We start from the raw sequence: 72,089 nt of genomic DNA on the forward strand, positions 1-72,089 counted from the left end.
CCCACCAAGGACAATATCTGCAAGGAGTTTGTATATTCTCCCTGTGTTAGCTTTGATTTCCTCCGGGTTCTCTGTTTTCCTTCCACACTCCAAAGTTGATAGGATATTGATAGGAGATTTAGATTATTATCACTGTCCCCATTGGGGCTCACAATGTATGTAAAGCATTGTGGAATATGATAGTGCTATATAAGCAATGTATAATAAATAATAGGGGTTGACCGGTGCCTCTACCACTTCAAATAATATCATTATGACCCCAAAACACATGCACGATGGGCAGATACTCTTATTGTCCATTGATAGAACGTAGATTTATGTATGAGCAGTATATATGGGGGAGTCTGATTTTGTTCAGCAAATTTATGAAGAAGGTTCTGGCCAGAGAGCGAGTTAGTAAAATCATTATCTCAACTGAGTTGGGAGAAGATCAGGTCCAGTGTATTCCATGTTTATGAGTTAGTTCTATGAAAGCCCACGAGAGGTTAGGGGGAACATGGCTTGCTGATGGCGGGATAGGACGCGTACTTGCAGAGCTCTTGAAAGACTCTTGGTTTCTTGTATACCCACAGTCTTTTCTTCTCTTCAACGCCTCTATGTCCATGGTTAGGAAGATAACATCCTCGACTCTTGCCCCAAGCTCGGCGACATCAGAAGCAGGTATTTCCCGCTACCTACACCATACACCAGCTACCTCAGGGTCGTGGAGATGCCGTCAAACATGATCCTGGTGCCAAACTGCATCACTGAGTCTGCATTCTCTAACTTGTGCCCTAAGCTGACTGCAGTCCTGTGACCTCATACCTTGGCAACAGGATTGGACTCCTCATCGGCGAATTCTCCTCTCCCAGCTCTCTGGAGATGAGTGGGATTGGAGAGAACATCTGTGCTTTATACCTACAAAGCAGGACCTAGAGGCCATGTTTAATGGATTAGAGGAGACTGCACTGCAGCAACTGGTTTAGGTGAGTATGATAAAGTGTTTTTTTATGTTCTACACAGCGGTCTGGGCTCTTATATACAGCATTTTAACATGCTGTATATAAGAGCCCACTGGTGGTGGCCGCAGCTTATAACGCAAAAAACTGGTGACAGGTTTCCTTTAACTTCCCAAATTGGGCCAGTAGTAAACTTCAACTTCATAGAGCCTTATAATCGCTCACGCAGCTGCTACAAGACCAAGGGCTCATCTACCGGTGTGAGTTCCCATTCCAACTACATGCAAAGCAATTTGGCTGCTCTGTGGTATTCAAGAACTTAAGGGATCTCCTGACCATTCTATCTGCCAGAATAGCTGTCACTTCATACTCGACCCACATTGATCCCATATACTGATTGGGAGACAGTACAACCCTTAAGTTGCAATGCTTATTTCACCATGATGGGCTCCTCAGAGACATGAGGTCTTCTTCAGTATGACTGATTTGTATATGTGACTGTCACTAAACTGGAAGTTTCCTATGAGTATTTGTATCAGCACATACACTGTGTGCAGAATTATTAGGCAAATGAGTATTTTGATCACATGATAATTTTTATACATGTTGTCCTACTCCAAGCTGTATAGGCTTGAGAGCCAACTACCAATTAAGTAAATCAGATGATGGGCATCTCTGTAATGAGGAGGGGTGTGGTGTAATGACATCAACACCCTATATAAGGTGTGCTTAATTATTCGGCAACTTACTTTCCTTTGACAAATTGGGTCAGAAGAGAGATTTGACAGGCTCTGAAGAGTCCAAAATTGTGAGATGTCTTGCAGAGGGATGCAGCAGTCTTGAAATTGCCAAACTTTTTAAGCGTGATCACCGAACAATCAAGCGTTTCATGGCAAATAGCCAACAGGGTCGCAAAAAGTGTGTTGGGCAAAAAGGCGCAAAAAAATTGCCTGTGAATTAAGGAAAATCAAGTGTGAACCTGACAAGATGCCATTTGCCACCAGTTTGGCCATATTTCAGAGCTGCAACGTTATTGGAGTATCAAAAAGCACAAGGTGTGCCACACTCAGGGACCTGGCCAAGGTAAGGAAGGCTGAAAAATGACCACCTTTGAACAAGAAACATAAGATAAAATGTCAAGGCTGGGCCAAGAAATATCTTAAGACTAATTTTTCAAAGGTTTTATGGACTGATGAAATTACAGTGATTCTTGTTGGGCCAGATGGATGGGCCAGAGGCTGGATCAGTAAAGGGTAGAGAGCTCCACTTCGACTCAGATGCCAGCAAGGTGGAGGTGGGTTACTGGTATGGGATGCTATCATCAAAGATGAACTCGTGGGACCTTTTCGGGTTGAGGATGGAGTGAAGCTCAACTCCCAGACCTACTGCCAGTTGCCGGAAGACAACTTCTTCAAGCAGTGGTACAGGAAGAAGTCGGTATCGATCAAGAAAAACATGATTTTTCATGCAGGACAATGCTTCATCACATGCATCCAAATACGCCACAGCAAGGCTGGCCAGTAAAGATCTAAAAGATGAAAACATAATGACATGGCCCCCTTGTTCACCTGATCTGAACCTCATAGAGAACCTGTGGTCCCTCATAGAATGTAAGATCTACAGGGAGGGAAAACAGTACAACTCTCGGAACAGTGTCTGGGAGACTGTGGTGGCTGCTGCACGCAATGTTGGTCGCAAACAGATCAAGCAACTGACAGAATCTATGGATGGTAGACTGTGGAGTGTCATCATAAAGAAAGCTGGCTATATTCGTCACTAATTTTTTTGAGTTTTGTTTTTGCACGTCAGAAATGTTTATTTTGAAATTTTGTGCAGTTATATTGGTATACCTGGTGAAAATAAACAAGTGAAATGGGAATATATTTGGTTTTTATTAAGTTGCCTAATAATTGTGCACAGTAATAGTAGGATATCTGTTTGTGCAGGTAACTAAGATAGCCAAATCTAAAAAAAAAACCACTCCAACTTCCAAAAATATTAAGCTTTGATATTTATGAGTCATTTGAGTCATTGAGAACATAGTTGTTGATCAATAATAAAAAAATCCTCTAAAATACAACTTGCCTAATAATTCTGCACACAGTGTATTTGATACTCTATTGCACCTTCTCTACCAGCGCCACTTCCTTTTCCCACTCTTCTTATATTCCCTCTCCTTTTATCTCTTTCTCCTTAATTCTCTCTCTGTTCTGCTGGGTATACTATACATATTTTGGAGATATGAGTAATATGGGTCTCTTGCGGATGCTATCTGTCATGGCTTCCTCAACCCCACTTAGCTATTGGGACATGTTATTTTGGTCTTTTGTACTTCTGCTAGAAATTAATAGTTTAGCTTGGCTAATGGAAGTTGTCCCTTCCAGTGTAATATGTCTCCCCTTGTTTGTTTTATCATGTTCGTATCCCATCTTAATATAGGTAAAATATATCTTTGTACCGTGTTAGCCAGTAGAGATAAAAAAAAGTTTGTTTAAAAGAACTGAGAGTCCTCAGTGGTTGATACCTTTTAATGGCTAACTGAAAAGATGGTAATAATAGCAAGCTTTCGAGACTACTGCCTGATGAAGAGACCTGAGTAGTCTCGAAAGCTTGCTATTATTACCATCTTTTCAGTTAGCCATTAAAAGGTATCAACCACTGAGGACTCTCAGTTCTTTTAAACAAACCTTTTTTTATCCCATCTTAGTCACCCTCCCTTCCTTCCTCTAATTGGTTATTATGTTAACATTTACATAAACAGCCCTATGAAATGGAGTCAGATATTGTATTATATACGCAAAAAAAAGTTTTAATAGCTATGCTTCAGGACACACAATTTAACTTCTTCCTATCCTGAGTCCCCCCGGGAGGGGGGGGGGCATTCCAAAAATTCTCTTACGATCCTTTGTCAGGCCACTGCCTTGTTTATCATTCACATGTGAATAAATTGATTTCCTGTTTATTTATTTTACAAAATTCATTCATATTGCAAAATTCGGTTTTGATGTTTTTTTCTCAATTTATAATAGGATTTCAATGGGTAGAGCAGGAAATTTTATTGGATAGGAAAAGGTTAAGTCCTCTTCTGTTCCTAAATGTTCAAAAAGATACTACAATCTCTGGTCCCATGCTACTAACCCAAATAATAAAATGAAGGGTGTTTCTATTGCTTTCCACAAATCCCTTCCCCTCCAGATTTTGGAGTCACGAGTTGATTTGGATGGTAGATATATGTTTATCTTAGAGTGTCTGTTGCTAACAGGAATATGGTATTTGCTAACATTTATTTTCCTAACACAGAACAAAGACTATGTGGAGTGAATGTTTTGCACCCACTAAGTTCACCAGGGATTCTTCTATAATTCTGGGTGGAGATTTCAATATACTCTTTGATCCCTCTGTCAACTCTTCAACATGTCATCTGTTTCCTTTTTGACGATCCGCAGCATTAAGAAACAACTTGTGAAGCTTCTCCTAGTGGACGTATTGCCTGTACTTCATGCAGGCCAAAAGGACATAAGCTATAACTCAGTCATTCACAACACTTACAATCATCTAGGCTATATTTATATATCCCATAATCTATTATACTCTTCACCTACTTGTTCTACCGATTCATTCCCATGGTTTGACCACACACCTGTTTTGGGGTCAACTGACATATCTACCCACACCCCCAAGAGTTTTACGAGTTAGGAGTTAATGATCATCTCCTATGAGATCACTAATCCATCAAAGAGGTTAAAGAGTCTAGAGCCACATTTGTTGAGGAGGGCCATTGTGGGAAAATGTCCAAAGAAATGATTTCTCCTTCCATAAGTCAGTTCAGATATATCATCGTGTGACACACATTTAAGATGGCCGCTATTTCCTGTTCTCCACATCCTGCCCTGGTATGTAAGGAAAGTCCAGATGTAACATGATCACCATATAAGGAAAAGACCCACTGGCCAACCTAGAGGACCACCCAACTGATGATCTCATGGACCAACTCACTGATGATCTCATGGACCAACCCAGTGACCGGTCCACAGGTCAGTCCATGGACTAACCCATTGACCAACCCACTGACCAATGGACACATCCGAGCATGCCCATTGTAGATCCAACCACACCCCTTTTCCTAGTTTATATTACTCAATGGTCTGTTGAAATAAATCTCTGTTGAAGGTGTGCTATTCTCTGATCAAGGAGAGATCCACATGTGACGTTGTCTGGTGTCAATCCTTTCGTGCATTCACTTAATCCACATCAATTAGGACAGGAGCAGGCAACTAGTGAACATTTCATAATGTTCACCCTAACACATTGGTTGCCAATCAGAAAGATGATCCCACCAGCCGTACCATTAAATGGCAAGTGTTGTATCTGCCTTGAGAGATATTTGCATAGCTCGTGGATCTAGAATTAAAATACAAAAATCCGAAGCTCTTAAGACATTGCTTGCCTTTCTTACTCCATTGGAATATACTATTAAGTTCAAATCTTCTGATATTAATAAAGCGGAGATTTCTGATGTAGTGACAAATCCTCCAAATATTAGACAGCAAATCCCTTTGTCTAGTTGACAAATTCGTAAGGGTTACTTGGTATATGGCAATAGATGTGGCAGGTGGCTTTCTCGAGCGCTCCACCCTGGGTTACTTCACATATCACAAACATTAATTCTCCTTCGAAGGGTCAGATTTACTCTCCCTCGGATATTTTGGAGGAAGTTATATCATCTTATTGTGCCCTTTATAACATTGGGAGATCCGTTTCAGGGGAAGTACATAAAATCATGATTAATTCTGGCATATTTTTATAGCTTTGCTCCTCCCTCCCTGGATGCGTATCAGTCACAGGATCTAGAAAGTCTTTGAGTTGAAGGTTTGGAGGCTGATTAAGGATTTGAAAATAGGCAATAGTCCAGATCCTGATGGCTTTTTACCTAAGTTTTTCAAGTTATTTAAGGAACATTTGGAAGTCTTTTAATTGTATTGCCCTAGGTGTGAAATTTCCCATGCAATAATTGTTAGCTCATATTACGGTTAACCCCCAGGGGGCAAGAGTATACACATTGTAATAACGTCCGACCAATTTCATTAATAAACATAGATCTTAAGATATATTCCCTCCTTTAACCGTTGAGGAATGAAAGGAGGCTCTTAAATCTTTCCAGATTAATATGGCACCAGGAACAGATGGCCTTCCAGCTGAATTATATAAAGAGTTTGGATCTGTACTGCTTCCTTATCTTTTGGAGGTTTTTCATGAGGCATTTAAGGTGGGAGCTCTACTGCTTTCCATGTGTGAAATAGTAATACCGAAGCCAGGAAAGGACCAGATGCATACAGACTCACATAGACCCATCTCATTGTTGTCAGTGGACATTAAAATCTTTGCAGAAGCAATAGCAACAAGACTTCTTAAAGTTATTACTTCATTAGTACATAGTGATCAGACAGGCTTTATGCCTACTAAATTGACTTCAATCAATTTGAGATGTTTATATTTGAATCTGCAGACGCAACAACTGAATGTGCGAGAGGGAGCGGTTATCTCGCCCAACAAGGCGAAGGCATTTGATAGTGTCAAATGGGTTTACTTATGGGCTGTAATGAGATGAATGAGCTTTGGAACAACATACATGAGTCGGATTGCTTTACTCTGACCCAAATACTAGATTTGGAGTCAATGGAATGCTGTTCAATCATTTTAAGCTTGGCAGGGATAAAAGACAGGGGTGCCTTGCTTTTGCCATAGAGCCACTAGTCATTAAACTCAAAACCAGCACAGAGATAAAAGGGTTGATCTATAAAACAGTGGAAGGGTTGCTTTATATGCAGACAATCTCTTGTTATTTCTGGGGGATATCAGTAATTCTTTATTGAATGCCATGGCGATAATTAAAGATTTTGGGGATTATTCTTGATTACAAATAAACTGGGATAAGTCTATATTGATGCCAGTGGATGAATTGTTGCAGGCGTCCATAGGAGAACAGACACCTTTTAGAGTGACTAGAGGGTTTAAAGGGAACCAACCACCAGAATTTGCACATATAAAGTAAAGACAGCGCCACAATGGCGCTAGGATTGTGAATAAAATGATGCTTTCACTTTCCAGATTGTACATTTCATTGCAATAAGACATTTTATCAAAGTTCCAGAAATTAGTGCACCAGTAATTGGTGTGTGCATCAGAGCGGGATATTGTGGGTCAGGTCTTCCTTTATTATTCCTCCCCTGTGTGGTTTCATGGCCTCTATGTAAATAGATTCCCGTTACTGCGATTATAATCATGTCTGGGGCATGCTCGGTGTACACTTGAAGTATTTAATTCATTTCAATAAAATGGCACATGCGCATACCACTATCTCCTACACCAGATGCGCGGCTACAGGCTAACTTAGCTGCAGCTGTGACATCACTAAGTTTATGTGCTGCGAAGTCAGGATGTAGCAGAGCCGGGATTATCATGGGACCTCTTGTGGATTACATCGGACCTGGGTGTTTGTGAAGTTAATAAATAGGAGAATGAGGGTGAATTTTTTTGTATTTTATTTCAAATAAAGGATTTTGATGGTGTTTGTGATTATTTCTTTTCAATTATAGGATTAGTAATGGGAGGGGACTCCTAGACCCTCTCCATTACTAATCTTGGGGTTAGTGGCAGCTGTGAGCTGTCATTAACCCATTATATTACCCCGACTGCCCTGGTGCAGTGGCAATCGGGATGAGCCAGGTAAAATGTGTTGGCCATTTCACGTCTAATGGATGTTACAATTTAGGGCAGCTTCGGGCTGCTATTTTTAGGCCAGGGGGCCCAATAACCATGTAATTTGTATCACTTCCAGTTTTAATCATCTATTGAGATAAACCCGATCTGCTTCAGAAATTGTGAGGAGTTTAACATCAATATATGTGGAAATTTGTTCTCTCGAGCAAGAAAGTCAATAGCTGTAAAGCTCTTGATAAAATTCGGAAAATACCTTTAAAATATTGTGAGATTGGTTAACTATTGCGCCCCCTTTATCTTTGATGGCTCTGATAAAGGAATTCCCTGAATAGGTTCTTGCTGATAGATGACCTGCTTTTTCCCCCTTCTACAAGAAAGCGTTGCCTGGAGAACAGGAGTTTGTTTTTTACCTTTTCTAAGATATGGGTTTTATATGAAGGAGTCGTCTGCTCCACAGGTCAGTTAGCGACATTTCCGCCAGCAACTCCCAGAATTTAATATTGGGGTCAGTTTCCAATGCTGAGCCACTCTTAAACCTGTCCCAATATGATTATATAATAGTATTGAAATCCCCCATGTAGAGGGTTAATGCACATGGTGTATTATTAAAGGGAACCTGTCACCTAGAATATGCGTTCTGAGCTATCAGCAGACGCATGTGTGCCCTAATTACAGCTCTCTACCCATCCATGTGTTATAAAATTGTATAATATGAAAGTAATAAAAAACATTTTATTACCTTCATATTACGTATGTAAATAGCACGGAATGTGGACACAGGGGCGGCGCCTTGCCCTATGGACGTCTGCATATTTCCGTGGTATCACACCCCTGTGGGCGTGATACCATGGAGCGACGTCAGAATATCCTGCGCACATTGCAGCAGGCTTTTCTTCCGGGTTCTCCTTGTCAGTTTTAAGGAGAACCCGGAAGAGAAGCCTGCTGCAATGCGCGCAGGATATTCGGACGTCGCTCCATGGTATCACGCCCACAGGGGCGTGATACCACGGAAATATGCAGACGTCCATAGGGCAAGGCGCCGCCCCTGTGTCCACATTCCCTGCTCTTTACATACGAAATATGAAGGTAATAAAATGTTTTTTTTATTACTTTCATATTATACAATTTTATAACACAGGGATAGGTAGAGAGGTGTAATTAGGGCACACATGCGTCTGCTGATAGCTCAGAACGCATATTCTAGGTGACAGGTTCCCTTTAATATATGTTGTTGTCATTTTCAGGATACTACCGTTAAAAGGGGACGGGATGTAAATCGCTATGAGTAGGCATTATTTAATGAATATCCTGCAATATACCACTACCAGTATACCCCCGACATCCACCCCAGAGGAAATCAGTTCAAATGGCACAGATTTATGGTTTAGGATGCTAATCCTCCTGGACTAACTAGAGAAGATGGCGTGGAAGCCATGGCTGATCCACGTCCAGGTTAAGCATGCTGTTTTTCCCCCTCTAAATGTGTCTCCTGCAGACAAATCACACCGGGAACCCATGTGCAGACAAATTCTATCACCGCATTGTGCTTTGAGACATTGCCCAAACTTCTGGCAGTCCAAGATAATATGTTAAGATTCCCAGCCATCATGTTATTTCCTTTACATTATAGGGTCCCTTTTTAGGACAGAGTGCCTACTTATCAACATCTGAAAAAGGAAGGAAGGGGTTAGTAAAATTATATACGAGCGTATAAATGCACGGAACAGATTTCTTCAAGCACTCGACATTTTGTGTGACCCGAGCCGTGTGTCACATCCTGGAAAATAACAAATATCAAGAGTACACAAAGAAACAGACGAAGACAAGAAAACCAACATTCAAGTCTATCCATCTAAATAATAAAGATGGAGGGAGGCACCAGTCCATCCTGCAACCATGCAGAAAAGGGAGTAGATTAATGACCCTGAAAAGAGCTTCCCGGCAAAAGTTAGCGACCTGACGATGTAGGATAAAAGGTAAAATATTCAAGTCCGCTGGGCCGTGGATCAATATCAATAAATGCCGCTGCAGAAAACAATTGGCAAATGCCAGATGTACAGGAGTAGAGTCGATGAAAAGCAACCATACTACTGAGCTCTATGGATTTGTTGCTCATTTTGCTAATTCCAGCGAAGTGCGTCCTTAGGGATTTCAAAGAAAGTAGTTACTCCCCAAGTCCGCTACTCTCAGCCTAGCTGAATAAATCATTGAGTAGAAAATTTGTAGATTACAGAGTTGGCGTTTCACATCAGTAAACTGTGCTCCGATACCTCTAAGGAAAAAATGATACCTTGTGGCTAATAAGGGAGATGTCTCCTTTGGTACAGGTAGCTCTCAGGATGCTGTCTCTATCCCTATAACAAAGCATCTTAATTAGCACAGGCCTCGGAGGCGCGCCACGTGGAAGCAGTCTAGTAGGGACCCTGTGTTGTGCCCTTTCTACTGTATAGACGGGATCCAAAGTGATTATTGAAATTTGCCTCTTTTAATGAGTTTGGCTAGGTATTAAGAAATAGCAGCATATCATCTGCATAAAGGGAAACTTTCTCAATTAGTGAACCATAATGAAAACCTTTCACTACTTGAGACAGGATCAACGTGTTTCCAAGAGCCAAATCTATTAGGGAGAGGGAATGTCGAAGAAAAGGATGAATATACCCTTTAGTTTGGATTTCTGAGTCTCCAGTACTAAAAATCAACCTCATATAAAAGTTTCCCAAAAGGGGTTAGACCCATCATACTTGTGCCCTCTTTTGAAATCTGTGTACGGACCCATCTATAATGTGAACATGTTTATTATTGTAGTATAGAGAAGTTACAGACATTATGTGCTGAAAGTGACTGAAATGAATGGCAGATCACTGAGATTGGGAGTTAGGAAGAAGAAGGAGGACATTTTGGGTATTTTTTTGGAAGGTGGGTGCGAGGGTTGTAATATTTGTCTATATAGTTATATACAGTTAGGTCCAGAAATATTTGGACAGTGACACAATTTTCGCGAGTTGGGCTCTGCATGCCACCACATTGGATTTGAAATGAAATCTCTACAACAGAATTCAAGTGCAGATTGTAACGTTTAATTTGAAGGTTTGAACAAAAATATCTGATAGCAATTGTAGGAATTGTACACATTTCTTTACAAACACTCCACATTTTAGGAGGTCAAAAGTAATTGGACAAATAAACCAAACCCAAACAAAATATTTTTATTTTCAATATTTTGTTGCGAATCCTTTGGAGGCAATCACTGCCTTAAGTCTGGAACCCATGGACATCACCAAACGCTGGGTTTCCTCCTTCTTAATGCTTTGCCAGGCCTTTACAGCTGCAGCCTTCAGGTCTTGCTTGTTTGTGGGTCTTTCCGTCTTAAGTCTGGATTTGAGCAAGTGAAATGCATGCTCAATTGGGTTAAGATCTGGTGATTGACTTGGCCATTGCAAAAGGTTCCACTTTTTTGCACTCATGAACTCCTGGATAGCTTTGGCTGTATGCTTGGGGTCATTGTCCATCTGTACTATGAAGCACCGTCCGATCAACTTTGCGGCATTTGGCTGAATCTGGGCTGAAAGTATATCCCGGTACACTTCAGAATTCATCCGGCTACTCTTGTCTGCTGTTTTGTCATCAATAAACACAAGTGACCCAGTGCCATTGAAAGCCATGCATGCCCATGCCATCACGTTGCCTCCACCATGTTTTACAGAGGATGTGGTGTGCCTTGGATCATGTGCCGTTCCCTTTCTTCTCCAAACTTTTTTCTTCCCATCATTCTGGTACAGGTTGATCTTTGTCTCATCTGTCCATAGAATACTTTTCCAGAACTGAGCTGGCTTCATGAGGTGTTTTTCAGCAAATTTAACTCTGGCCTGTCTATTTTTGGAATTGATGAATGGTTTGCATCTAGATGTGAACCCTTTGTATTTACTTTCATGGAGTCTTCTCTTTACTGTTGACTTAGAGACAGATACACCTACTTCACTGAGAGTGTTCTGGACTTCAGTTGATGTTGCGAACGGGTTCTTCTTCACCAAAGAAAGTATGCGGCGATCATCCACCACTGTTGTCATTCGTGGACGCCCAGGCCTTTTTGAGTTCCCAAGCTCACCAGTCAATTCCTTTTTTCTCAGAATGTACCCGACTGTTGATTTTGCTACTCCAAGCATGTCTGCTATCTCTCTGATGGATTTTTTCTTTTTTTTTTCAGCCTCAGGATGTTCTGCTTCACCTCAATTGAGAGTTCCTTAGACCGCATGTTGTCTGGTCACAGCAACAGCTTCCAAATGCAAAACCACACACCTGTAATCAACCCCAGACCTTTTAACTACTTCATTGATTACAGGTTAACGAGGGAGACGCCTTCAGAGTTAATTGCAGCCCTTAGAGTCCCTTGTCCAATTACTTTTGGTCCCTTGAAAAAGAGGAGGCTATGCATTACAGAGCTATGATTCCTAAACCCTTTCTCCAATTTGGATGTGAAAACTCTCATATTGCAGCTGGGAGTGTGCACTTTCAGCCCATATTATATATATAATTGTATTTCTGAACATGTTTTTGTAAACAGCTAAAATAACAAAACTTGTGTCACTGTCCAAATATTTCTGGACCTAACTGTATATGAATGTATAACAATGGGAAATATTCTCTGCACATTGTATTTTGCTTTTTGGATGAAAGATATTAGTAAGTGCATATATTTTTATTTCTAATATACCATATTTTTTGTACTATAAGGCCACGTGCACACATTGAGTGTTTGGTGACATTTTACCTCAGTATTTGTAAGGCAAAACCAGGAATGGAACAATTAGAGGAAAAGTATAATAGAAACATGGGCACCACTTCTGTAGGTTTTACCCACTGCTGAGTTTAGCTTATAAATACTGAGGTGAAAAACCTCACTAAATACTGATTATGTGCATGGGGCCTTAGACACACCTTACCATAAGACACACCCCAGGTTTAGATAGGAAAAAAAGGGAAAATAGCCCGTTATATTTCTTTTTTTGTATAATTTGTCACTAAAACATATATTTTCCCCGTTCGAGTTATTTGTGGTTGTAAATAGTGATGGGCAGACTCATAGATAACCAGGACCGGTGGGTCCCGTTAATCTGGATTTTAAAATCCAGTTCTAGGCTGAATCCCTGTCCCAATATAAGTCTATGGGGACCAGAATCCGGCGATTAAAAATGGTGATAGAAGGGATAGGGGGATGGGAGCAAGTACTTCATACTTACCGAGGCTCTGTGGTGGCTGTACACTGCACCCGCGGCCGTGCTTTAACTTCTGGGGCCGCGCATTACCTTCACTGAATTTGCACTGCTTTCCCCGCCCACCTGCGTCTGACTGGTTGCAGTCAGACGTGCCTCCACCCTGAGTGACCGCGTGTGACTCTTCCAATCACAAACCCGGTCTGCGTGTCTATCGTACGGTAAAAATAAATAAATAGAAAATTTGGCATATGGTCCCTCCATATTATGATACCCAGCACAGGTATAGCCCATGGCTACTGGCTGCAACCCCAGACATGCGCTTATCTTGGCTGTGTATCAAAATAAGAGGAACCAGCCACCCACCAACCTAAAAATAGGAGCCTGAACCCGCCCAGAATTGTCGCATCCATTAGATGCCATGATCCTAGCACTTTATCCGATTCTTCCCAATTGTCCTGGCAATCGGGGTGATAAGAGGTTAATCAAAGCTTACAGCTGCCCCAAAGTAAAAGTAAATAAGAACAAACCGAAAAAAATCCTTTATTTAAAAAAAAACAATAAAAAAAACCGCACCCTTTCACCCTTTTATTAACCCCAAAACATCACACGGCTGGGGGCTACAGCCTGTAGCTGTATGCTTTATCTGTGCTGGGTATCATAATATAGGGGAACCTTACATCAATTGTTTTATTTTATTTCTTTTTATATGACGATAGTGACCCACAGACAGTGCCTATCATTGGTTGCATTCAGATGCTGTCACACAGGCTGGGGGCATGTGTGACTGCAACCAAACCCAGATGCCAGGACTGCCAGTAGTCAGGAAAAGCAGTGCAAATGGATGGGCAATAATGAGCAGCACAAGAAGAAAGAGCCGCCGCAGGAGCAATTACAGCCACCCAGGAGCCTTGGTAAGTTGAAGTGCTTTATTTTTTTTTATATTTCCTTTTCCGCCACCCCAAATGCAAGATTCGGATCAACACCCGGCCCGCCATTCTGGTAAGTGTGAAATTGTGCGGATCAGGATTTTTACAGTCTGGGTCCGCTCACCACTAGTTGTAAACAAAATATGATTTTTCAGTAATTCATTTTTCACATTCTAGGAATTATAAAAGCTACTCCCTGTGTGGGATTTTTTATGTTTAAAAAAGTGCCAATTTTGGTTAAAACATTTCCCACATTCTAAACTTGAAAAAGGTTTCTACACTGTGTGACTTCTCTGGTGTGCAACAAGATGTGATTTACATGTAAAACATTTCCCACATTCTGAACATGAAAAAGGCTTCTCCCCTGTGTGACTTCTCTGGTGTCTTACAACATCCGATTTACATGTAAAACATTTCCCACATTCTGAACATGAAAAAGGCTTCTCCCCTGTGTGACATCTCTGGTGTCTTACAAGATTTGATTTGTGGTTGAAACATTTCTCACATTGTGAACATGAAAAAGGCTTCTCCCCTGTGTGACGTCTCTGGTGACTTACAAGATTTGATTTGTGGCTAAAACATTTCCCACATTCTGAACATGAATATGGCTTCTCTCCTGTGTGAAATCTCTGATGTATAACAAGGTGTGATTTATCTACAAAACATTTCCCACACTCTAAACATGAATATGGCTTCACCCCTGAGTGAGTTCTCTGGTGACTAACAAGAGTACATTTACAATTAAAACATTTCCCACATTCTGAACATGAATATGGCATCTCCCCTGTGTGGGTTTTCTGATGTATAGCAAGATTTGATTTGTCTACAAAACATATCCCACATTCTGAACATAAATATGGCTCCTCACCCGTGTGAGTTCTCTGGTGACTAACAAGAGTCCATTTACAATTAAAACATTTTCGACAGTCTGAACATGAATAAAGCATCTCTCCTGTGTGGGTTTTCTGATGACTAACAAGATCTGATTTCTCTATAAAACATTTCCCACATTCTAAACATGGATGTGGCTTCTTCCAGGTATGAATTTTCTCATGCCTAACAAGATTTGTTTTCTGGTTAAAATATTTCTCACTTTTGGAACAAGAAAATCTCTTTTCCTCTATGTTAATTTTTTGAAATTTAACAAAAGATGTTTCTAGGTCAAAATTATTTCCATATTCTGAATGCAAAATTGGCTTCTTTGCTTTAAGATCAGTTTGTTTTTTAATGCCTCTTTTGTGACTTTTATTTTTCTGAGTAGTCTGTAATGAGTCAGAAGAGAGAACCTGTTTCATAGGATCAAATGATTGACATTTACTGTGAAGGGATGATGGGATATTTGGAGTGATCGCATTCACTTCAATTGTATTCTGTGTGATCTCAAGGTCATCTGGTGTAAAAACTGAAGATGTAAGTTGTCCCTCTGATCTCCTGGTACAGTCATCTGCCAAGAATAAAACCAGTTAATTTTTTAATAAAATATCCCTGAAATAAATATTCTTTAGTTATGTAATAAAATGCAATTATTCACTGAGACAATGACAGTTCACAGTCTAATAGAAAACCTCATGTCATGAACCAGTAGAGCGTGAAGTGTAGCTGTGTGGAAAATGTCATTTTTTGCACTAAAATAATGCTTTAGCTGTAAAGTTTTCATGTTCAAAAGGGGCAATAAAAGAAAATGGAGCCTAAAGTGTATTACACAATTTCTCCTGAAATTGGCAACACTCTATATGTGGTGAAAAGCTGCTCTTTGAAAGGAGTGGGTCTCCCTTGAGAAAGACATGTCACCAGTCTCTTTAACCTCACTACCTTGGATCTCTAAAAAAAACCCGTCAAAATATCTCACTTACTGTTTCTTTAACTCGGGATGTGATAAAGATTTGGGATACCGTGAACAAAAACCAGACCTTGTCGTATGTACCAGGGCCCATGACACCATTATTCGACAATCCTGACTTTCCCCCAGGGATGAATGTGAACAAATTTTTAGTGCGGCCATCGACCCATGGTGTTAGACTGGGTCAAGTTGTGTCAGCTTCCCAACCCTTTCCTACCATCTCTAACTTAATAATAATAATAATAATAATAATCTTTATTTCTATAGCGCCAACATATTCCGCAGCGCTTTACAATTCAGGAGGAACATATACATATCATATACATAAACATATACAAACAAGTAACAATTATAGAGGATACAATATTTAAAAGGAAAAATGGCAACCCTGCTCGTGAGAGCTTACAATCTACAATGAGATGGGGGGAGGGGCAAGGTACAAGTGTTTATTTAAAATGACTTAAAATAACTTCCCGGACCAACCAGTACCTTGGTTTGCATACCTCCAATTACAGTCATTTGTGGCTGCCCTTCAGATGAGGGGGCTGATAAGTGCCAAATTAACCCAATTTGACTCTCTTTTGCTCCAGGACACTACTCCTAAACACACCATATCTCAGGTGTATTCAACTCTTACTCAACACCAGAATGATGATGAGCCTTGGTTTAAAAAAGAACGGGGAAGGGAACTGGGAGAGGTAATACCAAGGGATCAGTGGGAGAGAGCCTTATTTTGTGCACACAAACTCCCGATGGCGTGTAAAGCACAGGAATAGAACTATAAAATAATTACTAGATGGTACAAAAGCCCAGAAACTTTACACAAAATCTACCCTTCCATTTCGGAAGTGTGTTGGAGATGCGTTGCGGCCCCGGGCAGTATGCTACATATCTGGTGGGAGTGTCAGCCAATACAGCAATTGTGGTCCAAGATTCTGGAGGTCTATGCTCAGGTTACGGGAGTGAAGGTTCACAAAACTCCCCAGTTATGCTTGTTATCTATGATCCCAGGCTCAGTTAAGACAATTAAGCAAGGTCTTTTAAAACATTGCGTTACTGCAGCTCACGCTATTATCCCCAGAAAATGGAGATCATCTGTTGCCCCCACGCTGAAGGATTGGGTGACAGAAATGGACGCCTTGAGTAGAATGGAATGGCTCACTTCCTACAATCAATTGTACATGGATAGATATTATTTGGTTTGGCAAAGCTGGATTATGTTCCGAGATTCACCTGATCTCCAGAGGTGGATCTAGATTTACCTACCATAAAGAGGTTGGTCACCTTAGAATGGTCTAAATGACATAATACGAGGTACATAAGCTCTCCTATCCCCCCCCCCCAGCCCTCCCTTAATCTGTCATTGTTTGTCTGTATGATCCCCTGTCGTTGTCATCTTTCTCTTAGTCTCTTTTCTTTCTCTGACTTTCTTTCCATTTTTCTCTTAATCTTGTTTTCCTTTTTTTTCTCTCTATGATATGGTCTTGATGTAAGGACTCTGTTATGGGTTTATTAATATAGCATGAGGATTGTGTTTTACACGTGTTGTACTTGATGGATTATCACAGGCTCAATATCCTTTTGGGTATGATATGCAATGAGACTATTTTCAATTTTTCTTTGATACATGTGTTGATTCACATTCTGATGTAACTTGCATTTCAATTTTCAATAAAAATTTGTTTAAGAAAAAAAAAAAGCTGCTCTTTGGGCTCCTGGAAGGGCTTGGATAGGAAAGAATGCTATTTGATTGGAGTTAAAATTTAGCTGAAACAGCTTGTGAATGCCATGTTTCATTAGTAGAGTCCTTGACATGTCAAAACAGGGGGAACCCCACAAGTGACGCGATATTGGAAACTAAACCCCTCAAGGAATTTATCTAGGGGTGTGCTGAGCATTTTGAACCCATTGCTGATCTTAGAACTATTTAAAATTGGATGGGAAAACAAAATTTACATTTTTTTCCACTAAAATGCTGTTTTAACCTCAAATTTATAATTTCACAAGGGGTAATAGGAAAAAATGGACTGCATCATTTGATACACAATTTCTCCCAAATGTGATGATACCCCATTAACCATTTATGGTCAAAAACTGTTTGGGCACTCAAAAGGGTTTGGAAAGGAAAAAGCGGTATTTGATTTTTGGAATACACATTTTGTACATCATGTTGCATTTGCAGAGCCCTTTAGGTACCAAAAAAAAAAAAACAGAAATTCCCCACAAGTGACCTGATTTGAAAAAGTAAAACCCATAAGGAATTCATCTGGGGGTGTGGTGAGCATTTTTAACCCACAAACTACATCACAGAATTTTACAAGATTGGGCCGTGAAACCGAAAAACTTAGGGTTTTTCAGCTAAAATTTTACTTTAGCCTCAAAGTTTTAGCTCACACATAGGAAAATAGGAGAAAATAGATGGGACAATTTGTTCTGAAATTTTTATTAAACAGGTCAGTCAATGAATTCATCTACGGCTGCAGTGACAGATTTTGTAACATCCAGTTCGGAAAGGAAAGAGCGGTATTTGATTTTTGGAATACATATTTTGTACATCATGTTGCATTTGCGGAGCCCTTTAGGTACCAAACAAATCAGAAATTCCCCACAAGTGACCCGATTTGGAAAAGTAAAACCCATAAGGAATTCATCTGGGGGTGTGGTGAGCAATTTTAACCCACAAACTACATCACAGAATTTTACAAGATTAGGCCGTGAAACCGAAAAACTTAGGGTTTTTCAGCTAAAATTTTACTTTAGCCTCAAAGTTTTAGCTCACACATGGGAAAATAGGAGAAAATAGATGGGACAATTTGTTCTGCAATTATTACTAAACATGTCAGTCAATGAATTCATCTACAGTTGCAGTGACAGATTTTGTAACATCCACTCCAGGCATTTTTCTGGAGAATTGCAAATATGACAGTTTCATTCCCATACATTGTGCCCAGCTTGTGCTTTTGGAGACATGCACCCCATAAATTGTTAATTGGGTTTTCCCCACTACAGTAATGCCAAACATGTGACCGCTTACTGCGGTTTAGGCATTCTGGGGCTCAGAAGGAGTTGGCATTTGGATCTAGGAATGCAGATTTCATTGAATTTTTTGAGGGGATTGGGCCATGTCGCTTTTCCATAGTCTTTGTTCTACGAGTAATGAGGCAACCCCTATATTTCCAGTGACAGATGACAGACAGGACCTAAGTGAAGGCTGGTCTTGTGCTGAATATATTAGGGTTTTTATTGGTAACACTTTGGGGGTATATAATATTTGTTTGATAGTTTTCAGTGTGTTCTATGCTGTGCAGTTACGTTGGGATGCCGTGTAAATACCACAAAAATGTGACTCAGATGAAATTCCCTATGGAGCCACTCACTATAATGAGGCAGATGGAGACACTGGATTCCATTTGGCTTCTCTGCCGGTGGTATCCATCTTTTTAGGCGTTCACACTAGTGCTGTAAAAAGACACCTCAAATTGATGGGACATTGCCGGAAAAGAGGCCAGACTGAGTCTAAAGTGTCTCCATCTGCCTCATTATAGTGAGTGGTTCCATCAGAGGTTTTGTATGAATCACAGATTTTTGGGTTTACACAGAAACTCCTATTAAAATGCTCTCAGCGGAAATTACAGGAAAAAATGATCAGAGCCTTATTCCAATTTTAGGGAGGCAAAATAAACAAATAAGCAGAAGAAAGGTTTTTATTGTTACACTGTTTTACGTGCAGCATTATTCATAAAATGGCTTTATTCTTCAAGTCAGTGCAATTACAGCGATACCAGATGCATATTGTTTTATGTTTTGCTGCTATCACACACTAAAAATTGTTGGGGGTTTTTTAAATACAAAACTGTTTTTCCGTTGCCGTATTGTGAGTTACAACTTTTTACTTTTTGGCAAACAGATATGTAGAATAGCTTTTTTTGTGGGAGGAGTTGAAGATTTTGTAGCACTATTTTGGGGTTCATAAGATCTTTTAATTGCTTTTTAGTTTCAACAAAGTTTTATTGTAAATGACATGTAACAGCAACAGTTAAAACTGGAGGTTTCCATCCACTCTCTATACAGACACATCTGCTTGTTTTTCTCACTATCTGACATGAAATCAGAATAAACCTTCCCAGTTTTAGGTCAATTAGGAACCAAAAGTACCAAAAGTACTGTTTATGATTATTGTACTTGTCCCTATTATGTATACCCCTTTCACATGTAAAGCGCCATGGAATTGATGGTGCTATAATAATAAATAATAATAATAAAATTATTTATATTTGCCAAATGCCAGTAGCTGCAGTAGCTGTGTTCTAAGCTATCATAGTGGTTGTGACTGTCACAACCCCTCAAGGTGAGCCTCTTTCGGTGTCTTCCTTATCCTCTCACCTGGAAGATAACCCATTTGTGCTCCTTTTGTATTCCAACCTTTTTTAGATAGAAACCATAAGAGCACATTCAGCAGCACAGAAGGGAGAGAAGGATTCTAGGAAGGTAAAAGCACATTACCCTCCACCTTCTTGTAGAGGTCTTTCAAAATATGTAAAAGTAATATGAACAATTCCGGGTGGTAGAGAATGTTGTGGTCTATGGCCAGACAACACCACTGATAATGCAGCCACAGCCGGTGACTGAGAACAATCTGTGACTTCTCTGCATTTAGTGGTCACTACTCACCTGGGTAGCCATATGTAGGAGTTTCCTCTTTACACCGCTCATCTTCCATCACATATGTCTCTGTAGTATTAATAAGGGTCAGATCTTCACCCTGAAACAAATATTGTAAAAGTCACAGACAGATGGAGAAGTCCCATCTATGATCAGCTCTAATCCTGCCATCTCCACCGTTCTCATTACACAAGTATAACACATATAATACTGGAGGATAAAACAAGACTGAGCACAAGACCTTCACAGCCGTCCACACATCATAGGGAGATTTCATTGCACCTTCTCTCCATCTACCTGATGATCCCGAGGAACATTCGGATTTTCTTGTTTACAGTCCTGTGGGAGAAGAGGATGGGGACATCTCTCTGGTGTTGTCCTCTTACTGGATAGAACTGGAGGAGACACATACAGGGACTGAATTAATTCCTTACATACAGATAATTATAGGCCGTGTGTATTTAGTCCTGTCTATTACCTGGTGATGTGAGGGGCTGGGGAACCTCCATCATGACGTCCTTGTACAGATCTTTGTGCCCTTCTAAATACTCCCACTCCTCCATGGAGAAATAGACGGTGACGTCCTGACACCTTATAGGAACCTGACACATACAATGATATTGTCACCCCCGATCCCTTCATAGCGTTACTGTATAATGTCCCAGCATTCCCAGCACTGTCACCTCTCCAGTCAGCAGCTCAATCATCTTGTAGGTGAGTTCTAGGATCTTCTGGTCATTGATGTCCTCATGTATCTGGGGGTGAGGTGGGTGCCCTGTGGTTGGGCTCAGGGGTCTTCCCCATCCCTCAGACACAGGGGCCTGACAGCACTCACTAGAGGTCTTCTTCACTAATATGTAATCCTGGTTATGGAGAGACACAGTAATAAATCTCACTACAGACATTTCCAGAGTCCTCACCTCTCCAGTTCTGTCCATCTGTTATTCCCATAGATAAAAATGATGTAATGTGACATCATCAAAATCTCTCACCTCTCCAGTAAGCCGGAAGAGGATCTCTAGGGTGAGGTGTAAAATTTCCTCCACCATCTTGTCCTTGTCCCTATCCATCCTTGAAGATCTTCACTGAAAGGATCCAATATTGAAGGGACCTGAATATGAAAACCATTAACTGATGTAAAATGATAAAGAATCCCACGTGCAAATCTAAAAAGAGGAAACATATGTATTCGCTTTGTCTCACATGGACTGGAACATAAGTTCACTGGTTATGTCCGCCACTGCTTCAGCTACTGAATGGCTGTAGGGATGACTTATTCATAAGGACTGACCAAAGAATACAGAAACTGGCGGAGGACCAAAGCAGTGGTTGCAGAGAAGTAGTGGAAGAACATTAAAGAGAACCTGTGACCAGTTTTTTAGTATCTCAACAAATGCCACAACTGTTTTCTGCTTTTGTTCGGTATTTCACAAATGATTACTTTTCCCCTTCCTCCGCCTGTACACCACAAAAATACCCTTTGATTTAGGTACGCACTGTATTTAAATGAGGCTAGTCCGCTCTGAAGGGCGTACTCCTCGTGGAGTTTGTTCCTCATCTCCGAGCATAAAAGTCATCCTCTGGCTCTGATTGATGTAGAGGACACGTCTTGTATTATCCCCATAGCTGAACAACGTCTCGCACCGGCACAGTATTATCGCAGGCGCACTTTCTCTGCCCTACTGTGGGCATGTGCATTAATTTACAATCGTAATTATTTATTTGGAATGATTAATTCTCACACTTTCATCCAGGGGTGGGCAATTAATTTTCCCAAGGGACGACATGAGAAACTGTCACAGTTGACGTAGGCCGAACCAAGTGGCTGAACTTAAAGATGTGGTCCGAAACCAAAGGTGAATTTCATCTTAAACTCTAATGTAATAATATCATCTCATTTCTAATATACTTTAATTAAAATTTCCTTAACGTTCCCTCTCTATTCAGATTTCTTGTTTTGTTTTGTTTTTTTATAACTTCCCATAGCATTTTGTTTGAGATTCACCAGTGCATGCTGGGATACTCAAATGGGACGTCACTGCTGCAGCTTCTGCCCCTCCCTGAAATGAAGCGTCATCAGTGATGTCCATTTCCAGGGCTGGGCTCTACCCTGCTCTACTTAGCATGTGTCGGTTGTGAGTTCCAATGTATGCTCGGTATGAGCTCCCTGCACTATATAGTGCGCTCCTTCACCTGCTCCAAAGAGAAGTGATAAGCCAGCAAGAGAGAGCACTTTCAGTGCAAATTGTAACAACACAACGCAGCAAGCAGGGACTAGCTCAGCCCCTGAAACAGATGTCACTGATGGTGCTTCACTTCATGTTGGGTATAGCAGCTGAGGCAGTGACCACATTCTCTGCCCCTTGATGACGTCCTGTGTGATCATTTCCACCACCGCAGTCTAACCGCTCTCAGGGAAGCTTTTGGATTTTCTATAATCATTTCATAGTCCAAGGTGAGATTTTGAGATGTAATATTGGAATTTGGGAACATAATACTGTGTGGGGGCAAAAAGTGGCAGAGGACTGAGGGCAAATGAGATGCTAGACTATATGGGCTTCTTCCAGGTATGATATCACTGCCGTCACTTATTAGACGCATGTTCTGATTTCACAAGGTGCGAGGCAACACCATAGCCTCCTGCATCTCGCCATTTGTGGTTGCTGTTTTCCATCGTATTCTTCACCGTGGCTGACATTGTCTCATGCACAGAGCAAGGTCAGTGTCCTTAGAGTGAAAAAATGTGAGTTCTGTCGTCTGCTTTGTTTCATGGTGGGTGGCTGTGTATCGTGGTATTTGGATAGGTTGGGGGTTAATGCTGCTGGGGCCCCTCTGATGAGAGGTGAAGGTAAATGCGGCTGGGGAGCCCTCTGGTGGGAGGTGGGAAGTTATTGCTGCTGGGAAGTCTTCTGGTGGGAGGTGGGGGTTAATGCTGCTGGAGAGCCCTCTGGTGTGAGGTAGGGGTTAATGCTGGCTGAGGAGCCCTCTGGTGTGGTGGGGGGGTTAATGCTTGCTGGGGGGCCCTCTGGTGGGAGGTTAATGCTGGCTGTGGAGGGGTGGAATATGGGGGGGTGTTTGATGCTGGTGAGGATGCCTGAAGTGTATGCTGCTGGAGCGGATACCTGCGGTTGAATTTGGGGGGGGGGGGTGTATGATGCTGGGGAGGATGGCTGGGATTCGGGGGGTGTAAGATGCTGGGATGGGAATTGGGGGATGGACCATTCTGTTGGTGATGCTTGTGGTACCATTTGGGGGTCTGTATACTGGGGCGGGATGCGGGGTGTACAATGCTGGGAGGATGGCTTTGGTGGAATTTGGAGCATGTACAATGCTGGGGGATCTATGGCGGGATGTAAAATGCTGGGGGAGGATGCCTGGGGGTGATGCGAACAGTGGCATTTGGGTGGTATACAATTCTGTATACCTCTAATACCATTTGGGAGGTGTATGATGCTGTAAGGGAATGCCTGTGGTACCATTTGGGGGTGTACGATGTTGTAGGGGATGCCTGTGGTACCATTTAGGGCGTGTGTACGATGCTGGGATTTTTTGGGGGGCATGTGTACGATGCTGGGACTTTTTGGGCGGCGTGTGTACAATGCTGGAATTTTTTGGGAGGTGTTTGTACGATGCTGGGATTTGGGGGGCATGTGTACGATGCTGGGTTTTGGGCGGGCGTGTGTACGATGCTGGCATTTGGGGGTGGCATGTGTACGATGCTGGCATTTGGGGGGGTGGGCGTGTGTACGATGCTGGGATTTGGGGTGGCGTGTGTACGAGGTTTGGATTTGGGGTGGCGTGTGTATGATGTTGTGATTGTGGGGGGCTCCATGCTGGGATTTGGGGGGGGATGGTGTACAATGCTGGAGAATGCTTTAAATTTATGTTGACCTCTGTATTACACTCACCTTCAGGGAACATCTATCGCCGCCGCTCCGGTTCCGCTCAGGTCCAGTACAGGTACACCCCACAGAAGCGTGATCTGGCAAAAGATTTCTGGGTTCAAGGACCATTCCCCCTGACTGAGACAGTGCCTGCTGAGGAAGTCTGCTTCCTTGTTTTCTGTTCCTTTGATATGAAGAGCTGTTAAGGAGGAGAGATGTTGTTCGGCCAGCTGGGAGATTCGCAGAGACAGAGTCAGAAGTGATTGGGACCTGGTGCCTCCCTGATGGTTGACATATGCCACCGTCACCCTGTTGTCCGAAAGGATCCGAACATGGCGTCCCCGCAAGGATGGCAGGAACCCTTCTAGTGCTTTGAGGGTGTGGCGCCCCTGACCTGGTCAGGCACCACAGAGTATTGCACCCATGCGGAGACAATGCTTCCAGGTAATTTCCAAAGGCCAGGATGAGGTGCACACACAAACACATAGTGACCAGGTCTCCCACACCACTAGAAGGGACCCTTAGGTAACCAGTAGGGGTTAACTTTCAATTCCCAGCAAGGGGTGTGTTCAGAGGCTGGTTGCTAGGAAGCCGGACAGAGAGGAAGTGAGAGAGGTAGAAGGGGTCTGGAGTTTGGAGAGTGAGGAAGGAAGTAGAGAGGGCTCTCGTGTCAGACGGGTCCTGAGGAGTGCAGTAGCTGAAAGCGGGGGAGAAAGGGTACCGTGGGTCGGCCTGAAAGACATCCAGAGAGAGGGGTGGCTGAGTACGGAGATCCTGGTATCCGAGCACGCAAGGGGAAACAGATCCCCAGTACAGGCAGCAAATCATCCAGAGCTGCTTAACCTACAGGTGGGGGGTACTTTATGCCCTCACCACTACTACACAGAGCTCGAGCCAAGCAGCAATCACCAGACCCATAAGGGGACAGGGCCAGAAGCCATCCCACCAAGGCCACGCTGCCGGCAGACGGGCCAGAAAGAGGGGAGCAGGGTAGTAACAGCTTCCCTGGAGGAGTCCTACCACGCTTCAAGCAAGGGATCCTCCCAAACAAAAAGAGTGCAAGGAGGGCGAGCGGACAGCTACCCTCAGAACGGCCTCCTGGAATTCCTGGTTCCACCTGGTTATCACAGTGTCGCCCGGGCATCTCACCGTGACCTCTAAACAGTGAGTAAACACGTTAAAAGACTTCTTGGACTGTGTTTGAGTCATTCTGCGACCTGTGGTCCCACACACATACACAGGGACCTGGGGCTTGCCTTACTCTCAGGAGGCTATTACAACCGACTGCACCCACCATCAGCCCCAGGCATCCCTTAACCTGCAGTGGCGGTCCTCACTGACCGCAACTCTGAGAGTGGCGTCACGACGAATCCCAAAACGAAGGTTCCCTACCTGTGACCAGACCGTCCCATCCCGTGGAGTCCCTAAGGGTAATACACTGCTGCACCGCACCTGTAGGGCTTCACAGATCTGGCGTCACGAACAGGATTTGGACTAGACCTGTTCAGACAGGTGACCGTGTGCCTCAGAGGTCCGACCGCAAAAATTGAACCGCCGCCATATTGCCATCTTCAAAAGCGCGCGCTGCAGCCCGCGCGAGGGAGAAGAGCACCGCCCACGAAGAGGTGTGGCCGCCCCAGAATCCCCACAATTCGGAGAGCGTACTGACCCAGGAAGTGGAAAGGGAGCGCGCAGATTTTTTTGAAGAAAAATGGACGCTGCAGGAGGTAATGCCCCTGGTCAGGGCGACGCAGCCCAAGCGATGCCAGCCCCCGTCGCGCTGGACGCAGCAGCGCCTGGTGCCGGTGCCGCGGTCGCAGCTGCGCCAGCCGAAATCTCCCCCATAATGCCAGTTTCCTTACTGTATGTCCCAGGAGCGCAATGGCTGCCCCAATACGCCGGTAAAATAGACACGCTGACCGGGTTTAAGAAGAAGATCAACACCTTGCTAGACATGCACGCGATGACTGGTAAGCAGAGGGCCGCTGTGGTGCTGGGACAATTGACTGGAGCAGCAGAATTGGAAGCTGAGTCCTGGACCAATGATGACCGGGGCTCTGTTGAGACCATCTTTGCCAAACTAGCAGCTGCTTTTGAACACCGCACAGAGGGAGAGCTGAGGACGGACTTCTATAACTGCCGTCAGAAGCCCCAAGATAGTATAAGAGACTATGCCCTCAGGCTGCAGGCTGCACTACGGGCTCTCAAGCTGGTGGACCCTGTCAGTGATCAGGAAGGAAACCGGATGATGAAGGAACAATTCTTGCGGGGCCTGCGCTCTCCTGAGGATGGGAAGCAGATGAAGCTGTGGTCCCTGGAACACCCTGACGTGGACTTTGCCATTTTGAAAGACAGGGCAGTGAAAGCACTCCAACCTCCTGTGGACACAGACCCCGTCGCACCAGCATGGCCTGCCAGTTCCACGGCTGCAGGAGCGGAATCCTCCTCGCAGGCCCTGATAACTGCAAAAGGACTCAACACGCCAGCAGAGACCATAAATACACTATCCTCCCAGGTGCAACAGCTCACTAAGGACGTCGCACAAATCCTGAAAGCAATACAGTTGCCCTCAGACACCAAAGTCCCTCATCGGATCCTGCTAGCTGACAGCCCAGAGGACGTCCCGTGGATGCGGAGGAGAAGAGGTCCTGCAACCCGAGGCAGGAGCAGTGATCGCTATGACTCATCTGGACAACCCATCTGTCGTCGTTGCCAGGAGGCAGGTCACTATGCAAGGGCTTGCCCTTTAAACGAGCCAAACCTGGGGCCGAGGGCCAGTCCTCAGGATTAAGAAGATCAGGCCCAGGTCGCTGCCGTGATCAGTACGTGGGTGGACGTCCTGTCCTGTCCATCGTCCTGGATGGGATCCCTACCCCGGCATTATTGGACACCGGCTCTCAGGTAACCACGATCCCGTATGTCCTTTATCGTAGGTTTTGGTCGGACGACGAACTCCGACCCCCGGACCCCTCCCTCACCATCTATGCTGCCAACGGACAACCTATAGGCCAGATTGGAGTCAAAGAGGTAACCATAAAGGTGGGAAGGCAGGAAATGAAGGGACAAGGACTGATTGTTGTGGACACTGATATTAGAGAAAGGAACCCGCAAATGATTTTAGGCACTAATGTCATAGAAAATTGCCTAGGGGAAGTGTTGTTGTTGCTTCACCAGATTGTTGAAGGTGCTGAGGGCAGGTCGCAAAGAGCCTTGCAAAAGGAGATCCGAATCATTCTGAGGAAGCAACAGGTAAAACAGACTGGCGGTGAGATTGGTAGTGTACGGGTGATGGATGCTAACCCCATTGTGATACCCCCACGGAGTGAAATGATGATGTGGTGTAGAGCAGCGGTAGGTCTCAGAGGACAAGATTACCAGGCTGTACTAGAGCCCACTCATTCAGACCACTGGCCCACGATTCTGACAGCCAGGGGGGTAGTTGATGTACACAAGGGACGAGTGCCTGTACGAGTGTTGAACTGTGGGGAGGAGGAAGCCAGACTACCAAGGTACGCTACCATAGCCAAACTGTTTACATGCTCAGATGACGCCATAACACCTGTAGGTCCCCTGACACAAGCTGACTCAACAGAGGATGAGACCTCCCAAAAGCAGTTAGAGGACTGGTGCCAGAAACTACACGTGGGGACTGACTCTACACCCGTCTACCAGAAACATGGGGTTTACAGGGTCGTGCAGGAATACGAGCAGGTCTTTAGTAAGAACCCACTAGACTTTGGTAGGATCAAAGGGGTGCAACATCACATACCCACAGGCAGTCATCCTCCCATTAAGGAAAGACATAGGCCTATTCCACCAGCCCATTACCAGCGCACAAAGGACATGCTGAAGGACATGAAGGAGGCAGGAGTCATAAGGGACAGTTGCAGCCCCTGGGCGGCTCCCCTGGTCCTGGTGAGAAAGAAGGATGGCACGATGAGGATGTGTGTGGATTACAGACGGATAAATCAGATAACACACAAGGATGCCTACCCTTTGCCAAGGATAGAGGAATCCCTCGCTGCCTTAAAAACCTCCAACTACTTTTCTACCCTAGATCTTACTAGTGGCTACTGGCAAGTATCTGTAGCAGAGGAAGATCGGGAGAAGACGGCCTTCACCACCCCAATGGGCCTCTGTGAGTTCAACAGCATGCCATTTGGACTCTGCAATGCCCCCGGGACCTTCCAGAGGCTTATGGAATGCTGCCTAGGGCACCTCAACTTTGAAACCGTCCTGCTCTACCTGGATGATGTCATCGTGTACTCCAAGACCTACGAGGACCACCTGAAACACCTGTCTGAAGTCTTTGAAGCGCTATCCCGATATGGAATGAAGCTGAAACCATCCAAGTGCCATCTACTGAAGCCAAAGGTCCAGTACCTAGGTCACGTGGTCAGTGCAGAAGGAGTAGCACCGGACCCAGAGAAGGTCACAGTCATCCAGGAATGGCCCACACCTACTACCGTTCGGGAGGTACGTCAGTTCCTTGGCCTGGTAGGCTACTACAGAAGGTTCATCAAGGGCTACACGAAAATGGCAGCGCCTTTGCAAGAGCTCCTGGTAGGCCACCCAAAGAAGAAAGGAAAGATCTCCGGCCCGCCATTTCACTGGGGAGAAGCAGAGGAACACTCCTTCAGACAGATGAAAGGGGCCTTGACGGGTGAAGAGATCCTAGCCTACCCTGACTACGGTCTGCCATTCATACTGTACACAGATGCCAGTAATGTGGGACTGGGAGCAGTGCTTTCACAGGTGCAGGGAGGCAAAGAGCGTGTGATTGCTTACGCCAGCAGGAAGCTCAGGCCTACTGAAAGAAATCCAGACAATTATAGCTCATTTAAGCTAGAGTTCCTGGCCATGGTATGGGCTATCACAGAGCGGTTCAAACACTACCTGGCAGCCACCAAATTCACTGTCTTCACGGACAACAACCCCCTGACCCACTTGGATACTGCTAAATTGGGTGCCATGGAGCAGCGTTGGGTAGCCCGACTGGCGAATTATGACTTTACTGTCAAGTATCGAGCTGGCCGCAAGAACGGCAACGCAGATGCTCTGTCCAGGATGCCTCACCTAGCAGACGAGGGTGAAGATGTAGATGATCTTGAAGAGATTGAGCTGCCAGCGTTCCATCGCCATGGAGCAAAACAGTGTCGGCAGTTGCGTGCCAACCGCCAAGAGGTGACCCTGAACCCACTACCTCACTACAATTGGAAGGAGACCCAGGAAAATGATCCAGCGGTAGGCTTGGTAAAGAAACTGATCAGCCAGCCTGGCGCCAGCCTTGACAAAGGAGCCCCACCTGAGGCACAGTACCTATGGAAGGAGAGGGGTCGATTATTCATCTATCAAGACAAACTTTACAGGAGCATCATTGACCCGAGGACGCATGAGAAGGTGTGGCAAGTGATTGTACCACAGAAGGATACGAGGATGGTGCTAGAAGCCTATCACAATGGTGCAGGCCACTTTGGTTGGAAGAAACTGGAGGCCCTACTTAAAGTAAGATTCTACTGGGTGGGCATGAGATCTGCCCTAGAGAAGTGGTGTCGAAACTGCGGGCCCTGCAATCTTAGAAGAAAAGACCAGCCCAGCCAGAGAGCACCACTCCAGCCAATCCAAACTAAACGGCCCCTGGAGATCGTGGCCCTGGACCATGTAAAGTTGGCACCCAGCAGACAAGGCTACAACTACGCTCTCACTATGGTTGACCACTACTCCAGATTCCTGGTGGTAGTACCAGTCAAGGACTTGACCGGTCAGACTGCAGCCAAAGCGTTCCAGACACATTTCTGTCGACCACATGGCTATCCAGACCAAGTGCTCACTGACCAAGGACCAGCCTTTGAAGCTGAAGTGTTTAAGGAGTTTTGCAACCTTTACGGCTGCAGGAAGATCCGTACCACGCCTTACCATCCTCAGACCAATGGCATGTGTGAGAAGATGAACCACATCATTCTCGACCTTCTGAAGACTCTCCCACTAGAAGAACGAAGTCAGTGGCCAGAAAAACTGCCCGATCTAGTGGACATGTATAACAACATCCCTTTGAGTTCCACGAACTGCACACCGGCATACCTGATGAGGGCCAGACCAGGGAGATTGCCAGTAGATCTGGAAATGGGAGTTGAGACCCCTGAAGACCATCTACAAGGTGCTGATTGGGATTCCAACCGCCAAGCCCAATACAAGAAAGTACAAGAGTGTGTGGAGCGAAGCCTGACTCAGCAGCGTGAGAAACAAGAAAAGGCCTACAATCGAAAAGCACCTGCTGTTCCTTTGATGCCAGGAGATATAGTTCTCAAGAGAAAGAGAAGACATCATAAACTTGACAATCACTGGGAAGAAGAACCCTATACTGTGTTACCATCGACGCTTAGCAATGAAAAGACATGCCGTATCAGCAAGGATGGAGGAAAAACAACAGCTGTCGTTTCTAGAGATCGCTTAAAGAAATGTCCCGAACAACTAAGAACCCCTGAAGAAAGTCCCAACCCTTTGCCAGTTCAAGAACCAAAAGAAAAGATGATCCATACTGTACTTGGAGATTTCCCAGCAAGTTGGCCTCAATACAATGGAGCAGTAGTTATTCCAGTCATTACATTCCCTCAATCTAGAGAAGTAAGAGAACCAGAAGAACCTGTTCAGAACCTGGAAGAGCCAAATGTAGCTGAAGCAGAAGACCATGCATTGGTATCAATACCCAGTACACCCATTATTCACATTGAGACACATACATCGGGTGGGAGGATACAACCTCAGACAGATGACAGTATAGTACTGCGTAGGTCAACCCGCAGCAACCTTGGTTAGCTCCCATTACGCTATAGAGAAAGTACAGTTTAGTTCAAAGTGACGGTATGAAATGTAATGTTTAACCTGTTTACAGTTAAATAACGTTTAAGTGAAATGTGCCCACAAGGACTATTGTGAGACCTCTTTAAAATGTTTTCTTTGCACTAGTTCACGTGCACTTTAAAAAATGGACCACCGGTTATGAACTGGCTTTAACCACAAACTTTTGCATTGTAAAAAGTTACCTCCTTGGTATCAACCACAGAGTCTGCCTGTTGAGGGGCATGGCTCTGCACCAACAAGGGGGCACGCCTGTTTATGGGGCCTGCCCTCCAACACTCGGAAGCGGGTACGCCTGTTTATGGGGCCTACCTTACACCACTCTCCTCAGGAGAGGAAGATTGGAGGAAAGGTCTGGGGAATGTGATGGCCCAGCCCTGGTCACCAAAAGGACCGGCGACCTACCTCCTGGAGGTTTTTGGGTGGGGTTCGGACATGTGGGTGGTTGGTGGTGGAATGGTACCTGGTATGTTTAAATGTAAATGATTGCCCCTGTGTGGGAAAAGTTTGTATTTACCTTTTTCTCTTGTCTTTGCAGCCCGAGGACGTGCTGATGATAACTAAGGGGGAATGTGGCGCCCCTGACCTGGTCAGGCACCACAGAGTATTGCACCCATGCGGAGACAATGCTTCCAGGTAATTTCCAAAGGCCAGGATGAGGTGCACACACAAACACATAGTGACCAGGTCTCCCACACCACTAGAAGGGACCCTTGGGTAACCAGTAGGGGTTAACTTTCAATTCCCAGCAAGGGGTGTGTTCAGAGGCTGGTTGCTAGGAAGCCGGACAGAGAGGAAGTGAGAGAGGTAGAAGGGGTCTGGAGTTTGGAGAGTGAGGAAGGAAGTAGAGAGGGCTCTCGTGTCAGACGGGTCCTGAGGAGTGCAGTAGCTGAAAGCGGGGGAGAAAGGGTACCGTGGGTCGGCCTGAAAGACATCCAGAGAGAGGGGTGGCTGAGTACGGAGATCCTGGTATCCGAGCACGCAAGGGGAAAGAGATCCCCAGTACAGGCAGCAAATCATCCAGAGCTGCTTAACCTACAGGTGGGGGGTACTTTATGCCCTCACCACTACTACACAGAGCTCGAGCCAAGCAGCAATCACCAGGCCCATAAGGGGACAGGGCCAGAAGCCATCCCACCAAGGCCACGCTGCCGGCAGACGGGCCAGAAAGAGGGGAGCAGGGTAGTAACAGCTTCCCTGGAGGAGTCCTACCACGCTTCAAGCAAGGGATCCTCCCAAACAAAAAGAGTGCAAGGAGGGCGAGCGGACAGCTACCCTCAGAACGGCCTCCTGGAATTCCTGGTTCCACCTGGTTATCACAGTGTCGCCCGGGCATCTCACCGTGACCTCTAAACAGTGAGTAAACACGTTAAAAGACTTCTTGGACTGTGTTTGAGTCATTCTGCGACCTGTGGTCCCACACACATACACAGGGACCTGGGGCTTGCCTTACTCTCAGGAGGCTATTACAACCGACTGCACCCACCATCAGCCCCAGGCATCCCTTAACCTGCAGTGGCGGTCCTCACTGACCGCAACTCTGAGAGTGGCGTCACGACGAATCCCAAAACGAAGGTTCCCTACCTGTGACCAGACCGTCCCATCCCGTGGAGTCCCTAAGGGTAATACACTGCTGCACCGCACCTGTAGGGCTTCACAAGGGCTGCCATGAATTCTCTGTAGTTGGAGGATTGTGTGACTAACTGAGCGTCCCAGGGTCCCTGAAGCACCTGTTGGCGCAGATAGGCACCCCACCCCCAACGGCTTGCATCCGTGACTATCGTGTCCGTAACTTGGGAAAGCCAAGGAACCCCTGTCTGTAGGTGAGAAGTGTCCTGCCACCAGCCAAGGGAGTGCAAGGTGTCTTCTGACAGGGTCACTTTCCGCTCCAAACAGCTTCCAAACTGTCCTTGAAACCTCAGGACTTCCATCTGTAGGACTCTTGAATGTAGTTGGATCCACCACACTCCCAGAATGCAAGAGGTGAGAGTCCCGACTAGTGACCTAGCCTGTCGTAAGGTCATGCATGGGTGACTCTTTACTGAAGCGAGTAAGGACAGGATCCTGGTGATCTTTTCCTCGTGCAGGTGGCACAACTGCCTGGTTGAATCCAAGATGAGACCTAGGAAGACTTCACACTGAAGAGGTTGAAGTCTGGACTTCTCCCGATTCACCACCCATCCCAGGCATTCCAGGATTGAGATGACCCTGGAGACGTGATTTGCACATTGATTCTCCGACTGACCCACTATTAGGAAGTCGTCGAGGTACGGGATGATTAAAACGTCTTGTTCCCTGACATGCACCATGACCTCTGCGATGACCTTGGTGAAGATTCTCGGGGCCATAGAAAGCCCGAATGGCAGCGCTGTGAACTGGAAGTGTCTCAGCCTCCCAGACATGTGCAGTGCGAATCTGAGAAACTGTCGGTGAGTCGGGTAAATAGGGATGTGATAATAGGCATTCTTTTAGGTCGAGAACTGCCATAAAACACTCTGGATATAATAACCGGATAGTTGACTTCATGGTCTCCATTTTGAAGGCTCGCTGCACCAAATGGCAATTAAATTTCTTTAGATTTATGATGGTACGGAAGGAGGAGTCCGGTTTCTGAATAAGAACCAGAGGGGAGTAAAAGCTGTCCCCCTCCTGTCCCTTGGGGACTTCTTGGATGACCTTTTTTGAGAGAAGAGTCATCACTTCTGTTTCCAAGGCTTGCTGCCTCACTGTGGACCATAAGGATGTTATAATTAGAGACCCCCAAGGGAGCGAACTGAACTCCAACTTCAAATCTTCCACCACTATCTGAAGGAGCCATTTGTTGGATGAGTTTGTCTTCCAGGCATGTAGGAAGTGGGACAGCCTGTCCCCCACCTGATGTCTGGCGTCATTGTGTTGGTTTGCTCTTATTGTCGGAGTGTTTACCAAAGAGAAAACCAGAGATAGGGTAAGTTCACACAGTGCGTTTCGCGGCGTTTTTGCCCAGAAAACTGCATGACTTTTCTTCCCCCAGCAAAGTCTACGAGTTTTCATTTTTGCTTTCTGCACACAGCGTTTTTTTTCAGCTGCGTTTTTGTGGTGACCACAAAATCGCAGCATGTCAATTATTCCCGCATTTTTCACCGCGTTTTTCATCCATTGAGTGCAATGGGATGTTGAAAGACGCAATGAGAAACGCAAATTGTTATTATATCTGTGTTTTGGTGCGTTTCTAAGACCAAAAGCGCAGCTATAAATGCAGGAGGTGGGTAGTAAAGTGACATGTACAGGAAGAGGATTCCTTCTGTCAGTAAATACAGAAGCGTGAATCCTCCCGGTACTGTCACCGCCGCTTCCACCTCCAGTCCTGTGCATGTATGCTGCCGTGCAGCGCCATGTCTGGGCGGGAGGTGGAGGCAGCTGCGAAATCAAAAGTGAATAGTAGAAAAAAAAAAAAAGTCATACTCCCCTGTCTTCAGACTCCCGGTGCCATGCCCGCTCCCATCTCCTCTCACGGTATCGCCGCTCCGGCTGTGTGCAGTCTCCCCGGGTACGTATGCCTGCAGGATGCAGGACCTGGCGATGGATCTCCTGATGCAGTCACCTGACGCATCACCTGATCGTAAGTCTCGGGGTGACGCCTGCGCCCGGCCGGTTTAACCTATCAGCGGATGCATCAGGAGACTTCATCCCTGATTACCGGCAGCTCCTGCAGCGATCGGACGGGATCAGACTCGCTCCAGGAGCTGCCGGTAATCAGCACATAAGTGAGTATTTTTTTTTTTTTTTGCACCGATGCATCTGCTGATTGTATAAATGGCTTTTATGCAATCAGCTGATGTGTGATGTGATTCAGGCACTTCAACCTGACACATCATCTGATCGCTTTGCCTTCCAGCAAACCGATCAGATGATATTGGATCCGGATTGGATGGCGCGGGAAACTTGAACCAGGATTACTGCGGAGGGGGGTTCTTTATTTCAATAAAGATGGAGTCACTAATTGTGTTGTGTTTTATTTCCAATTAAAATATTTTTCTGTGTGTTGTGTTTTTTTTATCTTTAATAGAAATTCATGGTGGCCATGCCTAATATTGGCGTGACACCATGAATTTCGGGCTTAGGGCCAGCTTATAATATACAGCTAGCCCTAACCCCATTATTACCCAGCGAGCCACCGTCACCAGGGCAGCTGGAAGACTTGGATACAGCGCCAGAAGATGGCGCTTCTATGAAAGCGCCATTTTCTGGGGTGGCTGCGGACTGCAATTCGCAGCGGGGGTGCCCAAAAAGCATGGGGACCCTGCACTGTGGATTCCAATCCCCAGCTGCCTAGTTGTACCCGGCTGGACACAAAAATTAGGCGAAGCTCACGTCATTTTTTTTTTAAATTATTTCATGAAATTCATGAAATAATTAAAAAGGGCTTCTCTATATTTTTGGTTCCCAGCCGGGTACAAATAGGCAGCTGGGGGTTGGGGGCAGCCCGTACCTGCCTGCTGTACCCGGCTAGCATACAAACATATGGCGAAGCCCACGTCATTTTTTTTGTTTTGGGGGGCAAAGAAATCCTGCATACAGTCCTGGAAGGAGGATGCTGAGCCTTGTAGTTCGACAGCTGTTGTCTGCTCTCCTGCATACACTATTGGATGGAGGATGCTAAGCCTTGTAGGTCTGCTCCCCCTGACTCTCCATCCAGCATACAGTCCTGGATGGAGCATGCTGAGCCTTGTAGTTCTGCAGCTGCTGTCTGCTCTCCTGCATACACTATTGGATGGAGTATGCTGAGCCTTGTAGTTCTGCAGCTGTCTGCTCTCCTGCATACACTAGTGGAGAATGAAGAACATATTGAAGAAGGAAATGACATCAGACCTTTTTTTTTTGTTCACTGATAAAAAACGCATAAAGACGCAGTGAGCAAAAACGCAGCAAAACGCAGCAAAAAACGCACAAAAATGCAGCGTCAAAAAAACGCAGTTTGTGAACCTAGCCATAGTCTTTCTACGGTCTTTCCACTGATCTTGAGTTTTCTGGGGCTTTTTACTGAAAAATTGGCGTCTCTGAAAGGGCCGGCTCCGAGAGGATGTCACAGGGAAAACTGAAAACCTTTCTTTTTATCAGATGCCTTAGTGAGGAGGTCATCCAAGCCGGGGCCAAAGAGATATGTACCCTCACATGGCATGCCACACAGCCGTCCTTTGGACTAGACATCTCCTTTCCAATTTTTCAGCCAGAGAGCCCTTCTCGCAGATTTGGAAAGTGCTGCTGACCTGGCGAAAAGTCTCAAGGAATCTACCGAGGCATCCGCCATAAACGCTGCAGCACCATGCATTAATGGCAATGACGAGATGATATCCTTCCTCGGTGTGTCATTTTTCAACTGGTCTTCTAATTGTTGAAGCCATACCATCAATGACCGGGCAACGCAGGTGCTTGTCACCGCAGGGCGTAAGCCACCCGCTGTTGATTCCCAAGTTCCTCTCAGAAAACCATCAGCCTTTCTATCCAGCTGATCCTTAAGGGACCCCATATCTTCATATGGTAATGTAGTGGAGCGTGAAGCTTGGCAATGGCGACATCAATCTTTGGTGTTCTATCTCAAGATGTAGATGCTTCACCATCCACTGGGTAATTCCTCTTAAGGGAGGAGGAAAGATTCATCCTCCTATCCACTTTACCCCACTGATCATCAACGAGACCTTGAACCTTTTGGGGAATCGGAAAACCTTTACGTTTTTTGGAATCCAATCCCCCAAACATGACATCCTGGGTTGATTCGGGTCCCCTGCGGTCCACCATCCCCATAGTTGATCTCACCGCCTTCACTAAGGGGCCCACATCAGCAATAGGGAAACAAGGTCTACCACCCTTGTCTGTAGAGGAGGAGGAGTCTGAATCGGACGAGGAGGATCCTGATCTGATGAGGCCGACGACTTAGAGTCGTGAGCCGATCCTGCTGAGGTATCAGGAGTGGACAGCTTAAGGTGACGAGACTTATTGCGTCTCTTGCCCCCCTTGAGGGATTTCAGGGATTCCTGTACTTCTGCTCTGATAATGGTCTGCAATTCTGAGGAAAACCTTGGGCCTTCTTTGATTAGGGTCTGCTGGATACAGCCTGCACAGAGGACTTTGGTGTACTCAGGTGACAGAGTGGAGTGGCATATAGCACATTCTTTATGACGCTGCTTGAAGGTACACTTTTTCTGCACCTAACAAGAAAGGGGGACATGGAAACGGGGCCTTAGTCTGACCACAAGTTTCACTCACCCCCCCCCCCCTTGACTCCTAGCAATACCGGATCTGGAGGCAGAATTTTTTCCCCCGACCTGTTCCTCCTGGAACCAACCGACCAACCACTGCCTGGACTTGATACAGTAGTCTTGGAACGTTCAGCCGAGCCTCGTCCTGAGCCACGTTGTGGTGACTCCTTGCGCTGCTCTTTGCTGCGAGCTGAATCTCCTGCCATAATGACAATGGGAGAAGAAAAAAACTCACCCGTCCTGTTTGTCAGCCACATTTTATGGGAAAGCTCCGGTTTCATGGGCGCCGCCATCTTGGATCTGATTGCGCATGCGTCTCCCAGTCACTTCCTGTTCGGGATCCAGGAACACGAGTGGCAGAGTCCTGGAGTCCCTGCCCTTTATCTCCTCAGTCACATGAGGCTGGATCTTCACCCGCCCCCCCTTGGTCTTTTCCGAGCACACTCCTTGCTCTCTGCACCGCTCTGCTCTCGGGGGGCGGGGTTTTACTGGGGCGCCCTTTCTGTTCAGGGAAGACGGCTCAGGCGGGAACTTTTCATGCCAAAGATGGCGGATTCTACAATTTTTCAGCGGGACGCCGCTAAGGACAATTTCAAGGCGCACTTCCACAGGTAAGTGGACGGTTCTATCCTGTCCGCCAGAAGAGTCGATGTGTACCGCCCCGCGGGCTCGGCTGCGACCGCCGAGCCGCTCGGAACCGTGCTCATACGGTGGGTGGTGGCTCGAGCCTCTCACGGACCCTGGGGTCACGTCGCTCTGCAAGGGAGTTGGCGCTACACACAGGGACTTGACGGGGAAGTTCCACGGCCGGGGCCGCGGTGGTTTGGTTTGGGATGTAAGTTCGTGACGCCACCCACGGGTTGTGGTGAATAGATGGACACCACCGCTGCCGTTAACTAGGCCTCCCGGGGACGGTGTTGCGCAGCTTGGTGTTGACCCCTCCGTGGGTAGGGGAGCGATGATCCCGGGGGCCCGGGGGAGGTGCTGGAGCGCGGGAGCGGTTGCGGGCGTATGCTGGTGCGGTGCAGCGCGGTGCGCAGCCCGAAGGCACTGGTGTACTCACTATTACACAATACACTGGAGTCTCTGGTAAACCAAATGGGGTGATGAAGGAGGCCTGCAGCCGGCTGCAGCTTCTCCCAGAATAGGTTGGTGGTTTCCGCCTTTCTCCTGCACCTCTTTGTATGAATGTTTTGACTCCTATGCCTAAGCAACGGTAGTCCGCTCCCCGACTTGTATATGCCGTAGGAGCCCGTTTGCCCGCAGGAGCCCGTTTGCCCGCAGACGCTGGCCCTTTGGGTCTCTATGCCTTGGCGGTGGCTTTACCCTGTATGGTTGGCCTGTTGTCTTCTAACGGGTCTTGTGTGGGATAGGTCCTAAAGTCCAGTCCGCAATCAGTTGATTTGACTTGGCCCTGTCGGTTCAGGGCTTTGTACTGGGTCTGAGTACGCCTCCTCGTGCTCCGGTTTCCAATCGGTTCCTCGGTTCGGTACCGGCGGGCCCCCGCCCGACCCCGGTCCTTACGGTTCCACCGCCTGTAATTCCAGCTCCTGCAGGTGGCCACCACCGTCTGCCTCCTTGCCAAAGGTGACTGGGCTCCGACCCAGCCACCGGGGTAGTCTGTTGGTAGGCCTGGGCACAGGACTGCCCTTGAACTTGACTTCTCTCTACCCTGCTCTACCCTCGACTCCTGTTTTCCCGCCTCCAGGCCTGTGAACTCCTCCAACCACCTGGCTCCGCCCCCCTGGTGTGGACATCAAACCTGGAGGGTGGTGACAAGGGTTTCTAGGTTGGCTGCTGTCACCTAGTCGGGGAGGGGGTGTGTGTGTGTGACTACCTTGGACGACCTGACTAGTCCAGGGCGTCACACATGCTCCTCTGTTGCTAGTAGCAGGAGAGAGGGGAAGGTCTAGTCTGAAGCTCTGCAGTTATAAGAATGACCGAATCTATACAACATAGCTACAGGTCCAACCATGGTGCCTGTGAAAAATAAACATCGTCACTTGGCATCAAGTCCTAGCTTTTATTGGACTGAAGTAGCAAGACATCCGGCGTATACGCGGCAGCTGATCCCAATAATCAACTCGTCCTTGCTATGGCACCAAGATCTGACAATAGCAGCAGATCTGAGCACACCCACAATACACCAAGATCTGACCACAGCAGCAGATCTGAACACCCACAATATAACACCAAGATCTGACCACAGCAGCAGATCTGAGCACACCCACAATACAACACCAAGATCTGACAACAGCAGCAGATAATACAACACCAAGATGTGACCACAGCAGCAGATCTGAGCACACCCAAAATATAACCAAGCTCTGACCACAGCAGCAGATTTGAGCACACCCACAATACTACACCAAGAACAAGTGCTGTCTTTTTAGTAACTTCCCGGGGTGATCATGTTGGGTTGGTTGCCATGTGCATAACTAAAGAGTAGATTATATAACAAACGGTACTTCCCAGTTGAGGATAATTGTGGGAATTAGGGGTGCACTCAGTAGGTTCCAAGGCCACAAACTTCAAAGTAGAGACAAGGCACTCCCAAATAGCTGCAATGTGTTTTTATTCATGTGGTTCAATAATGTGCATAAAAAGAACGTTTTTGGTCCCTCTGGATCTTCTTCAGTTGCACATTAGGAGAATGAAAACGCCTGTGAATAGTGGCATGGAAAGCGCGGTATGCACCGCCGCATGGTGGCCTACATGCTATTTGGGAGAGCCTCGTCTCTACTTTGAAGTTTATGTACATAACTAAAGGCCATTCACACTATATTTGGCAGTGTCTTTGTGACATATAGGATATGTAATTCAGACCTGTCCTTAATTGAGCTACATGGGTGAATAAGGTATAAAACACTGAACTAGATTTGTCCCCCTTTTTTTTTTAGACATATAAGTAAAGTAGACAATATGAATCTGCATGTGTGAGAAAACGGACACTACCAGAAAGAAGCATGGACCAGACAGAGTTTCATACTTTGGACTCCCTTTGCCTCGTTCAATTTTATGGGTCATTTAAGGAGGGGATGAGGTAGAATGATTCCTGTTGTTCGGTGATTCAAAACTATAAACACATAGCTGAATGGTGAATGAGCTGCCCATAACCCACTAAGAACATTTTTTCCATCTAACTGAGCAAAGTCTGGCAGGAGGTCGATGAAGTCTAGTCCTTCACCTGTTCAGTCCAGAGAGCCTTGCATCACATGAAGCTACTGGAAAGTAGAAAAATGATACACTCTGCAAGGTACAGGACAGACAACTATATCAGATTGGTCATGAACCTGTTCTTTAAAATTGATGACTTGTCTATGCGAGCAATATTATGTTAGGAGACCTAACAGCGCACATGTTGAGCGGTGGGGCCATTTGAAGTGACTTCCTCCTTCCGGTAAAAATTGCATATTGCTCAACTGTCCTAAACAATTTCTTGGTATCATTTAGCAGCTATTCTAATAGCTTTGTAATATACAGATGACTGAAACACGGCTACAATACCAAGGACAGACAACTAAATCTGCGGTGCTTTGCAAAACTGAAAAGTCAGCAAATCACAACAGTAAATTAAAGGGCATCTCATACTCAATCAAGCACCCCAATGCTTGATCGAGTATCGAGCAGTTGCGAGCATACTCACTCATCACTAGTCCTCACTAATATATAGTGGGTACGGAAAGTATGCAGACCCCTTTAAATTTTTCACTTTTTGTTTCATTGCAGCCATTTGGTAAATTCAAAAAAGTTCATATTTTTTCTCATTAATGTACACTCTGCACCCCATCTTGACAGAAAAAAACCCAGAAATGTAGATATTTCTGCAAATTTTTTAAACAAGAAAAACTGAAATATTACATGGTCATAAGTATTCAGACCCTTTGCTCAGTATTGAGTAGAAGCCCCTTTTGAACTAGTACAGCCATGAGTATTTTTGGGAATGATGCAAGTTTTTCTCACCTGGATTTGTGGATCCACTGCCATTCTTCTTTGCATATCCTCTCCAGTTCCATCAGGTTGGATAGTGAACGTTGATGGACAGCCATTTTCAGGTCTCTCCAGAGATGCTCAATTGGGTTTAGGTCAGGGCTCTGGCTGGGCCAGTCAAGACTGGTCACAGAGTTGATCTGAAGCCACTCCTTTGTTATTTTAGATGTGTGCTTAGGGTCATTGTCTTGTTGGAAAGTGAATCTTCGACCAAGTCTGAGGTCCAGAGCACTCTGGAAGAGGTTTTCTTCCAGGATATCTCTGTACTTGGCGGCATTCAACTTTCCTTCAATTGCAACCAGTCGTCCTGTCCCTGCAGCTGAAACCCCCTCCCCCCCCACAGCATGATGCTGCCACCACCATGTTTCACTGTTGGGATTGTATTGGGCGGGTGATGAGCCTATTTTTTCCACATATACTGCTTAGAATTATCATCAAAAAGTTCTATCTTCGTCTCATCAGACCAGAGAATCTTATTTTTCATAGTCTGGGAATCCTTTATGTGTTTTTTTGCAAACTCTATGCGGGCTTTCATATGTCTTGCACTGAGGAGAGGTTTCTATCAGGCCACTCTGCCATAAAGGCCCGACTGGTGGAGGGCTGCAGTGATAGTTGACTTTGTGCAACTTTCTCCCATCTCCCTATTGCATACCTGGAGCTCAGCCACAGTGATGCTGGGGTTCTTCTTTACTTCTCTCACTAAGGCTCTTCTCCCAAGATTGCTCAGTTTGGCTGGATGACCAGGTCTAGGAAGAGTTTCGGTGGTCCCAAACGTCTTCCATTTAAGGATTATGGAGGCCACTGTGCTCTTAGTAACCTTATTCACAAATATCTCCAGACCCACATTTTATGCAACCTTATGATTGGATACTTTAAATTCGTAACAAAACAGAGTCATTACACCAATTTAAATTTTGCCAAGTGCAATCAAACTAATTTTTATTAAAGTATAAAGTGCATACATTAAAACACAGAAGGATTAACAATTATTCATTCAGTGGTAAAATACACGGATACAAGGATAATATAGGAGCCTTCAGCAATGGCACAAACAATGGTAATTAAAGCACCTCCACTCAGGTTTCAATCTGCAATTAGACTAGTGAGCAGGTCATATATCACAGATATACTTTAATAAAAATTAGATTGATTGCACTTGGCAAAATATAAATTGGTGTAATGACTCTGTTTAGTTTCGAACCTTGAGTAACCTTGTAACCTTGGCCAGATCTGTGCCTTGCCACAATTCTGTCTCTGAACTCCATGGGCAATTCCTTTGACCTCGTGATTCTCATTTGGTCTGACATGCAGTGTGAGCTGTGAGGTCTTATATAGACAGGCATGTGCCTTTCCATATCAAGTCCTATCAGTTTAATTAAACACAGCTGGACTCCAATGAAGGAGTGGAACCATCTCAAGGAGGATCACAAGGAAATGGACAGCATGTGACTTAAATATGAGTATCTAGGTTTTAAGATGGCCGCCGGAGAGACCAGACATACGAGGGAGCTCCATACTCAGAGAAGTTAATCTGTGCCATCCACCCACAGGAGTGCTTCACTACACACCCCGCTCTACTCTAATAGATGCCCAGTGCCCAGGAGACCAGACAGCAGCGATTTTGAACCAGCTTCTTGCCCCTGAATCTGCCTGCAAGACCTCTTTAACCCCTTAACGACCCATGACGTACGGGGTACGTCATGGATCGTGTGCAGTTAATCCCCGCCCCCTGCCGTGGCCAGGCGGCGGCGATCCGCGCACATATCAGCTGTTTTCAACAGCTGACATGTGTGCCTGCTAGTCGTGGGTGGAATCGCTTCCACCCGCGGCCATTAACCCCTTACATCTCGCTGCCAAAATCTGGCAGCAGCCTGTAACGTTTTTTGAGCAGCGCAATCCGTAGGATTTTGCTACGCATGCTCTCTCTGGCTCCCTGCACCCGTAACCAGGATACACATCGGGTTACTAAGCAATGCGCTTTGGTTAGTTACCCGATATTTACACTGGTTACGTGTGCAGGGAGCCAGCGCTAAACGGTGTACGCTGGTAACCAGTGTAAATATCGGGTAACCAAGCAAAAAGTGATATTCACCCTGGATACGTGTGCAGGGAGGCCGACACTTCCCCGTACGGCTCCGCACCATCCCGCACTCAGCATGTACACACACACACACACTCACTCACCTGTTCCCAGCCCTGCAGTCCCCGCGGCACTGACGTCCACAGCGCCACGGCCCCGCTTTGCTCCACCCACCCCGAACTCCGCCCCCCGCACACAACGGAGTCCGACAATGAATTCTGTTCTTTGTCATCCGTTGTACAACGCATCAGTCACATGCGTTAAGCAACGCATGTGACTGATGCAAAACAACGGAAATGTGAACCTAGCCTAAGACTTTGCAGGAAATCTGACACTCCAGCTCGAGCAGCACTGTTTCCTCTCTGATAGTGACCTGAGGAGTCTGTTATTTATCAATAAACACATATATCTGCAGCTGGCAGTCAGATATAAAGACATAGGGCCTGGACACAAATTGAAATAACTGGCAGCCTGGTGGTCTCTCTTACAAGCCTGCTTGTTTCATGTGGATTATTAACCAGTCTATAAGAGACATTCCTTTACTGTTGGACAAGGACATTAATCTTGTTTATTGCTCACATACTCCTGCTATCTGTCTTCATCATCTGCCCTCCGGTGGTCAAAGACTGAAATTACACCTTTTTCTACACTAAGCTCACTAATGCCCTGTGTGGGGGCTCCTAATATAGCCTGAGCCCTATACTTCCTCACTGACTGAAAATGATGTAATCACAGACACGGTTGGGCTAACGTGGGATGCCGGCCTCCTGATGTCTATTTAACACATTGCCATCTTAAAGTGGAAAGCCAGGGAAACGCCAGCTTGTCAACGCAGACTTGCTACCTTCTTCTCCCCACATTACACGGGAAGTCTCAAAAACAATTGGAGATTACTTCATACCGGCGCCTACAGCAAAGGCTGTCTCGCATCTGAAGGCAAAAACATCAATGCCTAACTCGACACAAGTTACTAAAGGCACCTCAAGGAAAAATAAAGACACCCCTAAAAGGCTGCCCTCCACCTCTCACTCGGAGCATTCTCCGCCATCGACATCTAAAGACGCCTTTCCAGATTCCCACACACAAGACGCCTCTAATTCCTCTTAAAAAAAAATACTGCTTCTCCACGATATGGATCCTTCATATACTAGGTCAGCTCATGCGCAGGCTAATTTAGACTTTCAAGGGCTGAAGGACTTGATTCAGGCTCTTCCCACTAAACAAGACCTCACTGATCTTGCCGAAAGAATTGAAATATCCCATCAGCAGGCTATGGACAATATTAAGGGAGAGGTTGCGGAGCTCACAAATAGGACATAGCGACTGAGGTCTAGCTTAAAGACATTTTGGTTCAAGTCCTCGCTCTCTCCGAGAAACAAGATACAATGCACTCAAGATTGCAAGAAATGGATCTCCTCCTCGATGATCAAGAAAATAGAGGGAGGAGAAACAACATTCGGATAAAGGGGCTCCCTGAAGAAGAAGGAAGAGAGAACTTGCAATCTAAAGTGCAGAAACTTTTCCAAAGTGTGACCGGTCAAGCTCTAGAAAACCACTTTGATAGTCAGTTTGATAGTGTGCATCGTGTCACAAGGAGAGGCCCATTAGATCCTGCCAAGCCAAGAGACATCTTGTGTAGACTCCATTATTTTATAGACAAAGAAGACATTCTACGGGAGGCTTGGAAGTCTGACCGGATCGTTTTCAATGACTCTCCTATTAAGATCTTTCCAGATGTCTCCGCTCGCACTTGTACATGAGGCGCCTTTTTCATCCCCTCTTGGTGAAGATATTGGATGCCGGAGCAACATACCGGTGGGGACACCCATTCCACCTCATCGTCCGAAAAGAAGACACCATGTTCTACCTTCATACACCGGACGATCTCCCTGCACTGTTTGATCTGCTCAATGTGGTGCCAGTCCCGATTCCAGACTGGCTGTCATTGGAGGGCTTCCGTACACCTCTGCAGAAGCCAAGGAGAGGAGCACGTCGCCACCATCAGCCTTCGCAGAAGGATAACATTTTGACATCTCCCTGATGTGTTATCCATCAAGCGCAGTCTGATTTGAGATTTTGCTCTTTAATTTGTGTCTCCCATACTGACTTCTCCCACATGTACCATGAGAGGCCATAGGAGGAGGGGCATATATGACCCAGTGGTAACCATTTTGAGGATCCCTCCCACATGCATCCTGAGAGGTGACAAGAGGAGGGCCATAAAAGATTCAGTAGTAACCATTTCGGGGATCCACATATATGGTATACACAGACCAAATGGCAGACACTTATTTTGCTGTTTAAAATGTATTTTGTTCTTTAGATGTCAATGATAAGGTTAATGCTTTAGCATAGAATAAGCAAAGAGGAGCTGTTGGCCTTCTTAATGGCCTTTTAGACTTGGTCATCGTCCTTCCCGTTACACCAGGGAGGATGATGTTATTCAAACTGGCAACAGTACATTTACACTCTTCTTTGCTTTCAGGGGGTTGTGGCACCCACGGCCATGTCCCCCCCCATGTGTGTTAATTATCTTTATTGTTTTTAACCTTCTGATTCCCCAATGTTCCGCTTTTTGGAGCTTGCCTAAGAATTTTCTTGGGTACACTGCGTTAGCTTTCTTACACATTACTCTTTTCTCTTTCCTCCTCAACGTATTACTGTCTTTGTTTCTTTACTTCTTACTCTATTCCCTTGAGACTCCCTAACACTTTGCTGTCTGGAGCGGACTTGAGATTTGTACCTCAGCATTTAATGTTAGTTTCTCAAATCCTTCTTCTTTCTCCCTTCCTTTTTCTTCTCTAGTAAGCTATACCCTTACTCGTCTTTTTTCCACTACATTACCTTCTTCTTCCCCTCCCCATTTTCCCTTTTCCCGCTCCCTCCCCTAAGATATCTTGACACAGACGTGCACTATCTACCACAAACAATTATCACAATGGTATCAAACCCATACTCAGTAGTGAGGGTAGGCTCATTAAACGTAAAGGGGCTGCATAGCCCAGGAAAAAGGTCTATCCTCCTAAATCTTCTGCATAAAAGGAAGTTAGATATTGCCTTCCTTCAAGAAACTCATTACTGTCTAACTAAACCTTTTAAGCTTTCTGATTCCAGGTTTACTGCAGCATATCACAGTCCTTCACTGGATCCGAAATCTAGAGGCTCGAGCATAGTCGTTTCTAAAGCGATCCCCTGGGTGGGAGTTCCTTGAATCTCACACAGATGGAGAGGGCCGCTTTCTGGTGGTCAAGGGACATATTGCTTCCCAAAAGGTAACACTGGCATCTTTGTACCTCCCAAATACGGGGCAGGATAGGGGGCTTCACACATACTTAGAGTTGTTGGATTCTCTAACGGAGGGCCTTTTGACCCTGGGCGGAGATTTCAATATGATTCTGGACCCTGCCTTGGATAACTCCAGAGGCATCTCTTCCACACCTCCTTCCGTTCAAAAGCGCGTGACTTCCTGCATCCGTAACCACCAATTGCTCGATACATTGCGACTAATGCACCCATCTGATAGGGATTTCTCTTACTATTCTGCTCCCCACGACACATACACGAGGAACGATTTATTTTTCATTAAACACCAAGACGTTTCCCTTCTCCGTAGCGCTGATATTGATAACATAATAATTTCCGATCATGCGCTTGTCAGTATCTCCATACTCTTGCCGATGTTTAGACCAAAGCAATGTCTTTGGAGATTGAACGTGTCGCTTTTAGACGACCCTGTCGTAACAACAGAAATTCAAGAAACTTTAAATTGATTCTTTGCCACCAATATGAAAGGGGACACAGATCCTTGGTCAGCCTGGGAAGCACACAAATGCGTGATCAGGGGAATTTTTATCAAACATGGGGCACGGGTGAAGAGGGAACGTGGAGAGGAGATAATTTACTAAAAGAGATAAATCACTTGGAGAGCTCTCACAAAAAATTCCCCAATGAGTCCCTGAGAAAAACCCTGTTGGCCAGGCAGGAATCCCTACGTTCTATACTGACCCACAAAGCAAAGGCAATATTTACCAAGTGCCGTCGCTTCTATTATGAACACGGCAATAAAAGTGGCAAAGCACTAGCAAGAGCACAGAGCCCAACGGTCCAATACGTACGTACGAACTATAGTAGATCAGGGCAACATACTCAGACACTTTCGGCCATAGTGGATGCCTTTAAACACTATTACGAGGCACTTTACTCAATAGATAAGGGCACGGAGGAGACACAAGGTGATGAATTTAAAGACCGAATTCAAAAATACATTAAGGAATCGGGCATGCCAGCGTTGTCAGGTGATGAGGCAGTGGCCATGGAACAGCCCTTCTCAGAAGAGGAGCTCTCCATGGCAATTAAGAACACTAAACCACGGAAGGCCCCGGGTCCCGACGGTCTTACACTCCCCTATTATAGACTATTTCTGAGGTCCCTGTCTCCACACCTTATCAGGTGCCTGAACTCTATCCCTGGGGGGGGGTCGAGACTGCCAGTAGACTCTTTGAGAGCCCACATTTCAGTCATACATAAAATAGGTAAAGACCCTGCCCTCTGTTCCAATTACAGGCCAATATCACTTGTCAACGTAGAAATCAAACTATTTGCGAAAATGATAGCATCTAGATTGGCTCCTTCTTTACCATCACTCATTCACCCTGATCAGGCAGGCTTCGTGGGTGGTAGAGAAGGTAGAGATAACAACTAAGGCTCTAAACCTTATTTACAGAGCAAAGCTGAAATCTACCCCTGATACTGCTTGCTACTGATGCAGAGAAGGCGTTCGACAGGGTGAATTGGACATTTATGTTCGAGACACTCTGTCGAATTGGCCTCAGACCTAAAATGCTCGCCTGGATGTCAGCTTTATATTCAAAACCGTCGGCCAAGGTGAAAGTGAATGGATTCCTCTCCTCTGATTTTTCTATATTTAACGGAACAAGGCAGGGGTGCCCACTCTCCCCTTTGATTTTCGTACTATCGATGGAACCATTCCTCTGGAAGATCAGGAATAACACTAACATACAAGACCCCATGATTACCATACAAAATTGCAGCTTATGCAGATGATTTATTGTTTTTTATCAGCAACCGCTTATCTACTCTACCAGCTCTCATGACTGAATTTGAATTGTATGGGAAGCTATCCAATTTTAAAATGAACTTAGCGAAATCGGAGGCATTAAATATTAATTCAGCTCACATTGCCTTGGCACCATTGAAGAGGTCTTACAAATTTCACTGGGCGAACTCTTCGATCAAGTACCTAGGCACTGTGCTCCCAAGGGACACCCGCCAGACCTTCTCCCTAAATTTTCCTAAGATATTACAGGAAGTCCAAAATGATTGCTCGAGGTGGAGGAAGAACACTTTCACATGGTTTGGGAGGATTGCAATTTTTAAAATTAACATCCTTCCCAGGATATTATATATATCCTTCAAGCCCTCCCAATTATGGTCCCTTTATCATTCCTTAAAAGCCTCACATCAATCCAAACTAAATTCATCTGGGGAGACAAACCACCACGAATTAGCAGAAAGATCCTGCACCGCTCCAAGACGGCTGGAGGGACCGCACTTCCTAATTTCAAATCATATTACTTAGCTACTCATCTTTCCAGAATTCTGGACTGGTGTAGGAACGGTGAGATGAAGGCCTGGGTAGGAGTGGAACAAGACTTCACAGATGTATATTTACCGGGCATTCCAGTGGGTTCCAGCAGAGTAAAACATCTGAGACATCACCCCTCAATCGGGGCTACTTTGGCATGTTGCGATAATTCATTCATTAGATCACATATACTCCCCCAATCGTCCTCATTGTTTCCGGTTCTGGGAAATCCGCTTTTTCCGCCGCAGGTGGAAGCCTGGATTTTCCGGTCAATTATGAGAGACGGCTATCACAGAGTGCTGCACTTTGGTAGTGGAAACGCCTGGCCAACAAAGGAGCAACTTATGAGCTCCCAAACTCCCCGTGCCCTCGATGTATGGAGAGCCAACCAATTGACACATTTCTTGAAATCCCTTTCTCCTAGATCCCATTTTTCTAACTCTATGACACCTTTTGAAAATGAATGTATAAGCACGGGTCCCATTAGACATACCCTTTCTATGGCATATAATCTTATTAACACACCCACTGGGAACACTAAAACCAAATTTCAATCACAATGGGAGGACGATCTTCAAATCCAGTTTTCTGAGGCCAAATGGGAAAAGATATGTTCTCTGACCCATCAATCCTCTATCTCGTCCCGTGATCAGGAAGCGAGTTTTAAGTTGCTCACCAGATGGTACAGAGTTCCTACTAGACCGCACTCAATCTTCCCAGAAGTGAGCCCACTCTGTTGGAGATGTGATGAGGAGGATGGTAGTCAGATGCATATTTTCTGGTCATGTAGGCGCCTTGCCCCATTTTGGGAGAATGTCCAAACAGTTATACATAAAGTTACTAGCGTGACCACCGCTCTGGATCCGGCCCTTATCCTTTTACATCATTGTGACATCTCAACGAAAAAGTACAAGAATTCCTTACTATGACACTTAATCATGGCAGCCAGAGCTTGCATACCTCGCTTGTGGAAAAAAGATAACCCTCCTACGATGGCAATGTGGTTCGCCAGGATAAACGAGACGATGTTGCTCGAAGACCTCACTTCCATAATTCACAACTCTCAAGACCGGTTTGTTAGAACTTGGTATAACTGGACAGAGTTTAAGGGATCTGATGATTACATTTCACTGTTGGAGACAGTTTGAATTTGCGCTGTCAGTGTCTGGAACTTCCCCCCACCTCCCCCTCCATCCTGACAAATTCACCTACCCTTTTTGACCCCAACCCTCCCACCTTTTTCTTCTCTGGCTTTCTTTTCTCTCTTCTCCTTTCTTGTTCATGTTTTACTCAGTATCTTCTATTCTGCCAACTCACACTTGAGTTACGGCCCCGGTTTTGTTCACTCCTTTAAGGTGGCCTCGTTATATAGTATAAAAAGGTATTATGTTGATCCTCCGACAGTAGTTGGTTACAGTTCTCATCGATGTTTATACAGTCTTGAGTTTTGTATCTCCCCATAGTTTAGGAATTGATCTAACAATTCCTCAATACAATGCTTGTGTTCTGACATTGTGCTTTATTCTGAACAATACGGGGTTTCCTGTGTTATTGATAATGTTAATAAAAGTTAAATTTATAAAAAATAAATATGAGTATCTGAGCAAAGGGTCTGAATATTTATGACCATGTGATATTTCAGTTTTTCAGGTTTAAAAAATTTGCAAACATTTCTACATTTCTGCTTTTTTTCAAGATGGGGTGCAGAATGTACATTAATGAGAGAAAAAACACCTTTTTGAATTTACCAAATGGCTGAAATGAAATAGAGAAAAATTTAAAGGGGTCTGAATACTTTCCGTACTCACTGTATACCTACTATATGCAAGAGCCCATACATTCTAGTTTCTTCAGCAGTGAACCAGCTTGAATGTATGGGCGGCAGTCAGGACCTGGAAGGAGCCCATACAATCTGATGTACTCACTAATATGCACTTGAAAGGAGCCCATAGATTCTAAAATCCTCAGTAATATACACCTGCAACGAGCCCATACATCCTGACTCCTCAGTAATATATACCTGGAAGGAGCCCATAGATTCTGAAATCCTCAGTAATGTATGCCTGGAAGGAGCCTGTACATTCTAGTATCTTCAGTAGTGAGCACATTACATTGTTCGGGCTGCAGTAAGGACCTGGAAGGAGCCCGTATATCTGAGATCCTCAGTAATATACCCCTGGAAGGAGCCAGTACATCTGAAATCCTCAGTAATATACACCTGGAAGGAGCCCATAGATTCTGAAATCCTCAGTAATGTATGCCTGGAAGGAGCCTGTACATTCTAGTATCTTCAGTAGTGAGCACATTACATTGTTCGGGCTGCAGTAAGGACCTGGAAGGAGCCCATATATCTGACATCCTCAGTAATATACCCCTGGAAGGAGCCCGTACATCTGAAATCCTCAGTAATATACACCTGGAAGGAGCCTGTACATTCTAGTGTACAGTGTCCATTTTAGGACACGATCATATATCAATATCAGAAATACTTTGTTTGATAACTGATACCTGATCACTGATAAGGAGCCCGTACATTCTAGTTGATTCACTACTGAAGACACTAGAATGTACGGGCTTCTTCCAGGTGTATATTACTGAGGATTTCAGATATACGGGCGTCTTCCTGGAGCTGACAGCAGCCCGTACATTCTAGGCTCCACCCTGAGGGCAGACGGGTTTCCTCACTTCCGGCCTCTTATAGTTGGGGCGTCTGTATCTATCAGAGGATGAAAGACAAAAAAAAATAAAATCCTCACGATTCATGGAAATCAGCGAGAAAACCCACAAGAAAGTCTCAGAGCAGAAGGGGTTAATGCCCCCTGCCCCAGTAATGGGGAATCTCCACATACCTCCTCCTGCAGAGCCGCATACTAGATATATGGCTGCTCTGTGCTTCCAGGACCTGTGATGATGTCACATGGAGGGGAGGAGTCAGGGGTCACATGATCAGCTCCTCAGTGTATGCAGGACTCTGCTGTGCTGGGTGTCAGGTGCTGGATGAGGGGAAGGTTATGTGGGGTCAGGAGGGGTTTACAGTGTGGATGGAGCAGAGCCGTGTGTGTACGAGGTGTACGGAGCGGAGCCGTGTGTGTACGAGGTGTACGGAGCGGAGCCGTGTGTGTACGAGGTGTACGGAGCAGAGCCTTGTGTGTACGAGGTGTACGGAGCAGAGCCTTGTGTGTACGAGGTGTACGGAGCGGAGCCGCGTGTGTACGAGGTGTACGGAGCAGAGCCGTGTGTGTACGAAGTGTACGGAGCAGAGCCGTGTCTGTACGAGGTGTACGGAGCAGAGCCGTGTGTGTACGAGGTGTACGGAGCAGAGCCGTGTGTGTACGAAGTGTACGGAGCAGAGCCGTGTGTGTACGAGGTGTACGGAGCGGAGCCGTGTGTGTACGAGGTGTACGGAGCGGAGCCGTGTGTGTACGAGGTGTACGGAGCGGAGCCGTGTGTGTACGAGGTGTACGGAGCGGAGCCGTGTGTGTACGAGGTGTACGGAGCGGAGCCGTGTGTGTACGAGGTGTACGGAGCGGAGCCGTGTGTGTACGAGGTGTACGGAGCGGAGCCGTGTGTGTACGAGGTGTACGGAGCGGAGCCGTGTGTGTACGAGGTGTACGTAGCAGGGCCGCGTGTGTACGAGGTGTACGGAGCGGAGCCGCGTGTGTACGAGGTGTACGGAGCGGAGCCGCGTGTGTACGAGGTGTACGGAGCGGAGCCGTGTGTGTACGAGGTGTGCGGAGCGGAGCCACGTTTGTACAACGTGTGTGGAGTGCGGAGCCGCGTGTGTATGTGTGTACGAGGTGTGCGGAGCCGCGTGTGTACGAGGTGTACGGAGCGGAGCCGCGTGTGTACGAGGTGTACGGAGCGGAGCTGCGTGTGTACGAGGTGTACGGAGCGGAGCCGTGTGTGTACGAGGTGTACGGAGCGGAGCCACGTTTGTACAACGTGTGCGGAGTGGAGCCGTGTGTGTGGAATGCACACGTGTGTAAGAGGCAAGTGGAGCCACGGGTGTACAACGTGTGTGGAGTGGAGTCGTGGATGTATGACATGTGTGGAGTGAATCCGTAAGTGACAGACGTGTACGAAGCAGAGCCTTGGGTGTACGACATGAGCGGAGCCGTGCAAGTACGATGTGTACAGAGCTAAGCCGTGCATGTAAGAGGTGTGCGGAGTTAAGCCGCGTGTCTGCGGAGCCGCGTGTGTACGACTTGTGCAGAGCAAAGTAGTGCATTTACAATTTGTACTCATATTTTGTAAACTTTTCCACATTTTTCTCGTTCCTACCATAAACCTAAATGGATATTATTGGGATTTTGTGTGATAGCAACACAAAGTACAGGTATTTGTGACGTGTAAAGGAAATGATGCCTGATTTTCTAATTGTTCAGAAAGTATAAATGTGAAACCTGTGCCCTGCATTAGTATTCAGCCCCAGAGTCAATACTTTGTAGGACACCGCTCACTGCAATTACTGGTGCTAGGCTTTTGGGGTCTCTCCAGCTTCGCACATCTGGAGGTGACATATTTGGCCTTTCTTCTTTGCACACTCGCTCTCGCTTGGTGAGATTAGATCTGTAAAGATTCTTGGTGGATTTTGGATTATGACTCAGCCTGGCCGTTCACACACAGGAATATGCTCTAATCTATAGCACACAGATGGCCTTTTTCTCTCAAATATTGTTCACAAATTTGTCTAAATCTGTGTTAGTGAGCACTTTTCCTTTGCCGAGATAATCCATCGACCTCACAGGTTTGGATGATGAGGTCGATGCTGATAAGATAACATGATTATTGCACAGGTGTGCCTTAGGCTGGCCACAATAAAAGGCCATTCTAAGATTTGCAGTTATACAGAATTGGAAGAGTCCACTGAGACAGAAACCCAGTCAGTACCTGTGTGACCACTATTTGCCAGTCTGATATCTGCCTTGTATAGTGAAAATTTAAATGTGCCAGACACCTTCGAATGTTACGCTGACAAACTGCAGTCTTGTCGAGACCTTAATGAGGACAATGAACAGCAGATGAGTTTCCCTGAGATGGTTTCTAAAGGAGGTGTCACACATAGCGACGCAACAGTGATCACGACCAGCGATCTGACCTTATCAGGATCGCTGCTGCGTCGTTACATGGTCGCTGGTGAGCTGTCAAACAGGAAGATCTCACCAGTAACCAGCCCCCAGCCAGCAGCGACGCGTGGAAGCGTAACTTAGGTAAATATCGGGTAACCAAGGAAAGCTCTTCTCTTGCTTACCCGATATTTACCTTAGTTACTAGCGTCCGCCGCTCTCACGCTGCCTGTGCCGGCTCTCTGTTCCCTGCACTCCTAGCCAGAGTACACATCGGGTTAATTACCCGATGTGTACTCCAGCTACGTATGCAGGGAGCCGTCACTGGCAGCGAGAGAGCGGTGGTGCTGGTAACTAATGTAAATATCGGGTAACCAAGGAAAGGGCTTCTTGGTTACCCGATGTTTACCGTGGTTACAGCTTACCGCAGGCTGCCAGACGCCGGCTCCCTGCTCGCTTCAGTTCGTCGCTTTCTCGCTGTCACACACAGTGATGTGTGCTTCACAGCGGGAGAGAAACGTCCAAAAAATGAAGCAGGACATTCAGCCACGACCGGCGACCTCACAGCAGGGGCCAGGTCGTTGCTGGATGTCACACACAGCGACAGCGACGGGACGTCGCTGCTACGTCACAGAAAATGGTGACTTAGCAGCGACGTCGTTGTCGTCGTCACTATGTGTGACACCACCTTAACAATTTGTCCAGAAATTCTTTGGTTATGCAAAGTGATGGTTGCAGCAGCTGTCCAGGTGGCTGGTTTCAAATGATCTTAGAAGTAAAGCTGCTGGACATGGAGGCCCTGGGCTGGTGTGGTTATGTAAGTCGTGTACAGGGTGGGCTTCCCAGTATACAGCAAAACCACGCACCATGAAAGCGACTCTAGGCAGTTGGATTGATAAATGATTGCTTTACTTTACAAAAAAAAACAGAAAGGCATCAATAAAACAGCACAATACAAATACAAGTCCTAAGGCCGACACCCCTGTGTTGAGCCACCGGTAACGGTAACGATTTATGTCGCTTTCTCACCAACCTTTATCTAACAAAGAAAAGAATGTATGTCTGGAACACCAATGGTGTGAACATGGTGCAAGACTCAAAAAAGATAACTATACAATAAGATAAAGAGTTGCACACAAGTCACAATGTATATGGGAATGATGAAAAGCAAAACTGCTATGGGAATACTAGACTGAAAAATAAAATGAACTATCTGAAAAAATGAAAGACATGAAAATGAAATATGCGTAACTGATATGAATAATAGGAATATAAGAGATGTTTAGCCATTGTATTGATCAATGCAAAAGAGCCCAAAAACCATCGCCAAGGTAATCTCTATTTTTGGGGTCCCTAGCCTATATGTAACCTCACCTGCTGTTAAAAAACTTGCTCTGTATGGGAAGCAAAGGACTAAGCTATATATGTAAAGTGAAACAAATGGCTTGTGTGCAACTCTTTATTCTGTTGTATGTTTACCTAACTAAGGGACTGTCTGAACAGTCGCCTAATACCTAGTAATCCCTCTGGGAAGCAGGAGTAAGTGTGTGTGTGTGTGTGTGTGTGTGTGTGAACACGCCCTACCTGTGGTGCAGTACAAGAGTTCACAACTTATCCAGCTAAACATAAACAAATCCCATAACACCCCTGAATACCCTTGATTGCTGAAGCCTCACAGAGAAGGCAGATGGTAAAAGTGAAAAGGCAAACCACGCAGCTCAGCAACACAATCCTGGAAATCTTATAGAGCAACAGTCAATGCAAACGTGTGGCGCCGTTCCGTTAAGGTTCTAAATATAACTGTAAATTGACACAGCAGAGTCGGCAAGTCTAAAGAGTACTTTACACACTGCGACATCGCTAGCGATCTCGTTAGCGATGTGAAATTCTAGATCGCAAGTGCGATCTTTCGAGATCCCACATGCGTAAAATGACCTATGTGCAGTCTCAAATGATCGCACTTGCTATCTAGAATTTCACATCGCTAATGAGATCGCTAGCGATGTCGCAGTGTGTAAAGTACCCTTTACTGTGTGTTTCTATAGCAGGCCTACCCAGAACAGATAGGTGTTTTAGTACCAAAACATGAAGTGAAGCGTGCACGCGGTCCTGTGCTCAGCCTACTGTGCCTGGGTACTATGGTGTCCAGCTACAGCAACTGCAATATGGTGATCTCCAGCACAGGATGCTGCTCACACGTGTTGCAGTCCTCCTTGCTAAACTCCAACACAAATCTTCTCACAATTCACATAAGTGTTTCTGTGTCGGCTCCTTTTTGTGACGTACACCTATCGCTTTCCCTTCAGCTCACACCACTCCTCCTCAGCCCTCCAAGTCCATTCAAGTCATCAGTTGATATATTGCTATAGTAATCAAACAGTTGAATGCAGATGCAAAACAGCGGCCTCTTGTGGCTGGTCAGTAAAAATGCATACAATGAACAGTATACAGTGCCTACAAGTAGTATTCAACCCCCTGCAGATTTAGCAGGTTTACACATTCGGAATTAACTTGGCATTGTGACATTTGGACTGTAGATCAGCCTGGAAGTGTGAAATGCACTGCAGCAAAAAAGAATGTTATTTCTTTTTTTATTTTTTTTTTAAATTGTGAAAAGTTTATTCAGAGGGTCATTTATTATTCAACCCCTCAAACCACAAGAATTCTGTTTGGTTCCCCTAAAGTATTAAGAAGTCTTTCAGGCACAAAGAACAATGAGCTTCACATGTTTGGATTAATTATCTCTTTTTCCAGCCTTTTCTGACTAATTAAGACCCTCCCCAAACTTGTGAACAGCACTCATACTTGGTCAACATGGGAAAGACAAAGGAGCATTCCAAGGCCATCAGAGACAAGATCGTGGAGGGTCACAAGGCTGGCAAGGGGTACCAAACCCTTTCCAAGGAGTTGGGCCTACCTGTCTCCACTGTTGGGAGCATCATCCGGCAGGGGAAGGCTTATGGAACTACTGTTAGCCTTCCACGGCCTGGACAGCCTTTGAAAGTTTCCACCCGTGCCGAGGCCAGCCTTGTCCGAAGAGTCAAGGCTAACCCAAGGACAACAAGGAAGGAGGTCCGGGAAGATCTCATGGCAGTGGGGACATTGGTTTCAGTCAATACCATAAGTAACGTACTCCACCGCAATGGTCTCCGTTCCAGACGAGCCCGTAAGGTACCTTTACTTTCAAAGCGTCATGTCAAGGCTCGTCTACAGTTTGCTCATGATCACTTGGAGGACTCTGAGACAGACTGGTTCAAGGTTCTCTGGTCTGATGAGACCAAGATCGAGATCTTTGGTGCCAACCACACACGTGACATTTGGAGACTGGATGGCACTGCATACGACCCCAAGAATACCATCCCTACAGTCAAGCATGGTGGTGGCAGCATCATCCTGTGGGGCTGTTTCTCAGCCAAGGGGCCTGGCCATCTGGTCCGCATCCATGGGAAGATGGATAGCACGGCCTACCTGGAGATTTTGGCCAAGAACCTCCGCTCCTCCATCAAGGATCTTAAGATGGGTCGTCATTTCATCTTCCAACAAGACAATGACCCAAAGCACACAGCCAAGAAAACCAAGGCCTGGTTCAAGAGGGAAAAAATCAAGGTGTTGCAGTGGCCTAGTCAGTCTCCTGACCTTAACCCAATTGAAAACTTGTGGAAGGAGCTCAAGATTAAAGTCCACATGAGACACCCAAAGAACCTAGATAACTTGGAGAAGATCTGCATGGAGGAGTGGACCAAGATAACTCCAGAGACCTGTGCCGGCCTGATCAGGTCTTATAAAAGACGATTATTAGCTGTAATTGCAAACAAGGGTTATTCCACAAAATATTAAACCTAGGGGTTGAATAATAATTGACCCACACTTTTATGTTTAAAATTTATTAAAATTTAACTGAGCAACATAACTTGTTGGTTTGTAAGATTTATGCATCTGTAAATAAATCCTGCTCTTGTTTGAAGTTTGCAGGCTCTAACTTATTTGCATCTTATCAAACCTGCTAAATCTGCAGGGGGTTGAATACTACTTGTAGGCACTGTATAAGTGCTTGTAGCATTGCACAGTGGATAAATGTCTCTAATATACTCTCACCCTATCACAGTTACATGTGGTCTGCATTTATGAGGCGGGTTGAATGTACTGCCCAATTTTCTGACATGCCTTTGGAGACGGCTTATGGTAGAGAAATGAACATCCAATTCACGGGCAACAGCTCTGCTTAATTGCACAATCCCTCAAAACTTGTGACATCTCTAGCATTTTGCTGTGTGATAAAACTGCACATTTTAGAGTGGCTTTTTATTGTGGTCAGCCTAAGGCACATCTATGCAATAATCATGCTGTGCAATCGGCATCTGGATATGAAACACTCGTGAGTAGGATTATCTTGGCAAAGGAGAAGTGCTCACTAACACAGAATTGGGCACGGTACGTATGACATCCGTGTTCACAGGTACTAGAGACATGGACACTCGTAGATCAATTAAAATCAATGGGTCTGTATTTTACGCAGACGTGTGAAAGAGGCCTAAGACAAATTTGTGCATAAAATGTGAAAGAAAAAGACCTTTGAGTTTAGCTCATAAGAAAATTGAGCAAAAACAGAAGTCAACAGTGGTCATAGCTCTGGGTTGGCCCCTGTCATGGTAGTCTCCCCAATGTTTTGAGACTAGTGATAGCTTTAGGACTGGAGCCTCACATCTCCATCTTGACTCCTCATGTAAACAATGTTTCCTTTCCATTGGTGTCTTATGAGCTAATTTCAGTTTTATACTGATAACAGTTTTCAGTTTTGTTGGTCTGATCGCGAATGTCATGTACGGATTACAATATGACCGTGACAGCCCCATCCGCCCATGCTGTAGCTACTACTGCCCCATCTGAGTTATTTTTGATGGTCATTGATCAACACAATATAATTTTCCAGGAAATCATGTCACATTGTAAGAATGATAATCTCTTCTTGTGGGAATATTGTTTAACCCCTTCACCCCAATGCGATTTTCCATTTTTTGTTTTTGTTTTTTCCTCCCTTTCTTGTAAGAGCCATCACTTTTTCAGTTTTGGGGCTTATTTTTTGTGGGAAAAGTTGTACTTTTGAATGAAACCATTAGTTTTACCATGAGTGTATCGGAAAATGGGGGGGGAATCCAAATGTGGAGAAATACTGAAAAGAGTGCAATTGCACGGTTTTTTTTTTTCGGGATTTTATTCACCATGTTCACTAAATGCTAAAACTGATGTGTCAGTATGATGTGTCAGTACAACTTTGTTGGTACCAAAGATGTATATTTTTATCTAAGTGGTGAAAAAAAATTCAGAATTTTGTTCAAAAGAAGAATAGCACTTTTTTGCTTTAATGCTGTCTAAAAGGTGTCCCGTGACTTCTCCCTATACAAAAAATTTTTAGAAAACATCTGTTTTTAGGACACCACCTACAATAAATGATCAGACAACTGTTTTGGTCAGTTTAACAATCCATCCTATTACTATCAGTAGCTACTTCATTGTATTTGGCTCCCTACCCACACCTCCTGACGTTTTTGATATGATGGCCAAAAGATGCTCGGCCTCCTCTCCTTATTCAAAATACTATTGTTTTTGAAAAACTTGTTCATTACCCGCTTTAGTTACCAAGTGTCGTGCCAACTAGTACTCAGTTTCTTTTATACTTGATTGATGCTTAACAGAGGGATCAATCACATACTGACTTTCTGCTCCATGTACCTCTGATTTAAGTGTTTGGTCAACTGGTTTAGAGGCGTTTTTAATATTTACGTCTGAAACGACAAAACGTCTTAAAAAGGCCTTCATAGTATCCCAAATAATTACAGCCGAAGTGGAGCCATTATTGTTAACAAAAAAACTCCTCTAATAATTGAGGGATTATATTCGATTTAGAGAAGGTAGATAATCACTATGGGTTATATCGCAAAGGTGGGGTCATTCTATACTCTATATATTCTATACAAATTGAAAAATTAATTTAACTGGGGCATGATCCAAAGTACTACTGGATGAACATGTTTCCAAGAGCCAAATCTATTGAGGAGAAGGAGTCATATATTGAAGAAAAGTATGAATGTGACCCCCCTGCTCTAGTCAGGGTGTCGCAGGGAAATAAGTCTGGATTTCTGAATCTCAAGTCCAAAAGATCAACCTCACGTAGAAGTTTCCCAAAAGGGGTTAGACCCATCATAACTGTCCCCTGACTCTTCTGAAACCTGTGCACAGACCCATCTATAAGGTGAGCATGTTTATTATTGTCTTATAGAGAAGTTACAGACATTGTTCAGACATTGAGATTCTGCACTGAATGTGACTATAATGAATGGCAGATTGCTGAGATTGGGAGTTAGGAAGAAGAGGGAGGACATTTTGCGTATTTTTTGAGGAGCTGGGGGCAAGGGTTGTAATATTTGTCTATATAGTTATATACAGATGGAACCTAAAAATAATCTAAAAAGTATGCATGTTTTTCTCCATATCTGGCATGAAATCAGAATAAACCTTTCCCGTTTTAGGTCAATTAGGAACCAAAATTATTTATATTTGCCAAAGGCCAGAATAATTAGAGACAGAATGTTTTAAGGCATTTTTATTACTTTCTGCTAAGTCAAAAGTTTACATACACTAAGAGTACTATGCCTTTAAACAATAAAGCACAGCTCATATGATGAAGTCATGACTTTGGAAGCTTCTGATAAGTTTATTGGCAACATCTGAGTTAATTAGGGACACACCAAATGGGTCTTCCAAATGTACAATGACCCGAAACATATTGCCAAACTGGTTACAAAGTGTCTTGAGGATAACAAAGTCATTGTTTTGCTGTGGCCATCACAAAGCCCCAATCCCAATCCTATTGAAAATGTATTTGCAAAGCTGAAAAGCAGATGCGAGCACAGAAACCTACAAACATGGCTTAGTTACACCAGTTCTGTCAAGAGGAATGGGACCAAATTCCTACCAACTCTTATGAGAAGCTTGTGGAAGGAGAGCCAAAATATTTCACCCAAGTCATACTTTTTAAGGGCAATGGTACCAAATACTAATGAAATGGATGGAAACTTTTGACTTTGCAGCAAGTAATAAGAAAAGCCTTAAAACATTCTCTCGCGGGGGGCAATGGCTAACTGATGGCAGATTAGGACACCCATACAGAGAGTTCTGCTCCAACTCTTCCCCCACACACACACATGGGCAAGACCAGGAAACGTACTGGAGCTCAGGAGACGTCAGGAGGACCGACCGGAGACATGGATCGCTTCCTCAGCCAGAGCACTCCAGCGATGCTGCACAACACCAGAGCTAAGATGGCGACGTCTTCTCAGGGAGAGAGCTCCACGCTGCAGATCTCACAGTCCACGTCAAGAAGCCATGGCTCACAGCAGGACTTATCCAGTGCAGACGAGGGTGAAGGAATTATCAGCTCAGTCTCCAGGCAATAAGCAGGTCCATTAAAGCACTGCTGACAAAAAGGGACCTAAATAGATTTTCTGACAGGCTGCAAAGCACCTACAAAAAAGAGCTGCAAATGCTGAAGACAGAGTTCACTGCTAGAGTAGAGGAAGTGGAAAAAACACAGGACGGCATGGCTGCAAATATGGCTCTCCACAGTGAAACTCTGAGCAGACAGGCTGATAGATTAGAGGAGCTCTCCTCAAGCCTACAGGATATGGAGAATTGGAATAGGCGAAAAAATGTACGGATCCGTAGCCTGCCCGAAACAGTGAGTACTCCAGATCTAGATGCTACAGCACAGCAGCTCTTTGTCCAGATTTTGGGGGATAAAAGCCAAAGTCCAGTGGAATTAGATCATATACACAGGGCTCTGGGCCCCAAACCAGCCCAAAGTACCAGAGCATGGGACGTGATTTGCAGGATACATTTTTATAAAGTAAAAGAGTCTATCATGGGTGCAGCGCGGCAATCGGGCCCCATTACCTTTATGGGTTCACAGATACAGATCCTGCCGGACCTTGCCGGGTGCACACTACAGCTAAGAAGAGCCCTACGCCCTCTCCTGACCTAGTTGAAGGAGAGGAATATCCCGTACCGCTGGAGTTTCCCTTTTCAGCTGACGGCTTATAAAGAAGGAAAATCGGCTTTCGGAATCTGGGGGACCTGGCGAGGTTCTTGAGCGTATTTGAACTCCCCATGATATCTTTGTCGGAGTGGCCGGTGAGCCTTCGTCTACCTGTGGACTCTCCTTGCTGGACTCACATGCGACGATCTGGGAAAGAGAAATCTGTTAATGCCCAGGGAGGTCAAACCTGAAACAGGACGTTTGGTTTTATGTGTCTGTCCTTTTAAGGTTCAGGGGCCCATAATGGGCGAAATCTCCTAAATTTCTGGATGGACTCCGGGTATGGGTCCTGACTTCAGATCCAATCCATTACAGGTTCTAATTCTTATACATATTGTACCTTTATATATTGATACTGGAACTTTTCATCGGTCCCTTTCAGTTATAGTTGATTGTTAATATTAATATAGTCCTAGAGTACTTACTTCTGTTTTACTCAGGTTATAATGTTTTCTTCTAGGGTATCTCATTCATAATCTAGAAGGTTCCATGGCACGACCCTGGATGGGGGTGGGGGCTGGTCGAGTGTCCTGGGGAGGAGGGTGCTCCAAGGAGATTTCCCTTTCTGGAGCGTTTTCTGCCTGCCTAGGGCCTGGGTAGTCTGTAGCCTCTGTGTCCTCTCCAGGGGAGATAGGCTACCTAACAATTTCTATTGGGAATTAAGATACATTTATCTGTAAAGTTAGAGGGGCTTATAATGAAAATAACTTTCCAATCCCTAAAGGTTTATGTATTATATTATAATATATCTACTTTTCCTGTTTTTTTTTATGTAGAATGATCTAAACTTATTAAAAATTAGCTTTTAACATGGTGGCGGGGAGGGGGTGGCTAACTCGCCTTTGGTCTCCTGTAATCCCTCTTGTGCTAATGGCAGTTCAATGCCATTTATCCAACGCACACCCTTTAACTACGGTACTGTACCCTATCTATTTGTTCTTTGTTTTCTCTTTCCTTTTCTTGCTTCTAATATCTTTCCCTGGTCTCTCCCTCCCTTCTCTCTACCCCTCATACTCAGGCTGGTCGGATGTTGACAATGCTTCCATGTCTTTTGCCATCCCTAATCATGGTTGACATAAAATTTTGATCCTTTAATGTAAAAGGACTCAATATTCCTGAAAAGAGGGAACAGATTACTGGGGATTTATGTTCTTGGCCCTGGAAAGGATGGGTCTGTGGGAACGTATGTTGACGAGAGTAAAAGCTTTATATAAAGTACCGACTGCCAGAGTAAAGATTAATGGGGCCCTTTCGGAGCTGCTGGAAATCCGAAATGGTACAAGACAGGGGTGTCCCCTTTCGCCCCTACTTTACATCATCACTATGGAATATTTGGCAGTGGCCCTAAGAGATAATCCATCAATTAAGGGTATTAGAACGGCATTCAGGGAGCACAAATTAGCACTCTTCGCAGATGATCTCCTCCTTTATATTACTTCACCATTAATCTCCATACCTAACATTCTGGCAGAAATGAAAACATTTGGCTCCTTAAGTAACTTTAAAATAAATAACCACAAATCAGAGATGTTGGATGCTTCTCTCCCTTCTTCTCTAAGGACTCGGCTCCAGTCCTCGCTCCTCTTTGAATGGAAAAGAGACTCACTTACATACCTAGGTATTCAGATACCGGTGGACCCAGCCCAGCTTTACTCACTAAACTATATACGCATTCTCAAGCAAGTAGAAATAGACTTCAAAAAATGGAACAAGCTACAGCTTGGTTCGGACAGATCAACGCAGTAAAAATGGACACGCTGCCCAAACTATTATACTACTTTCAAACCATACCACTTAGGTTTCCGGCCTACTTCTTTTCCCGACTAAAACGATGATAACGCAATTTGTTTGGGCTCACAAACACTCTCGTTTATCATACAACATTTTAAGTAGATCCCGAGATCCAGGCGGGACATGTCTTCCAGACTTCCGCCTTTATAGTTTTGCCTCTCTGGGAGCTTGCGTCTTGGACCTTTTTCACTCAGGGGATCAGAAGAGATGGCTAGAGGTAGAGAGGGGCTTGTCTCCCTTGGACCTTATAGCCATGATTTGGGGGAGAGGGGCGTTGGGTGGAGATCCTGGGTCTCTTTCCTTTATTGTCAAGCAGCTTACGACCTTTGTCTCTAGAGGAGTTTCAGAATTAGGTCTTACCTCTGTTCCTGGGCCGTTCACCCCGGTCTTTGACAACCCGGACTTCACAGCAGGACTTAAGACACACACATTTCTCCAAAAGGTCAGGAGGGAGTATCCAGTCGTTCATGATTTCGTGACCAAAATGGGATCAGGCCACTGAGTTGTCTTTATTTAGACAAGGAAGTCCCAAAGGGTTCCTATTTTTTATGCACAATTAAAAAGTTTTATTAATTCCTTAAACAGGAAAACTAACATATATAGAACGCTGACATATTTCCAAACACTATGTTTAAAGAGGAAGACAATAGCGCACTCAGTCTCAGTTTTGTACGACCTGTTTGGAATCCACAAATGTGGGGTTGCGGGCCGGCCGGGATATGTTAGGAGATGGGAGTCGGAGTGGGGCCGTTCCTTTTCAATGGAAGAACTTGGGAAGATTTTCCTTCTGGTGAGTAAAGGGTACTTTACACACGATATCGCTAACAATATATCGTCGGGGCCACGTCATTAGTGACGCACATCCGGCGCCGTTAGCGATATCGTTATGTGTGACACCAAGGAGCGACGATCAACGATAGCAAAAACGTCAAAAATAGTTGATCGTTGACACGTCGCTCCTTTTCATATCGTTGGTGGTGCATGCCACTGGTTGTTCGTCGTTCCTGCGGTGTCACACATCGCTATGTGTGACACCGCAGGAACGACGAACATCTCCTTACCTGCGTCCACCGGCAATGAGGAAGGAAGGAGGTGGGCGGCATGTTCCAGCCGCTCATCTCCGCCCCTCCTCTGCTATTGGGCGACCGCTTAGTGACGCCACTGTGACACCGAACGAACCACCCCCTTAGAAAGGAGGCGGTTTGCCAGTCACAGCAACAGCGCTAGGCAGGTAAGTACGTGTGACGGGTGTTAGAGATGTTGTGCGCCACGGGCAGTGATTTGCCCGTGACGCACAACCGACGGGGGCGGGTACGCTCGCTAGCGATATCACAACGTGTAAAGTGCCCTTAAGTTATCAATGAATGCAGTATCCCAGGAGAGGAGCTATAAGGCGATGACTCGGTAGCATAAGTGCCCAGCCGTGATCCATGCGGTGTTTCCCTCCGCTCCGGACACGTGCTGGAGGTGCGGCTTGGAGAGTGGTACGTTCACACACATTTGGTGGTCATGAGCAGGAGTGCGACGCTTCTGGGATGATGTGTTCTATCTACACAATAAGCTGTCGATTAGACAGGTGGAACCCTCTAAGGAGTTGGAATTGCTCTCTCTGGGAGACATTTCGTTGGCAGGCTTTAAGAGAGGCCTGCTGAGACATCTGCTTATAGCGGATAGGAATTTGATCCCTAGACGCTGGAGACAAGCGGAGGCCCCATGTAAAGTGGATCTGGTAGCAGAACTTAACGATATATGCAGGATGGAGACCCTGGTAGCTCAGGTGGTGGGAAACACAGTAAAGACCAATGAGGTGTGGTTGCCGTGGTTGGTCTTTCGAGAGTCACCGGAGGTGGGCTTATAAGGATGCGTCAGTAGTGTAGAGGTGTGGTGGGTGTATGGGAGAGTAAGATGAGATGTCGGACCAGGTGAGCATGACCCCCCATTTCCCCTTCCTTTTCTTGTGATCCTATTCTTGCCCATGTAATACCTTTTCTTTTCTGCTTCTTATTTCTTCCTCTGTATATTTTCTGGATCTATATCCTTTTTTTTCTAGGTTTCTCTTCTAAAGTTCTTTAAAGCTAAAGGGCACTTTACACGCTTATATCGCTATCGACATCGCTAGTGAGCGTACCCGCCCGTCGCTTGTGCATCATGGGCAAATTGCTGCCCATGGCGCACAACATCGCATACACCCGTCACACAGACTTACCTTCCCTGCGACGTCAGTGTGGCCGGCGAACCACCTCCTTTCTAAGAGGGCGGTTCGTGCGGCGTCACAGCGACATCACACGGCAGCCGTCCAATAGAAGCGGAGGGGCGGAGATGAGCGGGCAGAATACAGCTAGGTCCAGAAATATTTGGACAGTGACACAAGTTTTGTTATTTTAGCTGTTTACAAAAACAAGTTCAGAAATACAATTATATATATAATATGGGCTGAAAGTGCACACTCCCAGCTGCAATATGAGAGTTTTCACATCCAAATCGGAGAAAGGGTTTAGGAATCATAGCTCTGTAATGCATAGCCTCCTCTTTTTCAAGGGACCAAAAGTAATTGGACAAGGGACTCTAAGGGCTGCAATTAACTCTGAAGGCGTCTCCCTCGTTAACCTGTAATCAATGAAGTAGTTAAAAGGTCTGGGGTTGATAACAGGTGTGTGGTTTTGCATTTGGAAGCTGTTGCTGTGACCAGACAACATGCGGTCTAAGGAACTCTCAATTGAGGTGAAGCAGAACATCCTGAGGCTGAAAAAAAAGAAAAAATCCATCAGAGAGATAGCAGACATGCTTGGAGTAGCGAAATCCACAGTCGGGTACATTCTGAGAAAAAAGGAATTGACTGGTGAGCTTGGGAACTCAAAAAGGCCTGGGCGTCCACGGATGACAACAGTGGTGGATGATCGCCGCATACTTTCTTTGGTGAAGAAGAACCCGTTCACAACATCAACTGAAGTCCAGAACACTCGCAGTGAAGTAGGTGTATCTGTCTCTAAGTCAACAGTAAAGAGAAGACTCCATGAAAGTAAATACAAAGGGTTCACATCTAGATGCAAACCATTCATCAATTCCAAAAATAGACAGGCCAGAGTTAAATTTGCTGAAAAACACCTCATGAAGCCAGCTCAGTTCTGGAAAAGTATTCTATGGACAGATGAGACCAAGATCAACCTGTACCAGAATGATGGGAAGAAAAAAGTTTGGAGACGAAAGGGAACGGCACATGATCCAAGGCACACCACATCCTCTGTAAAACATGGTGGAGGCAACGTGATGGCATGGGCACGCATGGCTTTCAATGGCACTGGGTTACTTGTGTTTATTGATGACATAACAGCAGACAAGAGTAGCCGGATGAATTCTGAAGTGTACCGGGATATACTTTCAGCCCAGATTCAGCCAAATGCCGCAAAGTTGATCGGACGGCGCTTCATAGTACAGATGGACAATGACCCCAAACATACAACCAAAGCTACCCAGGAGTTCATGAGTGCAAAAAAGTGGAACATTCTGCAATGGCCAAGTCAATCACCAGATCTTAACCCAATTGAGCATGCATTTCACTTGCTCAAATCCAGACTTAAGACGGGAAGACCCACAAACAAGCAAGACCTGAAGGCTGCGGCTGTAAAGTCCTGGCAAGGCATTAAGAAGGATGAAACCCAGCGTTTGGTGATGTCCATGGGTTCCAGACTTAAGGCAGTGATTGCCTCCAAAGGATTTGCAACAAAATATTGAAAATAAAAATATTTTGTTTGGGTTTGGTTTATTTGTCCAATTACTTTTGACCTCCTAAAATGTGGAGTGTTTGTAAAGAAATGTGTACAATTCCTACAATTTCTATCAGATATTTTTGTTCAAACCTTCAAATTAAATGTTACAATCTGCACTTGAATTCTGTTGTAGAGGTTTCATTTCAAATCCAATGTGGTGGCATGCAGAGCCCAACTCGCGAAAATTGTGTCACTGTCCAAATATTTCTGGACCTAACTGTATCCCGCCCACCTCCTTCCTTCCTCATTGCCGGTGGACGCAGGTAAGGAGATGTTCGTCGTTCCTGCGGTGTCACACATAGCGATGTGTGATGCCGCAGGAACGACCAGCGGCATGCACCACCAACGATATTATGAAAAGGAGCGACGTGTCAACGATCAACGATTTTTGACGTTTTTGCGATCGTTGATCGTCGCTCCTAGCTGTCACACGCTGCGATGTCGCTAACAACGCTGGATGTGCGTCATAAACACTGTGACCCCGACGATATATCGTTAGCGATGTCGCAGCCTGTAAAGCACCCTTAAGTATTTAATAATAAAACTGAATTACGGTCGAGGATAGTTGAAATATTCACTTAATGATAAGTTTATTAGAAATGCGATTTGTAATACCAAATGTGATATGACAAAGAATGTTTGTGATTTGACTGTACTTGATTTCAATAAAACTGATTTTCCCAAAACATTCTCTCGCTCTCATTATTCTGGCATTTGGTAAATATAAATAATTTTGCTACCTAATTGACCTAAAATGGGAAAAGTTTATTCTGATTTCATGTCAGAAAGTGAGAAAAACATGAGATATGTTTTTATTAAGAGTAGATGAAAACTTCTAGTTTCAGCTGTATATGAATGTATAACAATGTGAAATATTCTCTGCACATTGTAGATTGCTTTTTGGATGAAAGATATTAGTAACTGCATATATATTTATTTCCAATATACCATATTTTTCCTACTAAAAGGCCACGTGCACATGTTGAATGTTTGGTGACATTTTACCTCAGTTTTTGTAAGGCAAAACCAGGAATGGAACAATTAGAGGAATAATATAATAGAAACACGGGCACTACTTCTGCACTTTTTTCCCCACTGCTTATTTTGGCTTATAAATAGTGAGGTAAAAAACCTCACCAAATACAAAATATGTACATGTGGCCTTAGAGACACCTTACTATTAGACACATCCCAGGTTTAGATAGCAGAAAAAAAGGAAGACAGTCTGTTATATGCTTTTTTTTGTACAATTTGTCACTAAAACATATGGTTTCTCCCCGTCTGAGTTAATTTTGGTTGTAAACAAAATATGATTTTTCAGTAACTCATTTTTCACAATCTAGGAATTATAATGGCTACTTTCTGTGTGCGATTTTATGTGTTTAAAAAAGTGCCATTTTTGGTTAAAACATTTCCCACATTCTGAATCTGAAAAAAGGCTTCTACACTGTGTGAGTTCTCTGGTGTCTTAAAAGATCTGATTTACGAGTAAAACATTTCCCACATTCTGAACATGAAAAAGGTTTCTCCCCTGTGTGAATTTTCTTGTGTGTAACAAGATGGGATTTTTGTGTAAAACATTTCCAACATTCTGAACATGAAAAGGACTTCTCCCCTGTGTGAGTTCTCCAGTGTCTTACAAGATTTGATTTGTTGTTAAAACATTTCCCACAATCTAAACACGAAAAAGGCTTCTCTCCTGTGTGACGTCTCTGGTGACTTACAAGATTTGATTTGTTGTTAAAACATTTCCCACATTCTGAACATAAAAAAGGCTTTTCCCCTGTATGACTTCTCTGATGTGTAACAAGGTGTGATTTATCGACACAACATTTCCCACACTCTGAACATGAATATGGCTTCTCCCCTGTGTGAAATCTCTGATGTTTAACAAGATGTGTTTTCTGTACAAAACATTTTTCACATTCTGAACATGAATAAGGCTTCTCACCTGTGTGAGTTCTTTGGTGATTAACAAGAGTTGATTTACAATTAAAACATTTCCCACATTCTGAACATGAATATGGCAACTCCACTATGTGGGTTTTCTGATGTGTAACAAGATGTGGTTTCTGTACAAAACATTTGCCAAATTCTGAACATGGATGTGTCTTCTCCCCAGTATGAATTCTCTCATGCCTAACAAGAATTGTTTTCCGGTTAAAATATTTCCCACTTCTGGAACAAGAAAATCTCTTCTCCTCGGTGTTCATTTTTTGAAATTTAACAAAAGATGTTTCAAGGTCAAATTTATTTCCATATTCTGAATGTGATATTGGCTTCTTTGCTTTAAGATCAGTTTGTTTTTTAATACCTCTCTTGTGACTTTTATTTTTCTTAGTAGTCTGTAATGAGTCAGAAGAGAGGACCTGTTTCATAGGATCAAATGAGTGACATTTACTGTGAAGGGATGATGGGAGATCTAGAGTAATGACATTCACTTCAATTGTATTCTGTGTGATCTCAAGGTCATCTGATGTAAAAACTGAAGATCTGAGTTGTCCCTCTGATATCCTGGTACAGTCATCTGCCAAGAATAAAACCTATTATTATTTTTAATAAAATATCCCTGAAATGTATATTTTTTAACAGTTGTACTCAAAATGTCAATAAAAACATCAAGTTATGTAGTAAAATGTAATTATGGTATTCAGTAAGACAATAACAGTTCACAATCTAATAGAAGACTGGCATGAACCAGTAGAGCGTGGTGTTGAACTGTTTACTCATTCTGTCAAATATTGGAAGAAAAAGCCACCAAAAATGTTATGTAGACAAAAATGATACCAATAAAAATGTCTACTCATCTCACAAAAAAACAAGCCCCCTCTCAGGTGTCAAAATAGTCACTACTCCTATAGATTATAGATTATCACCCCTCAAATTATTCTATGTTAAGAAATTTGTTAACCCTCAAGTGCTGCACAGAATTTACGGCAGTTTTTTGCACTAAAATAAAGGTTTAGCTGTAAATTGTTCATTTTCATAAGGAGTAATAAAAAAAATTAAGCCTAAAATGTATTATGCAATTGCTCCGTAACTTTGCAATGCCCCATTGTTTAGGCTTATGGAAGGGTTTGGAAAGGAAAGAATGCTAATTTTTTTATTGGAGAGCAAATTTAGCTGAAACAGATTGTGGACGCCATGCCGCATTTGCAGAGTCCTTGACATGCCAAAACAGGAGAAACCTTCACAATTGACCCTGTATTGGAAACTTAACCCCTGAAGGTATTTACTTAGGGGTGTGTTGAGCACTTTGAACCCATAGCTGCTTCACAGAACTTTTTAGAATTGAATGTGAAAACAAAATGTACGTTTCTTTTCCACTAAAATGTTGTTTTAGCCCTAAATTAGCAATTTCACAAGGGTAAAAGGAAAAAATGGACTGCATAATTTGATACACAATTTTGCTTTAGCCTCAAAGTTTTAGTTCACACATGGGATAATAGGAGAAAATACATCAATTTGTTATGCAATTTTTGCTAAACTTGGCAGTCTGTGAATTCATCTACGAGTGCAGTGACTATTTTGTACCATCCACGCCAGGCTTTTTTCTGGAGAACTGGAATGACAGTTTTGTGCCCATACATTGTACTCAGCTTGTGCTTCTGGAGACATGTATCCTGTATATTGGTAATTGGGCTCTTCCCACTACAGTAATGCCAAACATGTAGCCGCTTACTACTGTTTAGGCACTCTGGGGCTCAGAAGGAGCAGGGCATTTCTCAGCGCAGATTTCATTGGACATTTTTTTAGAGGGTTGGAGCCATGTTGCTTTTCCATAGTCTTTGTTCTATGACTAATGAGGGAACCCCTATATTTCCAGTGACAGACTGGACCCAAGTGGGGACTGGTTTTGTGTGGAATACATTTGGGTTTTTATTGGTAACACTTTCGGGTACATAACATTTTTTGATCATTTTCAGGTGTGTTCTACTCTGAGCTCTTACGTCAGGGTTGCCGTGTAAATACCACAAAAATGCGATTCAGACGAAATTCCCAATGGAACCACTCACTATAATGAGTCAGATGGAGACTCTTTGGACTCCATTTGGCTTCTCTTCCGATGGCATCCATCTTTTTAGGCGTCCACATTTGTGTGCTAAAAAGATACCTCAAAATGATGGGACATTACCGGAAAATAAGCCAGACGGAGTCCAAAGTGACTCAATCTGCTTCATTATAGTGAGTGGTTCCATCAGAAGTTTTGTTCGAATCATTTTTTTGGATTTACAAGAAAACCCCATGAAAGTGTGAAAATGATCTCAACAGAAGGTATAGTAAAAATATGAACAGAACTTTATTCCAATTTTTGGGAGGCAAAATAAACTAATAAGCAGAAGAAGAATCGTTTTTATTTTTACACCGTTTTACTTGCAGTATTAGTGATAGGACGGTTACATTTACAGCGATACCAG

General features: G+C 44.7%; 1 protein-coding gene and 1 pseudogene across 1 annotated transcript; both read right to left on the minus strand.

The window, feature by feature from the left end:
* Nucleotides 1-12,048: 12,048 nt before the first annotated feature.
* Nucleotides 12,049-51,852, minus strand: LOC142312221 (uncharacterized). The gene is made up of 7 exons (XM_075351128.1): nt 51,805-51,852; nt 21,292-21,410; nt 20,983-21,162; nt 20,778-20,901; nt 20,597-20,694; nt 20,309-20,399; nt 12,049-15,241 (listed from the first exon to the last, which is right to left on the minus strand). Exons 2-7 carry the CDS (start codon nt 21,367-21,369, stop codon nt 14,073-14,075), a joined length of 1,740 nt encoding a protein of 579 aa, XP_075207243.1. The 5' UTR covers nt 21,370-21,410; nt 51,805-51,852; the 3' UTR covers nt 12,049-14,072.
* A 16,392-nt stretch (nt 51,853-68,244) lies between these two features.
* The window catches only part of LOC142312946 (uncharacterized), a 198,170-nt pseudogene continuing 194,325 nt past the window's right edge, over nt 68,245-72,089 (minus strand).

This window comes from Anomaloglossus baeobatrachus, chromosome 5 (assembly GCF_048569485.1).
Source record: "Anomaloglossus baeobatrachus isolate aAnoBae1 chromosome 5, aAnoBae1.hap1, whole genome shotgun sequence".
Classification (NCBI taxonomy): Eukaryota; Metazoa; Chordata; class Amphibia; order Anura; family Aromobatidae; genus Anomaloglossus; species Anomaloglossus baeobatrachus.

Excerpts from the sequence above, each read along its gene's own strand:
- LOC142312221 (XM_075351128.1), bottom strand. The coding sequence starts at position 21,369 with ATGGATAGGGACAAGGACAAGATGGTGGAGGAAATTTTACACCTCACC. Across the intron at positions 20,902-20,982 it reads TTGAGCTGCTGACTGGAGAG|GTTCCTATAAGGTGTCAGGA; the intron begins GTGACAGTGCTG and ends TGTATGTGTCAG. Across the intron at positions 20,400-20,596 it reads ATGTTCCTCGGGATCATCAG|GGTGAAGATCTGACCCTTAT; the intron begins GTAGATGGAGAG and ends TATTTGTTTCAG.